Source organism: Lycium barbarum, chromosome 1 (genome assembly GCF_019175385.1).
Source record: "Lycium barbarum isolate Lr01 chromosome 1, ASM1917538v2, whole genome shotgun sequence".
Classification (NCBI taxonomy): Eukaryota; Viridiplantae; Streptophyta; class Magnoliopsida; order Solanales; family Solanaceae; genus Lycium; species Lycium barbarum.
Window position 1 is genome coordinate 6,524,727 of NC_083337.1, and position 72,089 is coordinate 6,596,815.

At 38.1% G+C, this 72,089-nt stretch overlaps 1 protein-coding gene and 4 non-coding genes across 5 annotated transcripts in view; all 5 read left to right on the top strand.

The window, feature by feature from the left end:
- LOC132624165 (secretory carrier-associated membrane protein 2-like) overlaps window positions 1–4,252 on the top strand; it is a 7,597-nt gene extending 3,345 nt beyond the window's left edge. The window contains exons 3-12 of the mRNA XM_060339152.1: window positions 1–71; window positions 746–779; window positions 892–1,014; window positions 1,865–1,927; window positions 2,010–2,100; window positions 2,193–2,238; window positions 2,360–2,427; window positions 2,639–2,687; window positions 3,035–3,100; window positions 3,993–4,252. The exon at window positions 1–71 is cut by the window's left edge and continues 4 nt beyond it. Coding sequence (XP_060195135.1) covers window positions 1–71; window positions 746–779; window positions 892–1,014; window positions 1,865–1,927; window positions 2,010–2,100; window positions 2,193–2,238; window positions 2,360–2,427; window positions 2,639–2,687; window positions 3,035–3,100; window positions 3,993–4,076 — 695 coding nt within the window. The 3' untranslated portion in view covers window positions 4,077–4,252. The remainder of the gene's footprint in view (window positions 72–745; window positions 780–891; window positions 1,015–1,864; window positions 1,928–2,009; window positions 2,101–2,192; window positions 2,239–2,359; window positions 2,428–2,638; window positions 2,688–3,034; window positions 3,101–3,992) is intronic.
- A 2,891-nt stretch (window positions 4,253–7,143) lies between these two features.
- Window positions 7,144–7,340, top strand: LOC132618375 (U2 spliceosomal RNA). The gene has a single exon (XR_009574078.1). It is a non-coding gene; the product is annotated as a U2 spliceosomal RNA (small nuclear RNA).
- Window positions 7,341–36,023: 28,683 nt separating this feature from the next.
- On the top strand, window positions 36,024–36,210 carry LOC132618399 (U2 spliceosomal RNA). The gene has a single exon (XR_009574083.1). It is a non-coding gene; the product is annotated as a U2 spliceosomal RNA (small nuclear RNA).
- A 2,536-nt stretch (window positions 36,211–38,746) lies between these two features.
- On the top strand, window positions 38,747–38,935 carry LOC132618392 (U2 spliceosomal RNA). Its single transcript, XR_009574080.1, has one exon. It is a non-coding gene; the product is annotated as a U2 spliceosomal RNA (small nuclear RNA).
- Window positions 38,936–40,441: 1,506 nt separating this feature from the next.
- On the top strand, window positions 40,442–40,638 carry LOC132618385 (U2 spliceosomal RNA). Its single transcript, XR_009574079.1, has one exon. It is a non-coding gene; the product is annotated as a U2 spliceosomal RNA (small nuclear RNA).
- Window positions 40,639–72,089: the final 31,451 nt, after the last annotated feature.

Genomic DNA, 72,089 nt, shown 5'->3' on the forward strand with positions numbered 1-72,089 from the left:
CAATGCAGGATCTAAAGAAGAAGGAGAAGGAACTACAAGCTAGAGAGGCTGATCTGAGAAGAAGAGAAGCGGTAGGCTTGCTTTAGCACTTTATGGTGATTTCTAGTATGCCTTTGCTTATCTTTTGATAAGTAAACAATCCAAATTCAAATTTTGTCGAATACGTTTCATCATTGAATGAATTTTTATTATGAATGTATTGTGAGATAAACGTAGAATATTTGTCGGTTGTCCCTATTTTGGACAGCTGTAATTTAGTAAATGACCCTCTTTTTATTTCTCTTGCAACTTACGGACATTTTAGATGACAACCTAAAAACCCCTTCTGAACAAAATGAAAATTTATGACGGCAGTCTATTTTTTTTTAAGTTATTGCAAACGTTACTTGAATGAGTAATGTTCTATCTGTAATGTTGAGCAAATATTAGACTTGCGTCTAATGTTGTCCGGTAATTTTTCAAGCGCTATTTTTGCACAACTATTAATACTAGGGACAATCTAAATGGTGGCCTAAAGAAGGAACATTTGCATAAATCAACCTAGATTTACTTGATTTCCAGTATTGAGTAATTGTTGTTCTCTAGCTTATGGAGCTATTATTCCTAATTTAGTAGTCTTTGGTTTACGAAGAAGTTCTGTTTGACATTGAGAGATTTCATGTTTCTGGTTTAGACTTAGTGGCTAATGCTAAGACTGTTTTTTGTAAGGTAGCCATTAATTCTTAGTTTTCTTGACTTCTTCTAGGAAGTGAAGAGGAGAGAAGAAGCTTTAGCAGGAGGTATACTTTCTCCACTGTACATTAATATGTCTTTGCGCCCTTGAACTAACTAATCAAAGTTTTATTCAGCGAAAATATACTTTATTTCTGATCTCCGCTTTTCTTTTGGTAGCCGGTGTTGTTATAGAGGAAAGGAATTGGCCACCATTCTTACCCATCTTTCATCAAGATATCGCAAATGAAATTCCAATCCATCTACAAAAGTTGCAGTATGTTGCGTTCGCTACATTCTTGGGTACGTCGATTTAAAATCTTTTCTGTACACTCTGATTTACAGATGCTACTATTGCTTTGCACATTACTAACTTTCTAGTACGAATTCTACAACCTTTGATTTTTCACCTGCCGTAGAGACCGGTGTGCATATTAATAACTTAACTATGTATTTCTAGTTGGTTTTGAACTACAAGAAAAATATTTGTATATAGTACTCCAGCCACCACGTGCGGGACATCAAATACCCCTAAAATATAAAATATTTACCTGCCCCATGCCCTTCCTAAAGTAATTTCGCTTCTACTCCAGCTGACTAGAAATATTTACCCAACATACCCCCTCTCCCAAACCCCTTCCTTCGTGATACTATTGCATTATATTTATATATCATGATGGTATCATGAAGGACTGAAAACAGTCCTCCATGATACCATCCAATATATTTATATACCATCTCAATATATTTATATACCATGATAGTATTATGGAGGACTAAGAAAAGGACTGAACTAGTCTTTCAAGATACCATCTCAGAATATTCATATACCATGTTGGTATCATAATTTTGGGGGCATCTCGGGTAAATAGTTTTGATTTTTCCTAGGGCTACAAAAGTAATGGGCATGGGCGGGTAATTATTTTGGTTTGAGAGGCCACGCGCGTTCTTTCCCCAATTCTTTTTGATAAAAAGTGTCGGTGATACTCGAACTCAGAACCTTTGTCTACTCTGATATCATGTTAAAAAGATAGTTGAATCGAGAGTATTCATAATCTTAAAAAATTGTTTTGTTAGAATGATTTAGGACAAGCACTGGCGTTTCTTCAAATTGTTGAATCAGACAATTTACTTCGGACTTGGTGAATTGCAGGTTTGGGGTGTTGTTTACTATGGAACCTTTTATCGACCACCACTCTTTGGTTCAAAGGAGGAGGTTTTTGCTAAACCAAATCTTACAATCTTCTTATTCCTTCAATAAAAATTAACTATCTAACTTAACCTTTTTCTCCTTATAGACGTAGGCGCTTGGGTTTTGTCTATTCTCTACTTATTTGGTTTTCCATTAGCCTACTTTGTGTGGTATCGTCCTCTTTATCGTGCAATGAGGTACTATGTTATTGTTGTTGTTGTTTTCTTATAATTTTGTAGTGCTCTTCTACCCGTCGAAGACTATTTTCTGATATCCATTCTGTTTGCAGGACTGATAGCGCGCTGAAGTTTGGGTGGTTTTTCTTATGTTATTCGGTGAACACACATTTGTCTTTTTCAATTTTATTTTTTTGGGGTTTTCTTTTTCCACTTGAGAGTTGATTATTGAGGACAACTTTGATTTTTTTTTTTTTTTTATTATTCATGTGTATTGTAGATTCACATTACATATTGCGTCTTAGCTGCGGTGGCACCTCCATTCATATTTAGGGAACATTCCTTGACGTAAGTTTTCTTGCTTTTTTTGTTTGGGCAAGAGACGCCGGTACAATGAGTTTCTAGACGAAACACATTACATTAAAAACATATTTCCTGATTACAAGCTTGGGGTGTTTTTTCTATCCTTTTTTTATCTTTTCTATTTCTTAATTGAAGTTAGTCAGAGTTATATGTATGCCTTTAATATGACCAACTCTTCTTTACATTCCTTCAACAGTGGTTTTATGAATGCAATTGATCTTATACGCTGGAGTTCGACACTTGGGGTAAGGTTATCTCGGACTTTCTAAATTTCGTTGGGTACTCTTTATTCATATAATTGTCTTCAGAACTTCGCGCGTTTCTATTAATGTCAATCGCGGAAATCAAAAAGTCTAACTAACAACAACAATAACAAACCCAGTGTGATCCCACAAGTGGGAAGTGGGGTCTCGGGAGGTTAGGATGTACGCAGATCTTATGCCTACCTTTATGAGATAGAGAGGTTGTTTCCGATAGACCCTCTGGCTCAACAAACTCTAACCATGTTATAATAATTTGATCTTTTATTACTAAAGCAAAAATCTTGCTTTTTGCGCCCAAAAGAGATACTGAACCCTGCTTTTACTTGCAGGTATTCTTCTTCATAGGGGCTGGATTGTTCTCTCTTGAGGCACTGATTAGCATATGGGTTATTCAGGTTTAGTTATCTGACCCTTTGTCATTGCTTCTAGTATCATTCTTACCGAGAGGCCAACCCATGATTTAAACTTGATAGGTTCAATTTGTAAATTTCGTAGCACTAAATACATTGTGGTATTTTTATTGGCTAATATATATACATACATACATAGATAGACACACACACACTTAAAATTAATACCAACTGTCTGATAGATAACTTAACCATCCTTGTAACTAGATAGACACTTCTTATTGACATAAATGTGTCTTGTGCACTGGGGCGGAGCCAGTAAGGCCCAAGGGGGTTCGAACCCCCTTCGGCAAAAAATTACACTGTATATACAAGGTGAAAATTATTTTTTTTATATATAGTAGATGTTGAACTCCCTTGGCTTCTTCGTTTGTCTACTTCTTTATATTTTTGAACCTCTTATTTAAAATCCTGGCTCCGCCACTGCTCATGCACACTCGGATCCAGCAGACGACATGTTTGATATCAGAAGTGGAGCCAGATTTGAAGTTTATGGGTTCAAGATTCTAGTAGTTTTAAGTTACAAGGTTCTAAATTAATAATTTATACATATTAAATGAATTTCTTAAGACAAATACAAGTTTTAGACAAAGTTACTGGGTTGGCGGAACCGTAACTTGGTCTCCGACTTGGCCCCTGCTTGATATTCACCTGCTGCTGTGTCGAATAAATCAAATCATGACACCTGGAATAAATAAAACTCATAATTATAAAAAAAAAAATCAATAGGAAAAAGTATCCAAGAAAAGTTATATTTCATATTCAAGTGGTTATTCACGTAAATGTCCATGTTCTGGATTTAGTTGGTTGCATAGCATGTAGGGCTTATATTCGCCTCTGCTTTTACCTAACATCTTTCATGATCTGCAATATGCAGCAAGTGTTCCTGTATTTCCGAGGGAGTGGTAAAGCTGCGGAGATGAAGAAAGAGGCTGCAAGGTCAACGATAAACGCAATGTGAACTAACATTGGGGGATCGAATTCGTGGAGTTTTGAACTTCCGCTGTTGTATTTTTTGGATTGTTTCTTCTCACACCTTAGCCTAGATAAGCATTTGTTAATTAATGTGACTTCTCAAGTACATACATAGTGGTGTCCTGGCCTCTGGCTATACTAGTGTCGTGTTAATCCTTAAAATCGCAAACTATTTTCACATACCTGATGTTAATTGGTATATTTCCCATCTCTGGGAATTTTTCGCATACTACAGGAACAGAGTGGTATGAATATAGAAATTAAATCATCAAAATGCTTGAATCTTGGTTTCTATATACAATGTGTGTGTGTGTTTTGCAGCACAGGTACAATTTAGTGTCAATCAACAAGATGGACTGCGATAAAAGAGTATAGGTTTTTCTTGCATGATACAAAATTCTTAAATGGACAGAGATAAAAAGTACTGTAAGATTTTCTTGCATGATGCAAATTATTGAAGTGGAAAGGGAAATGAGACGGTGAGAATTGAACTCACACCTATAATGTTTATAACTCAAATAAAAAAATTCCCCAAGTGTCTTTGTCACACTGTAGCATTTCAGGTTTATCTGTCCCACATTGACGGATAAAGCAAAGTTGCTCTTAAATTTCTGTGTCGTCGTAAGCAAACTAACGTGAGTCCAGAGAGGCTATATACCCCTATAAGGTTAAGAAAGACTTTTAATAAGTGTTAGATAAGTATTTAAAGGTTTTGGGATCAAGCGAATCGAAGAAATTGAGTTTGTTGAAAATTTGGAAAAACTTGGTAGAATTTTGGACAGGATTTTTGGTCCAACTTCAAAGAGGCATATCTCCTAGAATATGAGTTACGGAATCCATAGCCTATGTAAATTGAAGTTCGGCGAGCCTTCTTTCCAATGCAACTGATAGATCGTATTTCTGTGAAGTACGGGATAAAGTACGGACCGTACAAAAATGTACGTCCTGTACATTTTGGACGTACTTTACCAAAAATTTTCAGAAAGTTGAAAAATTTGAAAAAAATTTACCTCCAAAGTACGGGATGAACAGTAACCCGTACTTTGCCCGAAATTTCCAGAAATTTGAAAGTTGGTGGAATTTTTTTCCTAAGCTTATATATGGACATTTCCACGACTTGGGCCTCATTTTCACCCAAAAATAAAACCCTCATCTCTCTCTAAGCTTCCCTTAACATCCATAAACACTCCAAATCATTCCAAATCAAATTAAGAGAAGATCAACCTTGAAAACCTAAGTTAATTTATGGAAGTTGGATGTTCTTGCTTTCATTTGGAGTTGTGGGGATTAAGTCTTGGAGCAAAGTGTGTGAGTTGAAATTCTTCAAATTCAAGGTATGTTTTTTTTTCATCTTATCTCTTATGTTAAGTTGATATGAAGGTTTAGCAAGTCTTAGTAAGAGAAAAGAGTTACGGGGAAAAGTTCAAATATGAATTGATGATATTTTGAGTTGCAAATTAACTTGAACTATAATTGTTAGAATGTTATGAGTATAATCTTGTTATTAGGGGTAATAATGATGTTGAGGAAGTGTGATATACAAGTGTATAAGGGGTTGTATTGAAGTTGTTGTTATGGATTGTTCATGAAAAGAAGTTTGGGATTGAAATGTAATCTTTTGATTATGGAATTGTTGATGTTTTTATTGTGGTTTTGGGAGTTGTTTTGAGTTGGAGGAAATAGAATATATAAGGGGAAATGCTGCCCAATTTTCGTTAGTTCATTTATTAATTTAGTTTGACCACATAAGCGTTTCAATGACTTACCCGAAGTGCGAATCATCTTGAATGTAGATTTACGAACTCGGGAGGATAGGCGTTGAGTAGTTAAGGAGACGAAGAGGTATGTTAAGACTGACCCTTTCATTCTAAAGGCATGATTCCCTTATTGTGAACCCATACATGATATCTATAATGTCCTATTTCCTAGAATCGCTAGAAACTCATAATTCTCAAAGTTTCTATGGTATTGTTGACAAAAGTTCCCTATGATGATGATGATTCCATTACTAAAGATAGCAAAGCTTATAGTTCTTGATGTTCTCGTGATATTATTGAACTTGTTCCATGATTATTGATTTTCTTCATTGTTGTTGATCTCATCTTATAATAATTGTTCTGTCAAGGTGAGATATAGCGATGATGATGATTCCATAATCAAAATCGAAGGTTTACCGACCTTACATCACTCCAACAGAGTAGTAATGTTTCATTTGGGCTCTCATGCATGCTTTATATATATGTATGTATTTTCTCACAACGCGCCGCGCTATAGTCGGCCGGGCAGGCACGTAGATGTGCACACCACTGCAGTGGGCAGATTATGATGTTACCCTAGACGGTGGATGACATGATAGATGAATCGGGCTGCACGCTCCGCAGTAATATATATATATATATATATATATATATATGAAAAATGTTCTTTTAAAAAAAAAAAACTAAGCATGCATGACATCTGCCTTAAAAGGCATCCAGATTTACAGGTTATCTCTCTTATCTCATGTTACTTTCCATGATTTTATTATGTTGTTATTCATAATACTCGGTACATTATTCGTACTGACATCCTTTTGCTTGTGGGCGCTGCGTTCATGCCCGCAGGTAGGCAGGGAGACGAATCGGACCTTAGGTGCTTCATCAGCGACTTCTCAGGAGCGCTCCATTTGCTTCGGAGCTGCAGCCTAGTGGTATTATTCTTTTATGACATATTTGGGCATGGCGGGGTCTTGTCCCGTCTTCATGATTTCATGCACTCTATGTAGAGGCTCGTAGACAGATGTATATAGTTAGATGTTCTATAACCTTATTAGCTCATATTTTTGTGCATCATTTTTGGCAGTCTTGTCGGCTTGTGCATATGGGCATAGTTGAGGATGATTATATAGATGTGCCCTTACGTTGTGGTCCACCTAGATGTGATTATGAGATGTATGAGAAGAGGTGCTTGGGAGGTTAGCTCCGGATGCCCGTCATGACCCTCTGGTTGGGTCATGACAAAAGCAGAGAATTGAGAGGCACTATAAAAAAAGAGGCCCCTATTCCAAGAAAAGCATACCTTTCTCGGCCCTTTGGCTAAGATCAAGTGTAGTATCTGTTCTTTTCAGTTTAATATCTGATATGTGGGCCTTCGGCTCACATGATATTAAATCAATTTTTTAAGGGGGAAGGTCCATCAGGGTAGCTTGTTACTTAGGCCTTCGTGTGTCACCTAGGTGTTGCACTATAGCGTTGGTGTTGACACTCAATTTTGTCCCTCCTTTATTTGATTTTATCGGGTTTCTAAATTTACTGACGAGCTAAATACTTTATTTTCAAAATATTTTATTGCTACTACTATTAATATCATTACTTATACTTTTCGACGTTATGAGCATTACTTTATCATAAATTTTGAACAGTTAGTCATCGTTTCGTTTCGGGTTCGGATTCGTCAAATTAATTATAAGACAACACTTTACAAAATATTTATTTTTTACATATTAATTATTTATTGTCTTTACATAATATATATTATACCAGTTATTAAATTAGAAGCCCAAAAATAATTAAATAGCGGAGGAAGGATCAACAATTCTCAGCCAAATTAATGGCCCAAAATACAAATACAATATTCTTCAACTCTACTAGCCCACATTTTCAGCCAATTTGAGCCCAACAATTAATCCAACAAAATCCTTTCGGATCAGCCCACAACCAAAGTTCACCCAGACCAGCCCAGAAAGGATGACCCGGTCCACTTCTCCTCATTTTTTTATCTAAACCTAATCCCTAGTCCTCTTCTTCACCCTCACCTTCCTCCTTCATCGCCGCCCCTCCCCTGCTCCCTTCTCTCTCTTCTGCTTCTTCCTCCTTCCCTCCTCCATCTCCGCCGCACACCACTCCATCCCCTGTTCTCCTTCACTTTCCTCTCCCTTTCCTCACTTCCCTCCACGTTACCCCTGACACCCCTCTTTCATCGTCAACCTCCACCACACCCACGTTTCTCCTCTGACACCACCCCACACCACCTCTTTCTTCGTCTCTCTCCTCACGTTCTCCCCACACCCACGCCTCTGCCATCTTCCCTGACACTTCCACCACGCCTGTTCCCCGCTTCCTCTCTCTCATACGCTCTTCTTCCACTTAAAAAATCCCAATCGCAATCCTATAAAAGGAGGGGATTCAGTGTTTAGGGAAAAAGGGCAAGAAACGGGGGTCAAGATCGAGAAACAAAATCTTGGATCCCCAAAACTCCTCCAACGTTCAAATCTCCCACAAGTCTTGACCAGATTTCTTTTTATAGCCTTGGTTTTTCTTTTAATTTTTCAAAATCCGGTCCGAACCCTACTCATACTTGAAGTTCTGGAGACAAACAGAATTTCCCTTTCCTTTAACGAGTATATTGTTTCCGTCGATATCGAAACTGTCGATTCGAAAGGTTTGTCGAATTTGAGTTCGTCGCGTTCGAAACGTAGATTCGAGACGTCGATACCCGTTCACTGTACCACAAAAAGGTAATTCATTCCTCGTCTTAGTTTTATTCTAATAATTTAGTTCGTTTATGAGTTTTTCTTTTGTATGAGATTTTGAGCTAGTAGTAATTTTGTTAATTTAGGTAGGGTTACGCGTGTTTTAATTCCCAATCAATCGTATCAAGAGGCTGGTAGTTGGCTTACTATATTGGTATGGGTTAATTGGAATTCTCTGTTAATCGACAATGTGGTAGCTGTTTGTTTAAATATGATGTGATTCATGCCAGTTGATCAGTTTAAAAGTCATGCCAGTTGTCCAAAATGATAGGATTAATGTCGAATGGTTAGTTTGAAGTTTGGTTAGTAAGGTTTAAATATTGTGTCTACAGTAAGGTCTAAATACTGCGTCTGGGATGTTTTGAGTTTGTTTCATTGAGGTGATGTTATATTAATTGAATGAGGCTATTTGTTTCAGTTTGGTTTCAGTTAAATGTGATCAGTGTGTATTATTTGATTCGTTTTAAAGCAATACACTTGTTTGATATATGAAGCATTTTTTTGAGTGATATGTTCCCCCTAAAGTAAGGTAAGGAGTCGTTTGTTAACTCTGAATGCTATTTCTGTGAAAATTGGATGTTTTGAGCTTGTTTTGGACTGCTGATCCCATCCAGTCCTCTTTTACTATCTAAACCAATAAGATTAGGGCTTAATTATTAACTAAGTGTTTGGATAACTTGAAAATATTGTTAGCATGTTTACAGTCTTGGTAGAAATGGTTTTGACTGAGTTGGGGATTGAAATTCTGAAAGTTATAAGTATCCTTATTGTTTTAGAAGATTAGATTGAATGAGCATCATAACTTTCTGATTTGACTGAGTAGTCCAATAAATACTTTGGCATACAATTTGAAAGGATTTGAAGTCGAGAAGTTGTTAATAATTGGACTAATTGAAACATGTTATTTGATTTCATTTCATAAGGACTAAAAGACATAAAAATGAGTTTGTTTGGACATTCTAAGTGAACTATGGTCGCATACTATATTGAAGTCGAGAAGGTGTTAATAATAGGACTTATTGAAACATGTTATTTGATTTCATTTCATAAGGACTAAAAAACATAAAAGGAGTGTTGTGTTGGACTTTGTTATTACTGTTTTGAGTCATTAAGGCCTTTATAATATGAATCTCAAATGTAAGTATTTGTACCCATGCCCATATCTGTTTCTGAGATTATCTCTGATTTAGTTTGTTTGTATAGTGACTGCTATACGACTTATCTTGGCTATTTCCCTTCTGTTAGATGTGCTGCTTAACCATGTTGTTATTACAAACAAAAAATCAGTAGCCCTTCTCCTCTTTTCGCACCATTCTGATAAGGGATTCTAGTAATAGACTAGCACATTTTTTCCTCTGAAGATATCTCCGGGGTAAAAGTTAACAGAAATCAGTGGCATTCTTTCTTTCAAAGTTTTCCCCAAGGGCTGTTTGGTAGCAGCAGACATCAGTACTATTTTTTTTTTCTTCTCTGAAAACTGCATGAACAACATGTTTATGTTTGGATTAAGTTCTGAGTATGTTGTTCTATGCAAGCATGATCTGTGGCCTGCTAAGTGACTTAAGTCCAAGCATGATATTCATGTCCTATTTCTATAGATGATACTACTTGCTTGCCTGCTGTTAATCCTGAATTTATTTGCTTTTGAACTTGTCTATACTCTATGCAAAGTTTAGATGATTGACATACATGTTTCCCAAATCGCATGGAATCTGGTCTTATCACCTCCAAACTGCCTACTTTTAAGAAATGAAACTCTGTATGAATTTGTGCCTCTTTTTAGTTGTCTGTTTTGCCCAGCATGGCTTTGTATAAGCATATACTATCTGGTTCACTCTCCCTGTCTGGTTTAAACTGATTTTGAGTTGTTTGAAACCCACCTTATTTGTTTGCTTATAATAGATGCCATTATAGCTTGGTGATATTGCTCACTTGTTATGATCTTCAAGAAACTTGTTGGGTATTTATTGGAGTACGGGACTCTGGATTAATATAGTTGTAAAGCATGTCTCCCAAATGTGTGCTATACTAGTTGCTTCTATGGCTATTTGTCCGAATCCAGCATAAGTCTTACCTTGTCCATTCTCTTATGATTCTGTGTGTGTTTAAGTGCCTTTATTCATTATACAGTAGTAGTGCTTGATAGTAGTGTGTAAATGTGGTCCTGTAAATCCTTATGAATTATACTTAAATATACACAGAATATTCACAATCTACTGATCCTTTTTTAGTTTATGTTCTACATGTTTAACTTTATTCGTTGAATAGATACTAATTCTTTTTCTTTCGTTTTATGCATGACATCTCGCGTATGAGTCCAATCGACTCGCCATCTCCTTCTGCATTCGGCGTTGGGCTGAAAGCCCGACAAAACCTCCCCTGCATCAGCCCAATCTGCAGTCATATGGAAAAACAAACTTTTGGGCCCAAGCCCTATAAACGCAAACAGTTCAGCAGTTGAGCCCATGAAAAATGGGCCAAACTCGTTTATTCTTCTACTCTCTTCCTTCTTTTATGATTGTGTATTTCTCTCTGTTTCTGTATGACTAACATTTTATTTTGTTAACTTAGATAATTTCTAGTATATTAAGGATTGTAGTTTAATAATGGGTAGTTAATTCCACGAGTTTATATTCACTTCTAATTGTTTCAAAACTATTCATAGTATCTATAACATTTATTTGAATAATTGATTTTCAAGACAGCATGATTACATCTTTTGGCTAGGGGAATAATAATTTATGCTTAACAATTTAGAAATTTAAAACATCATAAACCTTACAATAACGTTAGCTCATTCTATGGAATAAAAAGGCGAACTAATTCGACAAAAACAACCTTTTCACTTAGTTCTTTTTTTTTCAACATTCAGAAATACGCATTGAAATACATATTTATCCAGAACAACTTTCAAAACTTTATTAAATAACTCTTTTTTAAATTTTAGTCATTTCCTCCATATATAAACATTACATGTCCCGCTTTCTTTTAGTTTATTCTTGACTAAAATCCTTTTATGCAATTGCTATTTTCTACGAGCATTACTTTAAACAATGCTATTACACTTTCGTCTTAAAACCTTGACGACATTTATAAGCCGTGTTTACAAAATAACATTAGAAATACTCTTTTATACAAATCATTATTTTTATACAAGTTTTATTTTAAATAGCATTCTCACATGGTTATCTATAACTTTAGTCATATTTACAAAGCTATTTTCTTTCCTATAATACTATATTTACACTTAGCCTAACTAATCATAAGTCCGGTCGGTTAACCATTGTTAATGGGTCTTAAAGGGTGCCTAATACCTTCCCTTTAGACTAATTGAACCCTTACCTAGAATCTTAAGTTTCGAAGATCTTAAACAGAGTTAACTTTAAGCATAACTTTAATAAATTTCAGGTGTCCTAATTCACCATAAATAATTAGGTGGCGACTCCTTAAAAATAACAACAAAAACAGGAATCTCCAATATGTAGTACTTCTAACTTAACTCTCCGGGGTTAAAATGGGGTATGACAGCTTGGCGACTCCGCTGGGGATGTACTTAGGTTCTAACCATAACGGACTTAGTTTAAATTGATTTTGTGTGCTTATTTTAATTACTTTATTTGTTTGTTAACTGTTTTTACATGCTATTAATTGTTTGCTTGATATAAACTGTTTGTTTGATATAAACTGTTTATATGTTACTGCTTTGATAAACTGTCATTCCGTTCATATTTCTTCCACTCCTGGAAAACTCACACATATTCACACACTCAAAACGGCTTCGCGGTTCGCGCCCGTTCACTATTAAATTACCTTTTAGTTGGATCGATCTTGTGGATTTAGTCGATCAGCGGTGCAGTCGACGGCCACGGACTTTCCACTCCCAAGTTGTCCGCTTGGGGGAACCTTGTGTCATAAGAAGCCAACTCTTAGTCAGCCTAAGATAGAGCTGAACCAATACCCTTTATTAAGAGCATACATTTTATAACCTAGGAGGTTTAATACACTTGGTGTATTAAACCCATTAGACAACTTTACCCAAACGTCCAAGCGGGTTCACGACCCCGAGTGACACCAATCATACTTTATGTGCATGATTGAAGGATAATTGTGCCTAAATATTGACTACTTGCTCTAATTAATTAAAATTTAGGAGGGAGGGAATGACTAACGTTTCTATGACAGGTATGTACAACAAATGACGAATATCAAGGACATCACAAATGGAGCTAGAAGTTAGGCATAGAAATTTCATTATTTACTTAGATTAGAAAACACTTTATGTTGTACTCATTTGACATGTAATAAATATTACACAACTTTTGTACTTTATTTTGGGGAAATGAAATTTGTTTAATCAATCAAAGCAATGAGATGATGTATTATGGCACACTTTACCCTTCAAACAAACGTTAGGCCCACCTCTGGCACAAAGAGGTCACATGCATATTAGGACGCGTTATTTGTTTTGATATAATCGTTTACATTGGTTTGCCAACTTGTTTGACTCTACTTGAGGAATTATTTGCTACATGCCTTACTTGACTTTACGTGATCGTGACTTTAGCTAGATATGTTCATGAGACTAACATCGTTTATACTTTATGTTTCTTTTTTTCTTATTCCCCAAAAGATAGTTGATTCGTGTTGACACTCGATGGCCGACCATCCTTACATCACAAGGTCAAAGACGTCATCGTTACCGGAACGTAATTGGGTTGTTCAAGGAAATGAAATTACTATGTCTGATCCGACCGCATCTATTTTGACTGGTGTGGAAAACATCGTGATCTCTAGCGATCCGCCCGAGACTTCCGAACACGAAACTACTATTCAACGGGATGAACATATCGCCCGCCTGACTCAAGAAATTGAGAATCTACGTGGAGAACTAAATCGGGTTAGGGACTTGACCAATTTATCCATCACACTCCAAAATTCACCTCCTGAACCTAGAAATACTGCACTAGACCCATCTCGTTTCCCGTCACTCGAATCCCCAGTTCCTGAGCATTTTCCTCCCCAAAACATTGCACCCACCAATAACAACTTACCTCCGATCACCCCCGCAAATCCACCATCTGCCTATACTCCCCCACAAAGTCAACCACCCACTTACACTAATTATACTCCCCCACAAAGTCAACCACCCACTTACACTACCTATGCTACTCATAATCCACCACCCGTCAACCCACCAAGTCAATCGCTAGTTCACACTCCCTATGTTCCTTTACCCACCAACATTAATCCACTACCCACAACCACTCCTCTAAACTCACCAAATCAACCTCCTATAAACACCACTTATAACACGCCACCCCTTGTCCAGAACACCCCCATCGTCCAAACTTATCCAACCCAGCATATACACGGGGCACACTTTGTCACCCCTAATGCACAATATGTTCCTCCGGTATATGCCGCAGAAACACAAGCCTTTACCAACCCAGTAACGGTCAGGTTCCAACCCGAGGTAGATCAATACGAGGAAATGGAAAAGGATGCAAAGGCAGGGGCAGATAACATATTGCTAAAAGAGATCCACAGTCTCAAAGAAGCAATGAGAAACCTTCAAGTTGCTAGGGGAACCAAGAGTGTAGAATACGAAGATCTCTGTGTTCAACCTGACGTCGATTTACCCGTAGGCTACAAACCGCCGAAATTTGATACATTCAATGGAACAGGCGACCCTCATACGCACTTAAGGGCTTATTGTGACAAACTGGTTGGAGTGGGAAGAGACCAGAACATAAGGATGAAGCTCTTCATAAGAAGCTTATCTGGCGAAACACTTACTTGGTATACACAACAGGATGTCCGTAAATGGCGTGGTTGGAGTGACATGGCGCAAGACTTTATGGACAGATTCAGTTTTAACACCGATATCACGCCAGATAGAGTCTACATGACTAAGTTAACCAAGAAATCAGCTGAGACATTCCGCGAGTATGCGTTACGTTGGATGTCAGAAGCGGCCAGGGTTCAACCTCCGATGAATGATAGGGAAATGACTGCTACCTTCATTGAATGCCAGGCTGACATATTTTACGAGAAAATGATAGGTATGATGGGACAAAAATTCACAGAAGTTGTTCGAATGGGAGAAGCCTTGGAAGAAGGAATCAAATCGGGGAAAATTCAGGATCTTATTGCTTTACAAGCAATGAACAGAGCTATACAATCTGGTTCTATCAACGGGATTAAAAAGAAGAAGGAAGATGTTGCTGCAGTCATGAACGCCCAAAGACATGAGCCGAGCCAAGCCATTCCATACTTTAACCACCCACAACAACCTTTCTACCCTTACCTCTACCCTGAACCCTACCAAGCTCCACTATCTCCTCACCCTGTCTACAACACCCAAGCTAACTACTACCAACCCCGAACACGTCCACATCAAAACTCACGTCCATATCAACCCGTCCAAGCTCCAACTTACCAAAGTCGACCACATGCTGCACCTAGAGCTCGTCCAAACCTTGATACCAAAAACACCCGTAACTACACTCCGATCGCTGAACCCTTGGCTCAATTGTTTGAAAGAATGAAAGCAGCGGGCATAATACAATCGATTGAGGGAAAAATTCCCGAGCCTATCCCGAAATGGTTTGATGGTTCCAAACGCTGTGCATACCACTCTGGAGTTGTTGGGCACGCCACTGAAGATTGCTATGGACTTAAAAACAAAATCGAAGACCTGATTAAGGAAGGAGTAATCCAGCTCGCTGAAGCTAAGCCCAATGTGGTCAACAATCCTTTGCCTGCTCACGGAGGTGCCAAGATTTGAAGGAGTCCAGTGCGGAAAGGGTCATATCATCAACTTTTGTCGTTCCCGTGAACAATCCAAAGACAAACACACATGAAGATTACTGCTACAACTACTCACAACATCGAGACACCTACCACACGAGGTGCCGAACCAGGGGAGACTCTGAAGAATTGGACTCGTACTCCGTCCCCGATTCGCCGGGAGTCTTGGTAGACTGAACATGTAGTGAACTTTTATTTTTTTTAAAAGGCTTGAATCATGCTCAAAACTTTTGTTTGCTTTGCTTCATCTTTTGGAAGCTTAATCGTGAAAACTATGAATGCATTTCTGATTTTCCTTAATCATCTATTATTGTTATTTTCTACTATAATTATTAAATCTGTCAACTCTACGATTGTGACATGAAATGAACGAAGAGACAACATACATCCCGAGAGAGTAACAAAGAAACTAGGGGACAAGACGAGATTCCACTCAAAAGAATTGAAATAGCCGATAGGTGATAACATAAGCCTGAAAGCTAGCAATCTAAGAAGAGATCAAAGGACGACATTAGGTAAGACAACCTAGTTCGCAACCTTTCCTTTAACAACCAATTACGAACTACGCTTGACCTGATTCCTCGGTGGATACGTAGGCAGCCCACATAGGGACTCGGTCATACTAGGTTTTTTTTTTCCCATTTTGCATGCGTACGAACTACGTAGGCTGCCCACATAAGGTTCGGTTGCGCTATAATAGAAAATTCAAAAAAAAAATCCTTACACAAAGACTATCAACATACAGACCCATCACGCCTAGATAAAATCCAACAAACCCTTTACCATAGATATAACAGAACTACGCTGACCTGATTCCCTTGGTGGGATACGTAGGCAATCCACATCGGGTTCGGTCCCTTTATTAGAAAACTTTAGACCATTTTATGTATTTACGAACTACGTTCTGACCTGATTCCCTGGAAGGATACGTAGGCAACCTATATAAGGTTCGGTCACACCACAACATAAATTTAACATACCCTTCTGAACCTAAAACTGGGGCATATTTTGAAAATATATAGACAAAAGAACGGTTGGACATCGACAAGATTGAGGCTACCAGATAGGAAGTATTATAGACCAATTACTTTAGAAGTGTCACAATCTGAAGTTGGCAGAAATATTTTACAACTTACATACATATATTCACACATATATATTTCCTTATGTACATATACTTACATATATATCTTTCCTTATATATACACTTACATATACACTTTTTAAATGAAACACTTTCTTTCAATCATTTTCACTACTGTTCATCTACCGAGGTTTGAACGGAGGTCACAAGATCCAAACAAATAAGACGAATGGAGCAGCCAACAACGTCAAGCTTCGAGTCAACACGAATCAACTTCCCCCTCCCAAACTAAGAATTTTTCTTTGAGTGCAGGAACTTAAAATCGCGAGATCAACAGTCAAGTCTATCAATCAGGGCCATTGTGGCCTCGCCTCAAAAGCCATACCACTTTACTTCCAACCTTATCTTTTAATTTATTTTTTATCAAAATAATTTTATAACTTTATACACCTGTTTTTGTAGGTTGACGAGATTGAAGGCGAATTAAATCAGGATTACGTGTCCTAAATTTGGCCTGTCACGATACCATCAACATCATGAACCAGACGGCTATTCCACCACTTTACTCCATACTTTATCAATTATTTTATCATATACTTTACCAGCTTTAACCATTTTACTCTGAACTTTGCAGGAATCATTGTTAAGTTTCCAAAGACAGCTGAAGGCATCTCCCAAGACCGCTGGAGGCATCAATATCACACCCCGAGGATAACTATACATTTTAGGCTCGTCCGCCTTTAATAGGACATCATTTTTTCAAAAGCATCGCATTGCATATGCACTACTGATTTTAAATGCCCGACAAAGGGACAACATCATTGTTCACAAACGCACAGCATTTAGGCTCGTCCGCCTTTAATAGGACACTCTAGGATTGTCCGCCTTTAATAGGACACTTTAGGCTCGTCCGCCTTTAATAGGACACTTTAGGCTCGTCCGCCTTTAATAGGATATCATTTCTTTAAATGCCTCACACGGCAAATGCATCATGTCCTCGAAAACAACCGGAGACATGCTTGGGTTCGTCCACTCTAAAATAGGACACTTTAGGCTCGTCCGCCTTTAATAGGATATAATTTCTTTAAATGCCTCACACGGCATATGCATCATGTCCTCGAAAACAACCGGAGACATACTTGGGTTCGTCCACTCTAAAATAGGACATATCGGGTTCTTCCACCCTAAAATAGGATACTTGGGTTCGTCCACCCTAAAATAGGACATATCGGGTTCTTCCACCCTAAAATAGGATACATTGGGTTCGTCCACCCTAAAATAGGACATATTGGGTTCTTCCACCCTAAAATAGGATATCGGGTTCTTCCACCCTAAAATAGGATACTTGGGTTCGTCCACCCTAAAATAGGACATATTGGGTCATTCTACCCTAAAATAAGAATTCACATATTTATCTTGAATTTTACAGGATTGGCGTCGAGTCTCTGAAGACAACCTGGGGCATCATTCGGCTATACAGTCTCACATGCATAAGCCAGACGGCTACACTATGACATTACCCTCTACTTTATCATTTATTTTACCCATTTTTGACAACTTTATCCTGAACTTTACAGGAATTATCATCAAGTCCCCGAAAACAACCGGAGACATAGCATCAAGTCCCCGAAAACAACCGGAGACGTAGCATCAAGTCCCCGAAGACAACCGGAGACATAGCATCAAGTCCCCGAAAACAACCGGAGACGCAGCATCAAGTCCCCGAAGACAACCGGAGACATATCATTAAGCCTCTGAAGACAACCGGAGACATATCATCAAGTCCCCGAAGACAACCGGAGACATAGCATCAAGTCCCCGAAAACAACCGGAGACATAGCATCAAGTCCCCGAAAACAACCGGAGACGTAGCATCAAGTCCCCGAAGACAACCGGAGACGTAGCATCAAGTTCCCGAAAACAACCGGAGACGTAGCATAAAGTCCCAGAAAACAACCGGAGACATATCATTAAGCCTCCGAAGACAACCGGAGACATATCATGAAGTCCCCGAAGACAACCGAAGACATAGCATCAAGTCCCCGAAGACAACCGGAGACATCTCATCAAGTCCCCGAAGACAACCGGAGACATCGCATGGCTACACGGCCTCACCTGCATGAAGCCAAACGGCTATACACTTATTTTACTCCTTACTTCATTCCTTTATTTCATCATCTACTTTATCACTTTAATGAATTTACCTTAAAATTCGCAGATATCAGTTATCATCGAGTCCCGGAAGACAGCCGGGGAGACCTTATCACTATCATCTTCAAATACAACTAGAGAACTTATCACATCCTCGGCATACGCATCACACATTCATTCAAGTCCCTGAAGACAACCAAAGACAACATTGGCCACACGGCTTCATCTTCATTCTCACACTCATATTTCATATCATTTACACTCTTTGTAATTTTACACTTTCAACTTTATTACTAATTTTGACATGAATTTCAGTTTTGGCAGAAAATACAACTTGCAGGGACGCAACACAACGTGGAACTTTATCTTACGCAGTGAACTGGGGCAAATTTGCTGAAGAGGAATATCAAACTCACAAGCAAAGGTCACGAATCTACTCTCGAACTCAACTCCGCCTACGTCCACAAACACGTGATACGTAGGTCAATTTCTCTTTCACATTCCCCACTAAAACTCTACTTCAATCAACTCTTTTCATAATCTCATATTCTTTTCTACATCCCCAGCGTCTCCATAACTCAACACTGGGGCATTTTTGGAGAGATTACATCGTGTCTAGTAGAGTCTTACTTATGCGTGTGTTGTGCACCACATTTATAATTAGGAGGCTATAAGCGTATGTTCCATTCTCATCACCTGGCCACAACCCTTACAAAGTTATAAATCCATGAATAACATTCTCTCGACAGCTTCGACCATAATTCCTTCAGCCCTCATAATATTTCCTACTAAAACCGTGTTTCCTTACAAGTTCGTATTTTGTTAGTCGTGGCAAAATTGGCTACTACGTCAACTTCTTCGCCCGAAAACTCTTACATCACCTCCGGTCGAAGAGGGGCATTTGTTAACACTCAATTTTGTCCCTCCTTTATTTGATTTTATCGGGTTTCTAAATTTACTGACGAGCTAAATACTTTATTTTCAAAATATTTTATTGCTACTACTATTAATATCATTACTTATACTTTTCGACGTTATGAGCATTACTTTATCATAAATTTTGAACAGTTAGTCATCGTTTCGTTTCGGGTTCGGATTCGTCAAATTAATTATAAGACAACACTTTACAAAATATTCATTTTTTACATATTAATTATTTATTGTCTTTACATAATATATATTATACCAGTTATTAAATTAGAAGCCCAAAAATAATTAAATAGCGGAGGAAGGATCAACAATTCTCAGCCAAATTAATGGCCCAAAATACAAATACAATATTCTTCAACTCTACCAGCCCACATTTTCAGCCAATTTGAGCCCAACAATTAATCCAACAAAATCCTTTCGGATCAGCCCACAACCAAAGTTCACCCAGACCAGCCCAGAAAGGATGACCCGGTCCACTTCTCCTCATTTTTTTTATCTAAACCTAATCCCTATTCCTCTTATTCACCCTCACCTTCCTCCTTCATCGCCGCCCCTCCCCTGCTCCCTTCTCTCTCTTCTGCTTCTTCCTCCTTCCCTCCTCCATCTCCGCCGCACACCACCCCATCCCCTGTTCTCCTTCACTTTCCTCTCCATTTCCTCACTTCCCTCCACGTTACCCCTGACACCCCTCTTTCATCGTCAACCTCCACCACACCCACGTTTCTCCTCTGACACCACCCCACACCACCTCCTTCTTCGTCTCTCTCCTCACGTTCTCCCCACACCCACGCCTCTGCCATCTTCCCTGACACTTCCACCACGCCTGTTCCCCGCTTCCTCTCTCTCATACGCTCTTCTTCCATTTAAAAAATCCCAATCGCAATTCTATAAAAGGAGGGGATTCAGTGTTTAGGGAAAAGGGGCAAGAAACGGGGGTCAAGATCGAGAAACAAAATCTTGGATCCCCAAAACTCCTCCAACGTTCAAATCTCCCACAAGTCTTGACCAGATTTCTTTTTATAGCCTTGGTTTCTCTTTTAATTTTTCAAAATCCGGTCCGAACCCTACTCATACTTGAAGTTCTGGAGACAAACAGAATTTCCCTTTCCTTTAACGAGTATATTGTTTCCGTCGATATCGAAACTGTCGATTCGAAAGGTTTGTCGAATTTGAGTTCGTCGCGTTCGAAACGTAGATTCGAGACGTCGATACCCGTTCACTGTACCACAAAAAGGTAATTCATTCCTCGTCTTAGTTTTATTCTAATAATTTAGTTCGTTTATGAGTTTTTCTTTTGTATGAGATTTTGAGCTAGTAGTAATTTCGTTAATTTAGACAGTTTGTATGTTAGTGTAATTGAAGAGTTTTTGCTGGTAATTAGGTAGGGTTACGCGTGTTTTAATTCCCAATCAATCGTATCAAGAGGCTGGTAGTTGGCTTACTATATTGGTATGGGTTAATTGGAATTCTCTGTTAATCGACAATGTGGTAGCTGTTTGTTTAAATATGATGTGATTCATGCCAGTTGATCAGTTTAAGAGTCATGTCAGTTGTCCAAAATGATAGGATTAATGTCGAATGGTTAGTTTGAAGTTTGGTTAGTAAGGTTTAAATATTGTGTCTACAGTAAGGTCTAAATACTGCGTCTGGGATGTTTTGAGTTTGTTTCATTGAGGTGATGTTATATTAATTGAATGAGGCTATTTGTTTCAGTTTGGTTTCAGTTAAATGTGATCAGTGTGTATTATTTGATTCGTTTTAAAGCAATACACTTGTTTGATATATGAAGCATTGTTTTGAGTGATATGTTCCCCCTAAAGTAAGGTAAGGAGTCGTTTGTTAACTCTGAATGCTATTTCTGTGAAAATTGGATGTTTTGAGCTTGTTTTGGACTGCTGATCCCATCCAGTCCTCTTTTACTATCTAAACCAATAAGATTAGGGCTTAATTATTAACTAAGTGTTTGGATAACTTGAAAATATTGTTAGCATGTTTACAGTCTTGGTAGAAATGGTTTTGACTGAGTTGGGGATTGAAATTCTGAAAGTTATAAGTATCCTTATTGTTTTAGAAGATAAGATTGAATGAGCATCATAACTTTCTGATTTGACTGAGTAGTCCAATAAATACTTTGGCATACAATTTGAAAGGATTTGAAGTCGAGAAGTTGTTAATAATTGGACTAATTGAAACATGTTATTTGATTTCATTTCATAAGGACTAAAAGACATAAAAATGAGTTTGTTTGGACATTCTAAGTGAACTATGGTCGCATACTATATTGAAGTCGAGAAGGTGTTAATAATAGGACTTATTGAAACATGTTATTTGATTTCATTTCATAAGGACTAAAACACATAAAAGGAGTGTTGTGTTGGACTTTGTTATTACTGTTTTGAGTCATTAAGGCCTTTATAATATGAATCTCAAATGTAAGTATTTGTACCCATGCCCATATCTGTTTCTGAGATTATCTCTGATTTAGTTTGTTTGTATAGTGACTGCTATACGACTTATCTTGGCTATTTCCCTTCTGTTAGATGTGCTGCTTAACCATGTTGTTATTACAAACAAAAAATCAGTAGCCCTTCTCCTCTTTTCGCACCATTCTGATAAGGGATTCTAGTAATAGACTAGCACATTTTTTCCTCTGAAGATATCTCCGGGGTAAAAGTTAACAGAAATCAGTGGCATTCTTTCTTTCAAAGTTTTCCCCAAGGGCTGTTTGGTAGCAGCAGACATCAGTACTAATTTTTTTTTTCTTCTCTGAAAACTGCATGAACAACATGTTTATGTTTGGATTAAGTTCTGAGTATGTTGTTCTATGCAAGCATGATCTGTGGCCTGCTAAGTGACTTAAGTCCAAGCATGATATTCATGTCCTATTTCTATAGATGATACTACTTGCTTGCCTGCTGTTAATCCTGAATTTATTTGCTTTTGAACTTGTCTATACTCTATGCAAAGTTTAGATGATTGACATACATGTTTCCCAAATCGCATGGAATCTGGTCTTATCACCTCCAAACTGCCTACTTTTAAGAAATGAAACTCTGTATGAATTTGTGCCTCTTTTTAGTTGTCTATTTTGCCCAGCATGGCTTTGTATAAGCATATACTATCTGGTTCACTCTCCCTGTCTGGTTTAAACTGATTTTGAGTTGTTTGAAACCCACCTTATTTGTTTGCTTATAATAGATGCCATTATAGCTTGGTGATATTGCTCACTTGTTATGATCTTCAAGAAACTTGTTGGGTATTTATTGGAGTACGGGACTCTGGATTAATATAGTTGTAAAGCATGTCTCCCAAATGTGTGCTATACTAGTTGCTTCTATGGCTATTTGTCCGAATCCAGCATAAGTCTTACCTTGTCCATTCTCTTATGATTCTGTGTGTGTTTAAGTGCCTTTATTCATTATACAGTAGTAGTGCTTGATAGTAGTGTGTAAATGTGGTCCTGTAAATCCTTATGAATTATACTTAAATATACACAGAATATTCACAATCTACTGATCCTTTTTTAGTTTATGTTCTACATGTTTAACTTTATTCGTTGAATAGATACTAATTCTTTTTCTTTCGTTTTATGCATGACATCTCGCGTATGAGTCCAATCGACTCGCCATCTCCTTCCGCATTCGGCGTTGGGCTGAAAGCCGGACAAAACCTCCCCTGCATCAGCCCAATCTGCAGTCATATGGAAAAACAAACTTTTGGGCCCAAGCCCTATAAACGCAAACAGTTCAGCAGTTGAGCCCATGAAAAATGGGCCAAACTCGTTTATTCTTCTACTCTCTTCCTTCTTTTATGATTGTGTATTTCTCTCTGTTTTTGTATGACTAACATTTTATTTTGTTAACTTAGATAATTTCTAGTATATTAAGGATTGTAGTTTAATAATGGTTAGTTAATTCCACGAGTTTATATTCACTTCTAATTGTTTCAAAACTATTCATAGTATCTATAACATTTATTTGAATAATTGATTTTCAAGACAGCATGATTACATCTTTTGTCTAGGGGAATAATAATTTATGCTTAACAATTTAGAAATTTAAAACATCATAAACCTTACAATAACGTTAGCTCATTCTATGGAATAAAAAGGCGAACTAATTCGACAAAAACAACCTTTTCACTTAGTTCTTTTTTTTTCAACATTCAGAAATACGCATTGAAATACATATTTATCCAGAACAACTTTCAAAACTTTATTAAATAACTCTTTTTTAAATTTTAGTCATTTCCTCCATATATAAACATTACATGTCCCGCTTTCTTTTAGTTTATTCTTGACTAAAATCCTTTTATGCAATTGCTATTTTCTACGAGCATTACTTTAAACAATGCTATTACACTTTCGTCTTAAAACCTTGACGACATTTATAAGCCGTGTTTACAAAATAACATTAGAAATACTCTTTTATACAAATCATTATTTTTATACAAGTTTTATTTTAAATAGCATTCTCACATGGTTATCTACAACTTTAGTCATATTTACAAAGCTATTTTCTTTCCTATAATACTATATTTACACTTAGCCTAACTAATCATAAGTCCGGTCGGTTAACCATTGTTAATGGGTCTTAAAGGGTGCCTAATACCTTCCCTTTAGACTAATTGAACCCTTACCTAGAATCTTAAGTTTCGCAGATCTTAAACAGAGTTAACTTTAAGCATAACTTTAATAAATTTCAGGTGTCCTAATTCACCATAAATAATTAGGTGGCGACTCCTTAAAAATAACAACAAAAACAGGAATCTCCAATATGTCGTACTTCTAACTTAACTCTCCGGGGTTAAAATGGGGTATGACAGTTGGCCTGGCGCACCCCACCAAATCAGAGTTTAAATTTTTTTTAGCTTGGCTTTAACAAGATCGAGCAAATTTTAGTTCTAAAGGAGTAATATGTAATTTTGAAATGCTAGTCTTGGTTGGGTATGTAAATAGATTAATAGAGTTGTCTTCTAATTATTGTATTAAATCCTTAAGTGTCATGAAGTATGAAAGAGTTGGTTTTTGTTAAGTGATAGAAAAACTCATGTGTTGGATGATTTTCTATTACTTGAAGCCAAATGATGCTCAATTAATTGGAGCTAAAGGATACTTAGAGCCAAAGGACGCATTGCTTGGAGACAAAGAATGCTAAGATGTGGAGGAGAATTGAAGAGCTTATGTAGCACACTTAGAGCCCAAGTCATTTTATGCCTATAAAATGAGAGGCAATTCTTCGTTGTTTAGCATCCCAAAAATTCATAAATCCTTTGTAGTGAGTAGAGAGAGCAATTCTCTTAGGTATAATTGGGATCTCTCCCCTTTCTTTGTTATTAATATAAAAGCAATTGTTCTCTGGTGGACGTAGGATCATTTTGATCCGAACCACGTTAAATCCTGTGTTCTTTCTTTTACGTTTCCGCTAACAATTGGTATCAGAGCATTGGGAACCTTTGAAGATCCTAGGAGGAAGAACAAGCAAAGATGAGTTCTATGAAGTTTGAAATTGATAGATTTAGTAGACGCAACAACTTCAATATCTGGAAGATCCCGATGATGGCGTTACTGCGGAGGGAAGGTTCAGTCCATGCTATTGACGGAAAGTATTCTGATGGTACATTGGCTTCTGACAAGGAGATACATTGAGTGTAATCCAACTGTCCCTTGCACCTAACGTGCTTTGTGAAGTGAGTATAAGTATCGAAGAAATGGCCAAGTAGTTATGGGACAAGCTGCAAGAGCATTACCAGGATCGGTCGGTCACAACAAGGATGTTGTTACGAAAACATCTTCACACATTTAAGATGGGATCAGGTACTTTGTTACAAGATCATTTAGATATGTTCAATAAACATGTCATGGACTTACAGATTGCAGGAATTAAAAAAGACGAGGAGACGCCTGTATGTGCTTTGCTATTTTCATTGACTTCAGGATACCGTGATATCGAGAATTCAATAATGTATAGCAAGGAGCCTATCAACCTTGAGCAAGTGCAGCAATCACTTAACTCTAGTGATGTGAGGAGGCATTTTGAAAGAGACAGAGATGATCAGACAAGTGAGCTCTTTGTTAGAGGCCGGGCTAGCCAACAGGGAAGGAGCAAAGCAAAGCACATATCAAAGTCTCGTGTGAACAAAAAGAATGTAGATTGTTGGGGCTGCGGCAAGAAGGGGCACTTTGAACGAGATTGCCCAATGTCAAAGTCCAAGGAAAAGACAAGTGCATCCACAGTTGAACAAGTACATGATTACAACATCAAACAATAATGGAAGTTATGGAAAACAAATGGGCGTTAGACTCTATTTGAGCTTATGTGTGATGCAAGCGTATTCGCTATTGGTGCGGTGCTTGGGCAAAGGCACAACAAAATCATGCACCCAATTTATTATGCTAGCAAGACCCTCAATGGAGCTCAAATGAATTATACCATCATCGAGCAAGAGCTTCTGGCCATTATCTACGCGTTTGAGAAGTTCTGAGCCTATCTACTTGGATCCAAAGTGGTTGTTCATACGGATCATGCAGCCTTGAGATATTTGATGACAAAGAAATATGCAAAGCTGCGGTTGATTCGTTGGGTATTGTTGTTGCAAGAGTTTGACTTTGAGGTCAAAGATCGAAAAGGTTGTGAAAACCAAGTTGCGGATCATCTATCTAGACTTGAGGAAGCTGGGAGACCGAGTGGAAATCTTGAGTTAAATGATGTTTTTCCCGATGAGAAACTCTTGGCTGTATCTTGTCAGGTTGCCCCTTGGTATGTAGATATCGCCAACTTCTTGGTGACGGGTCTTATCCCCGACGACATCAAGGCTTATCAAAAGAAGAAATTATTGAGAGATAGTTATCAATACTATTGGGATGAGCCCTATTTATTCCGAACTTGTGCCGACAACATCATTCGGTGATGTGTGGCCGAATCCGAGGCCATGGAAATCTTGAAAGCTTGCCATGACTCTCCCGTGGGGGGTCATCACAGTGGGAACCGCACAACAGCTAAAGTGCTTGAATGTGGCTATTATTGGCCCACCCTTTATCGTGATGCAAATTTGATGGTGAAATCTTGTGACCAATGTCAACGCCAAGGGTTAATTGGGAGGAAGCACGAAATGCCAATGAATTTTGTCATTGAGGTTGAGCTATTTGATGTGTTGGGCATCGACTTTATGGGCCCATTTGTGAGTTCTCGTGGTATGCGATACATCCTTGTTGCGGTTGACTATGTGTCCAAGTGGGTTGAAGCTGTACCATTGCCCAACAATGATGGCAAGAGTGTCACCAAATTTCTCAAAAGAAACATATTCACTAGGTTTGGCACTCCAAGGGCAATCATTAGTGATGGTGGCACTCACTTTTGCAACAAGCAATTCGCTAATCTCTTGGAGAAATATGGAGTGCAGCACAGGGTGGCAACTCCTTACCACCCCCAAACTAGTGGGCAAGTCAAAGTCTCCAATCGGGAGATAAAGAGCATTTTAGCCAAGACGGTTAATGCAAACAGAACTGATTGGTCATCTAAGCTTGATAATGCTCTTTGGGCTTATAGAACAGCATTCAAGACACCCATTGGTACTTCTCCTTATCGGTTGTTGTTCGGTAAAGCTTGTCATCTACCTGTTGAACTTGAACACAAAGCTTTGTGGGCATTAAAAAAATTGAACATGAATTGGGACGAAGCAACCAAGCTGCGGTTATTTCAAATGAATGAAATGGATGAGTTTCGGTATCATGCCTATGAGAGTGCGAGTTTGTACAAAGAAAGGATGAAGCACTATCATGATGTCAAACTTCTGAAGCGAGATTTTCAACCGGGTGATTTGGTGTTGCTGTTCAATTCAAGGTTGAAGCTCTTTCCGGGCAAGTTGAAATCTAAGTGGTCCGGCCCTTTTACTTTGGTGAGTGTGTCACCCAATGGGTCAATGGATTTAAAATCCGACGATGGGACGGGTACTTTCAGGGTGAATGGCTATCGGGTAAAGCACTACCATTAGATGGTTGATGGAGACAAGATTGTTGATGATCACCGGTTAAAACATGGCACCGGATCTTAGCATCAAAAGTGGTATTACGTCGTGCCGCGACATTAAATTGTGCGCTTCTTGGGAGGCAACCCATGTGCATTTTCGAAATATATTTTTATTCCGTTGATTTTTGTTGTTGTGTTGTTTTAATATTTGTTGATGTGTTGAGGAACCTAAGTGTTGAACCCAGAAATTTCTAGGGAAGCAGTTACACGACACATTCGACGGAACGTCGATCTGATCGACGAGACGTCGAATGCACCGTCGTGGATCACATGAAAGATTGGTCACTGGAAATAATGGCAAATTGACGAAAGGTTTGACGCTCCGTCGAACTGATCGATGGTCAGATCGACGGGTGTTCTTCTCTCTTTTTCATTTATATAAAAAAAAGGGGAACTCGACGGAGGGGGTGTTCACTCGACGGAGCGTTGAATCAATCGACGCTCTGTCCTTTTACCACGACGGTTCAACAATGTGGGTTTATATAACCCACGTCTTTGCACCGATTCTCATTTTTTTTATATAACGTCTCTCTCTCTCTCTCCACCTCTCCCTCTTTTTCATAACCGTTACCCCACCCACTTCCCCCTTCTTTCACCACCCCACACCCGCCACTTCCCTCCCTGCCCTACTACTCTATCCCTCTGTGTGTGTGGTTCTTCGGGTGTTTTTCCTTCCTTAAGGGCTGAAATCATATTCTTTCCATTTTAAGGTATGTGAATTAGTGGATTGTGTGCTCCCTAGTGTTGATTGTTTTTGCATTCCATGGCTTGTTTTGATTATTTTTGCTTGTTTTGATTGTTTTTGCATTATTTTATTATTTCGCCTAAGATGCTCATATTTTTTTGCTGGAGGTGGTTTGTTGGTTTGTTTGTGGTTGATTGGGTCATTGATCTTTAGCCGAGTTGGAGGGCATTACGACAAACACACCTCATTCATGAGGTTGTTGTTGTTTTGCCCACCAATTGTTCGATAAAATGCCAAAGTATGGCATTGTGTGTCACGATGGCTTGAAGGGTATTACGACCTTCGAGTTGTTTTTCCCGCCAAGTGTTTTCCCTAGTCTAACCCAAGCCAACATGGGGTGAAGTCTTAGTAACCCCAAAATACGTGACGATTGGCACCTCAGCCAAAGAAGTGTATGGGATCTGTAGTTTTAGCATGCGAAAACATTCGACGCTCAGTTCGACGGCCCGTCGATTCAATCGACAGACCGTCCTACTCAACGTCGAATGAGCATTCTCAAAGTTCTTAACCAAAACAACATCGACGGTCGAATCGATCGATGGGGCGTCTTTCCCACCGTCTTTCAGTTGAAATTTTCAGTGGCTAACAAGAGATCGACGATGAGATCGATGGCTCATCGATCAATTCGATGGGAACTTCGACGCTCCGTCGATCTGTTCGACGACTCTTGTAGCACATCGACGGACCACTGGCAGCTTTAAAATTATCACATGGCTTGTACTTTTGTCTGATTCTGTTATGTTTCGATGGTTGTCTTAACAACGAAGTGTGTTCTTTTCTCAGGTATGCCTCCAAAGAATCCAGTCAAGCGGGGTGGTGGTCCCAGAAAAGGCCGAGGTCGGGGGCAAACAACCCTTACTCTTAGGGATGAACCCTCTGACTCTGAACATCAAGCGGTAGTCCCAACGACTAGATCGAAGGCACAGACCACCACGCCCCAAGCAGAATCACCTACTTTACTCTCCTCTCAATCTGCAGAAGGGACTTCATTCTCCATATCCGCTGATTCTAGCGATGCAGTAACAGAACAACCAGCCGCTCCTGAGCGAAATTCAGATGAGGAGCAAGAGCGGTTGCGGCTGCAAAAGACGGAGATAGCTGCAATCAGCTTCCCCTATGAAGGGCGCCGAAAGTACTATGTAAAGGGGGCTACTACAGTCAGCGGGGGTAATCCGAGGAGAAATATTCAAGAAGAAGAACAAATCAGTATGAGCGGCTTAGAGAGCTACCCTCGGATTACTGATCTCATCCAGCACTATCATCTTAAGGCATTCACACAGCCTCCAGGGGATTATTGCCCGGCCATGGTTTGGGAATTCTATGCTACCTACAGAGTAATGCTCGAGCAGCGGCACAAGAACAAGAAAGCTTTGAAAGCTGCCCCTCAATTAGACACAGTATATGTCCGGGGTGTCCATGTTGACATCTCAGCCCGCACAATCAACATGTTTTATTTTGGTGAAGACTTCGTGGCACCGACCACAGTGGAATATAATGATAAGTTTGAAAGAAGGGCTGGGCAATCTGTACGGGAATGGTTTGTGATGGTGATGGCTAGAGGGCCGGCGGACCAGGCCCCATGGGTGAAACACTTGGCTGCCAAAATCTATAAGGCGGATATCAGCTTGGAGGCTAAATTTTGGTGGAATTTTGTCATATATCGGGTTCTGCCCACGGGAGCTGATAACATAGTGGCTGCGATGCTATCCAGGTACCCAATGAACTTGGGTGATCTGATTAGTAGAGTCATTCGGGCACGCGTACCACAGGAGGCGACAGCCTTGATATTCCCGTGCCTTATTATGTAGTTGTGTAGGTTGGCCCAGGTGAGGCACATTGATACATTTGCAGCTACTCTCCCCGCAACAAAGGTGTGTGATATCACACGGAGTAGGGATGAGACCCTTCGTACATCTCAGGCCACCAGTACTTCATTGCTAGATCTCATGGGTGAGCAAGCTAAGAATGTCATTGAATCAGTTCCTCAGGGCACAGTTGATATAGGCACGGAAGGACTGTCCACAACAGAGGCCTCCACTATGGAGAGGCATCATGCTAGGGTCAATGCACGACTTGACAGTTTGGAGATGCAGATACTCACTATTGAGAAGAAGAGTGAGTCTGGTACTTTGGGAGATTTGAAGACCGAGCTTGACCAGCTCCGAGATGAGATTGCTGCCCTTCGGACAAGAGAACAGGTTATTATGGATGACCCGACACCACCTGCACCAGTCGCCAGCATTTCCGATTTGATCCGAGTAGTTGATTTGGTGACTGAGGATGAGCCTAAGGAAAGTCGCAAAAGAAAGAGGCCTGTCACATTGGCTGATGATGAGGATGAGGAGGAGGACAATGAGGATGAAGACCTCGAGCTTCAGGAGGGTATTCGGCGGTCGCGCCTGGACACGAGGTTCACCGGCGCATCGTCCAGCACTAGTGCTATCCCAGCACCAGTCAGGCCAATTACGATAGCTCTTCAGGACCTGCAGCCACAGAACCTGTCAGCTCCACCTCTTCAGTCCACTGAGCCAGTAGTAGAGAGGGCTCCCAGTCGCACTGCTGCGAAGGAGACACCTCAGCAGCAACAACAAGATTAGAGCATTTCAGGTCGGCCCCTCTACCATGGGGTGATGGTATGATTTTTGATGCATTGGGGACAATGCATCCTTTTTTTTTGCTGGGGGTGGGGTAACCTGATGTACCTTGTAGTAAATATATTTGTTAAATTTTATTTAAAGTAATTGTGAGTTTCATGGTTGTTGCATTTTGAACTTTTGGCATGAATTTTGAATGAAAAAGGATATTTGTGAACTTAAAAATGGATCGATTTGAAATTGACCCCTCCGAAAGTTTATTAAGTATCTCAGGTTGTAATGAATTGACATGTATGGTTCTTTTTGTGACATCATAGATATTAGAGTGTGTATGAATTGAGTGTTCAAATCCTTATGCCATTGTGAGTGTGAGAACTTCTTGTGTTCATTGTTAGCATTTGTGGATCCAGAACTTGCTTGGTAGGTCGTGCTATATTGCTTAGGATAGTTGGTTGTGAAGTGATCATAGGATTTCCTTCTAAATAGTCACGTCAGCCTTAAAAAGCCCAAAACCTGTTCTATATGAATATCACTAGTTCCCACGTTGAGCCTTTGACTTTTTCTCTTGATTAGTCGTAACAAACCTTTTCCCCACTTCATGAATTCATTCCATCTTTGCACCCGTTCCCTCCTTGACACTACTAGAGAAAAGAGGCAAATCGCCTAAGCTGGGGTGGTATATGTGTGAAGTAAAGGCCAAGAGCCTAAAGGTGGGGGTGTGTGAGTTGCATAGTCGAGAACTGGATGTGTTTTATAAAAAACATAATATATATATATATATATATATATATAGTCTTACAATAATAATAATATTGTCTCATAAAAAGATTGTAAATTCTAATAAGAGTAAAATCACATCTTAGTCATGAGTTGAAGAATGAATAGATTGGGCATGAGAAGAAAGGTCAAAATCTGTAGTGTCGAGGAGGATGAGTCACTAATTTCCAAATGAGTATCCTACCCGTCCCCGAGCCTACATTACAACCCTAGAACAAGTCCTATAGTGATCACAACTGAACCATCCGAAAGTGTTAGGCATTGAAATTAAAGGCAAGAATATGGTATCTGCACTTGTCAATCATGAACTTCTTTGTGAGCGCGAGTGCTTTCTATTCTCATCCATTCTTGTCCCGATTCTTATTGTAAAATTGTGCGTAGGACATTCTCTAATCTAAGTGAGGGCATAATGGTGAATACTCGCACGCATAAATGCTTATAATAATGTGATGTCATCGATTGAAGCGTCATGGTCAATTCTAATAAGTTTGTTTTGAAAGAATCCTGTTTGGGAATGAGGAAAGAGGGAGTTGATTTGAAAAATTCACATGCCGGTAGCGATGAGCAAGCACCATTGTAGTCATTTTTACTTTATTTTTAGCATAGTTGTAATTTTATTTTGTGGTTGTTTTGTCTAACTTGCTTGAGGACAAGCAAAGATCCTAAGTTGGGGGTATTGATGTGCCGCGGATTTGTGGCACATTCGTCGCCTTTTTACTATAAATTTTGGTTGTTTTCAAGTAAGTCTGGTTCTCGTTAATATGTTTTGTTGTGTTTTAGGAAAACAATGGCCCAAAAGCAAAAAGCAAAGAACAAAAGAAAAATTGGCCAGAAATGAAGAATCGACGTTCCGTCGATCAGCCGATGAACCGTCCTTTGAAGCGTCGATAAGCTCGATTTTCCAGTGATGACAAAGTTGAAGACGACAAAGGACGGAGGTATCGACGAAGCGTCGAACTGATCGACGATTCTTCATTTGTGTCGTCAAGCAGGGTTTCTCAACAAGAGGAGAGAAAGACGGAATACTCGACGGAGCGTCGAACTGGTCGACGGTACCGTCGAATGGAACACACTGCTGAAGGTACAAAGGACGGAGAAATCGACGGATCGTCGAATGATCGACGGTCCGTCGATCTTGCTATCGGGGGCAATTTTGTCAGTTGCTGCTGTGAGTTTTTGGAGCCTATTTAAAGAACATTTTAGGTTTTTTTTTAGCAGCAGATTTTATTGTAACCACGTGAAAAGTTCCATTGGTGGGTGAGCATTGAATACTCCCCTTTTGGAGCTTAGTGAAGACAATAAGATTCCATTTTCCATCATCTTTATTACACTTTGTAAGCTTTATGTCTCATTTATTGCTTACTACTTTTGAAACCATAATGTGTGAGTAGTTTCTTTAATCAAAATTGTGGACCCAAATGATGGGTGCTATGTTATATATATATATATATATATATATAATAGGTTGTGATGTGTTTTATTATTTCTCGTATTCATTGTTCTTTAAGTGGTTGCAAACACTTGTTCATGCACAAACCCTAGTTTATTTGGAAAGATGAACTAGGGTATGATTTGAAATAATATAACAAGGACTCGGGCGCTAACCCTCGTTTAATGAACTCGCTTAGGGATAAGATGAGTTCTACTTGGCATAGTTAATCAACCTTATTTATAGCTTTTCTGCATTTGGGAATATCATGAAAAGAAATACTTTCTAACTATTGGAAAATATTAGAAAGTGTATTAGAGATTAAGTGCATACATAACCTCGACCCATTAGAAATATATCATATTGAGACCCATAGCATAACATCTAATCATAGCGGGGACACAACTTTGGTTCTCCAAATCCAAACAAATTCCAAACAGTTCAAAATAGCAAATACAAACCAAATCTCTTTTCAAAATATTCGGGATAAGATTAAAGCCTTTAAAGACTAGTATCAGACACAATTAGTACCCTTTTCTCTCCATATTCCCTGTGGGATTCGACCCCAACCTTGTTTCGGTTACTATATTTGCCAACGTCCGCTTTATGCCATTAATAAGTGTAATTTGAGCGTATCAGCAGGGGATCTTGACAGAAAGAGGTCCACAACTGGATACATCTTTATTCTTGTTGGCAGTGCCGTTAGTGAAAATCGACTCTGTAGTCAATTGTCGCTTTGTCTACGACAGAAGCAGAATACATGGCAGCAGCGAAGGCGGTGAAAGAAGCTATCTGGTTGAATGGTTTGGTGGCGAAATTGAGTTTGGTTCAACAGGAATCAACTTTTAGTTACGATAGTCAGAGTGCTATTCATCTGATTAAAAATCGGAGATTTCATGAGCGCACTAAACACATTGATGTCAAATTCCATTTTATTCGAGATGTTGTTGAAGAGGGAACTATCAAGGCCGTGAAGGTTATCACAGACGATAACGCTGCAGACATATTGACCAAGATAGTCCCGCTCGCTAAGTTTGCACACTGCAAGGACTTGGCGGGAATACGCATCAACTGATGCAACTCCGAAGGGAACAATTGTTAGGTAGAGGTGGTATGTTCAACAATGGTTTTATTCTTCTGTTTCTTACAACGGGGTTGCCCAGTAAGCTTAGAAGTTTTGGCCAGAGTTGTTCATATGCATGCTCGGAAAGCAAACCAAGGTAGAGATTTTCTATTACTTGGAGCCAAAGAATGCTCAATTACTTAGAGCCAAAGAATGCTCAATTACTTGGAGCCAACAGATACTTGGAGCCAAATGATGCATTGCTTGGAGGCAAAGAATGCTAAGATGTGGAGGAAAATTGAAGAGTTCATGTAGCACACGTGGAGCCCAAGTCATTTTATGCCTATAAAATGGGAGGCAATTCTTCTTTGTTTAGCATCTCAAAAATTCATAAATCCTTTGTAGTGAGTAGAGAGTTGAGAAAGCAATTCTCTTGGATGTAATTGGGATCTCTCCCCTTTCTTTGTTATTAATATAAAGGCAACTGTTCTCTGGTGGTCGTAGGATCATTTTGATCTGAACCACGCTAAATTTCTTTTACTTTTCCGCTAACAAAGTATTTTCACAAAATTAAATAAACAAAAGCTTGACATTTTTAGTGTGGTGGGATGGAAAAGAAGTACCATACTTCACCTTAGCTAAGATAAGTGATTTGGAGTTTTCAAAATTCTATGGACATGTAGATGAAAAATGCTATCCCCACTCGGATCAAGACACAATTTTTACATGTTCAAATTATAAATAAGGTGAAGCAGGGTCAGGAATGACAAATCTCTTCTTTGTCATGTACATATATAGTTATGTCCTAGACTCTGGCTATATACTAATGTTGTGTTAATCCTCTAAAATCATGAAAGTGATCCTATAAATTAAAGTGGAAGTGGAGAGGAAAAGCTTGTTTCAAGTCATATTGAGGGTGGACTTCTAACATAGTTTGGTCGAAAAAACATATTATATCTTATTTATTTGCACCAAATGATAGGTAACTTTTTACATATTTGAATAATAAACCATACATGCTTGAGATTACTTAAGACTTGTTCCGGTAACACGTGCGAGCCGAACTCCTTTGACTAGGGGAGGGGGCAGAGGGAAAAGGAATAGTGAGAATTGAACTCACACCTATTATCTTTGAAACTCACTGGTATCACTAGACTATAAGCGTTGATAGTATGCTTGGAGGTCAAAATTGATTTTGATCATCAGCAATAATAAATTGTTTGTTTTAGCCTTGTATACTATTTAGTGGTTATAGCTCAGATAATTTTTGCCCCCAAGTGTCTTGCTAATATACAAGTTTCTTTTGAAGGGCAAATACCTGTAAATACCATAGAAACTTTGTTCTATCAGCCTTCGTTTATACTTGACTACTTGACCAAATTGAAATATTTTAATAGGCTGTGCATGTTATATAGCAGTAAATGTTTCTCTGAGCTATATACTGTCATTAATTACTATTCTTAACTTTAGCACCCCCTGTCTCTCTCTTGTTTGGAAATATACTATTTCAGCTGCATACATAATTGAAGGAAACAATTTCAGCTGCATATATAATTGAAGGAAACATTATTATCTAGACTCATATTTTTCATACTTTCAAGTTCCAGTTGAATCAGTAACACTAACCTTTCTCTTACTGGGACAAGTTACTTTTTTTCTTTCTGGATTATGTTATTTACACTTCAAAGGAAGCAAAGTAGTTCCTTTTTTGAACTAGGAAGAGTAATAGTAGTAGTATACCACATCGATAGAAAATGGAAAACAGAGAGTTGAGAGGCAGTATAAAAGAAGAGGTCCGTGAGCCAAGAAAAACATACCTTTCTCTGCCTTTTGGCTAAAGTCAAGTGTGGTATTTGTTTTTAATATTTGATATGCGAGTCATTGATTGACACGATGTTAACTTAAAAATTCTTTAAGGGGAGAGTCTATTGGGGTAGCTTGCTACTTGGGCTCTAGTGTTACTCATGCGTTGCACTATAGCATGGGCTGGTACACCCCACCAAATCAAATTTAAATTTTCCTTTCTAGTTTGGTTTGAAGTCTTAGTGTTCCGAATTTCTTATTTCTCAAGTAGGAGAAAACTCGTACTTTTTCATTATACCAGCGAAGCCTATCTCTTATTTGTTCATGTTGTCCGTTGTAATATGTAGAATTTCTTATTTCTCAAGTAGGAGAAAACGCGTACTTTTTCATTATACCAGCGAAGCCTATCTCTTATTTGTTCATGTTGTCCGTTGTAATATGTAGAATATGTAAGAGGAAGGATACTATTGGCACCCCAAACTAAAAACTTAGTGTTACTCATGCGTTGCACTATAGCATGGGCCTGGCACACCCCACCAAATCAAATTTAAATTTTCTTTTCTAGTTTGGCTTACACAAAGTGGAGAAAATTATAGTTAAGAATGAGCAATATGTATTTTTTAGGAAATGGGTTTTCTTTTCTATAAAATCTTGGCTAAAATACATATAGCTCATTTTTAACAATGAGCAATATGATGTATTAACTGTTTTATTTCTCAGAGTTTTCTACATACTATAGAACAGAGTTGTAAGAATAGAGAAAATAAATAGAATGCTCGACTTAAAGTACCACAACATTAGCTTACATAAACTTTTGCTGATGTAACCTCTCATTCTCTCAAGTACATATATAGTGATGTCCTCGACTCTGGATATACAAGTGTTGTATTAATCCTTTAAAATCTTGCATAAAACTGATGTTAATTGGCTACATTTCCCGTCGTGGGACTTTTCTACATACTATAGAAACAAAGTCGTGCAAATATATAAAGAAATGGGACAATTCAATAATATACGATCAACATAAAAAATTACATCCACATAGCCAGAGTTTTAATTTACATCGGCATAGCCAATTTTTCATAGTATACAACATTATATAACTTTATACACTTACTGTAGAAAATGTATCAACCTTGTATAAAAGTGTATAATAAAGTATAAAAAGTGTTTATATACACATCTACACTGTTATATAATATTATACAAGCTTATACAAGAGGTGTTTATACATAAGAGATATTTATACACACTTCTACACTACAAAAGTGTATAATAACATATAAGAGGTGTTTATACAAACTGTACTTGGTTGTTTTTGCTAAGACCAGATCAAATCAAACTCTAAGATCAATGACGGGGTAAATCGAAATGAAGATGAAGAAAAAAGACCTTTACGTCAAGGAGTTGTAGCTTGTCGCCAATGAAGATGGAGTCAACACTTTCATTGATGGTATTTGGAGAATAAAGGGATGGTGAACCAGTTTCAATGGTGGAATTGCGGTTTTCTGGCTATTATTTAGAGAAAGGAGAAGATGTGGTCGATGGGTTGCAGGGACGGTGAGGTTTCTACTTCCAATAGGGAATGAGGAGACGTGAGCTTTGTATTGAAGTCTGTGCTCATGAGGAAGATGAGGCGTGAATGGATGAAGAAGAAAAACAATCTTCAGTCACCTCTCCGGCAGTTAACGCGGCTAAGAAATTAAAAATGGGCTAAACCGGGTAACTATTTTCCGCAAATCAACATGGACTGTAAAAATCCCTAAGGAAGGGAAAAATCATCAAAACGCTTGATAGTCTCTAGCTAGATTGTTTGGTTGTATCTTTTGACTTTTGTGCAAGCTCATAATGCTCGCCTGCTTGGAGCTCAGGTATATGTTCGCAATGGCGGAGCTAGAATTTTTGTGTTGATATGTAATATTCCTTCCGTCTCATATTACTTGTCCACTTTTCTTTTTTAAAAGTCAAACTATAAACTTTGACCAACATTTTGAGATATATTTTTTCACCATATTGATATGAGAAGAATTGCAACTTGTAGTATTTTTCGTGTAGTTTTTTGAATATCTATATTATAATTTCAAAATATTGAACTGATCTAGTCCAATTTAGCTCTGAAGATTGGTCAACTTGACTCTCGAAAATTGAAACAGACAACTAATATGGGACGGAGGGGAGTATATATCTGTAATATGTAATAATTGACATGTTTACACGGTATAATTTTCCGGCCAACCGAACAACCTTGCTGGGCTGTGGCTCAGCCACTTTATGTTCATGACAAGCAACAAGACATATGGACTGAGAAAAACAGTATAGGATATTTTCTTTCATGGCCAACCAGTAGTTTATTAACCTTAATTTGTTCTATCAACCTTCATTTATACTTGAGTAATTGGCCAAATAATTTATTAAGCTTGCCATGTTATAGAAATATTCTCCAAGCTTTATATGGGACATTAATTACTATTCTTAGCTTTGGCACCTTTCTTTCTCTCTTGTGTTTAAATTTATATAATTCAATACGAACATAAAACTCTCCAGAAATATAGACATTTATCTGAAAATTGAACAACATTCAGGCTCATGAAGAAAACAAAAGGAGTTCCTTTCTGGTAACTAAGAAGAGCAAGAGTAGTACTTTAAGGTTCATCTGTCCCACATCGATATTAGAATGAAAAGCAGCAACATGAGAGGCAGTACACAAAAGGAGGTCCGTGAGCTTAACAAAGCATGCCTTTCTCGGCCTTTTGGTTAAGATTAAGTGTAGTACCTGTTCTTATCAGTTTAATATAGGAATTATCTACTCACACGATATTAACTCAATTTTTTAAGGGAGAAGGATCATAAGAGTAGCTTGCTACTCGGGCCTTTGTGTGTTGCCTAGGCGTTGCACTATAGCCTAGGCCTGGTGCACCCCACCAAATCAAGTTTCGGGCTTACAAGATATTAACTTTAGTTTTATTGAGAGATACTGTATGTCAAATAGATAGATGAGCAGTGTCTTGTTATTGTGTCATCCTCCTTCAGAATCACGAAATATTTTAACAAAATTCATGTTTTATTGGTAGATTTCGTGTCTCAGAAATTTTTTTACATACAGGAACAGAGTTGTGAAAGTAGAGAAGATCAACATTGGGTGTTGGCATGAAGGAAAATAGAGTACCAGACTACATATTAGCTAGATAAGCTTTGTTGACGTGACTTACAGTACATACATAGTGATTTTCTGGCTATACTAATGGTGTTGTGTTAATCCTTTAACAAAATGAAGCGTTTCCGTAAAACTGATTTTAACTGGTACTCTTAATATTTTACCGTCGTGGGAATTCTCCACGTACGACAGGAACAGAGTTTTACGAATACAAATGTCGTCAAAACGCTTGTTTTTTAGTCTCTACAATGTGTGTTTTATGCAATTAAGCTTATTGTTTTCGGAGCACAAATATATGCTCATGTCAATCAACACAAAGGATTGAGATAGAAAGTATAGTGTTTTCTCGTAAGACACAAATTTTTTCTATTTTTAACTGAGAAAAAGTGTATTCATGCACGACACAAATTTATTGAATTGGAAGGGGAGGAAAAAGTTGTCCTTTCTCTCATCGATTGACAGTTGCAATTGAATTTGGTTTGTCTCAAGTCGTACATAATGTCGAGGATGGTTTACTATTGACGTAGTTTAGACCATGTAATATCTTATTTTTGCACCAAATAATACATAAACAAGTCCTCAAACTTGGCCTGAGCCGGCAAGTATGCCCTTCAGCTTTGGTTGTGCACAAGTAGGCACCTCAGCTTGTATAAAGTTGAACACATAAACACAAATACTGACGTGAAACTGATGTGGCACATAAATTTTGAAGGAGTCTAGATGATCATTTTGTAAGTTGGAGTGCTTAACTGACAGACCCCTCCTCCCTTTTCTGCTCACTCGTAGGGGTCGGGACCCCCACAAAGGGGGAGGGTGGAGACAAGTTGAGGTGCCTACTTGTGCACATCCAAAGTTGGAGGGTATACTTGCCAGCGGAGGCCAAGTTTGAGGGTCTGCTTAAGACATTTTCTGGTAACACGTGCAAAAATAAACTCACGTGTGGAGGTCCTTTGACGGACAGAAGAAGTAGGAAATAGAACAATGAGAATTGAACTGACACCGATTATGTTTGAAACTTACTGATACCACTAGATTATAAGTGTTGATAGTATGCTTGGAGGTCCAAAGTAATTTGAACATCGATAACCTAGCTAAGTCATGTTGAAGTTTATGTTGTATATATACTTAATTGTTCATAAATAAAATAAACTTTTTTTTCCAAAGTGTCTTCGTCACGGTAGCATTAAGGTTTCATCAGTCCCATATCGATGGAAAACGAGAAGTAGAGAGTTGAGAGGCAGTATCACAGAGGAGGTCCACGAACGAAGTAACGCATACCTTTCTCGGCCCTTTTGGCTAAGATCAAGTGTAGTATCGATTCTTATCAGTTTAATATCATATATGCAGGTCATCGGCTCACACGATATTAACTCAATTTTTTAAAGGGGAGGGCTCGTCAAAGTAGCTTGCTACTTGGGCCTTCGCGTGTTGCCTTGGTCTTGCACTATTGCTTGGTCTTGGTGCACCTCACCAATTCAAGTTTGATAAGCTATGTTATTTTATGTTTTGATGATTTGACAAACTAATACGAGGAACCAGATATGTTTTAGAGGAACCAGAAGGGATAAGGTTTTAGTCGTTACAAAGGTCAACTCTACAACTATAAAGTTGTTGACACTATACCTACTGGTAGCAGTGCAACAACACATCAGCAAAGTTGTTGCAGCTGGTTAGTGGTCAAAGGCAAACAGAATGTCTCTTTCTCACCTACCCACTTGCTCTACCTATATAAACAACGTGTTCCAAGTGAAACAGTATGCTTGCAAATTAGAAAATCTCTCACATCTTAACTACAAGTCGCCGCCTCTCAAAGTGCTCTCACCAAGAACAAAGTTGCAACAAACAAGAAGGATCAGTTCCCTTATCACTGAAGATGTCTTAAGTCCTTAGGTTTGTTGAGTCTTGTCTTTTGTTCTTTATCTTGTATTCCTACACTGCTTTGAAGAAGTGTTTACTATGCTTATTTCTCAAGTATTCTGAGTTGTACACTTGGCCTAGAGTTAGTTAAGGTGTGTCTTTGCAATAGAGTTATTGTAAGGGGGAGGGACTAACAGTTTAATTCCTAGGTTGCAATAGTTTGTAATCTGAAGTTTTCTCGTTATAGTGAAGTTTGACCAAATTTTACTACAGTAGGCCGTGGTTTTACTCACTTGAGCAAGGAGGTTTCCACGTAAATATCTTGTGTTATTTACTTTCTGTCTAACTTAAGGAAACAAATAGAGAATTTGATTTTCTATACCGTTTGGTAGACTCGTATAGTCTATCAAAGTTCAAATGTTTCTGTTCCAGCTGGGCTTTTACAAGATGGAGCAAATTTATAGTTCAGAAGGTAAATTATGTATTTTGAAATCTTGGGTGGTCTCTATATATATAGATAGATAATGCACACCTCCTTCCTGTTGTTATTTTGTAATGCACAAAAAAGAAGGGCAGTCCTCATTGTCAACATGATGTTGTGGCCTCTAGCGGAAATGAGATAATGAGAATTGAACGGCCACCTATTTATATGCTACACTCAAACAAGAAATTTAACAAATTTCTATCAACTACTATTACAACTTAAACATCTAATCTATCCTTATTTTGAGTAACACATTATGAACAATAGAAAGTACACTAACAAACTAAGAGAGTAGGTCCACCTTTGAAGTAGTCTTCAACAAGTATAAATGTAAGTTTGACCTGCCTCAACACTGATCAACTACTTGTTTGTAAATAGTAGTATTATCCGACTAAACCACAATCATTAGTAGCTATGTTGTGAAATAGGAAATCATAATATAAATTTTTGGATCTTTTGTGCTTCATACTGCATGTCATATTTACACAAGTTATAATTGTGAAGGTGATTCCCATAATATGCTACAAGATCAACGTAGGAAATGCAGGAAAGTGAAGCTTTATGGTGCTACGAGGGAGCACCACGGAAATAGGTGTTAACATGGCGACGTCTGACGATTTACGTTATGAATGGTGTTGGTCATTCACATGTAGTATCCTTTTTGCTTTCCCACTTCTTGTATTTCGTTCTTTCTCAGTGAGACCCCAATATTTCTCATTGAGAAGGGGCGAATGAAAGAGGCAAAAGCGGCCCTCAAGAGGCTAAGAAGAAATAGAGTAGAAGTAGAGCTGGAGTTGTTGCGGACATGAAAAAAAAAATGCAAGGGAAAATAGAAGAATTTTTACACTCACCACTATTAATGGTCAATATAGTTGCCCAATTTTTCCAACAAGTATTCGGGTTAGACTCAATTTAGTTCAGGTCTTTTTTTTTTCTTCAATCAATTGGCTATTCATATCAAGTCTCATTTCTCACTCTGCTCATTGTCCGGGTTGTTTGAGATGGAGTATGAATGACCTTGTTTCAGTTACAACTTTTTCGGTCGGCGGAGGACTCTAGCCTCTGCATGTTTAGGCATGCTTCTGGCACAAGTACTTCTTCATTTCTTGCTCAGTCAAATTTTTATTAATGAGATAAATTTTATTAACTAACTCCGCCTGTGTGAGCTCGCTCACATTGCCGGTCCCAAGCCCGGATAAAGGAGGAGGGTTGCCGAGGGTCAATCGGAAACAGCCTCCCTACCCAGGTAGGAGTAGGGCTGCGTACATCTTACCCTCCCCAGATCCCACTATTGTGGGATTACACTGGGTAGTGACCATGACCAAGATCAAGATAAATTTTATTAACTGAAATAGCATATGTAACTTTTCCCAATGTTTCTAGTTTCCTTGTTGGGTCTCTTCCTTGCTACAGGAGATCCTATCTTTCAGCTGAGCCGAAAAAGTGCCCATATTGACATAGCATTTGCCGTCCCCCCTCATAGGATGCTACTCATGCTTCTTTGGGACTTGTGATTGGACTGAGGCATCGTATCCATATGAAATCACAGAACAATGTCCATTTCAGGAGACGAGCATATCTTTGCTCATGTCATTAATCATGGATCCGTTTATTTGGTGGGAGCCATTTCTTGGTTCCCACCAAATATGCTTCTCCATGTTATCTCCAGCTTCAAGCATTTTCTTTCAAAGTTGGGAGCCTCCTTTCCATTGCACTATAGTTGGGATTTGCCTCTTACAATACTTGTTCCATATGTAGGTAGACCACAAGGTACAACTAGTTCTAAATCTCCACCACAACTTAGCAAACAATGCATTGGAGATATCAAAAAGAGATCTGAACCCCAACCCTTCTTCAATCTTTGGTGCACTCACTTTCAACCATGCAGCCCAATGCCTGCTCTTCCCTTCCTCTTTATTGCACCAGAAGAATCTTGTAAATATTTTATGCAATTCATTTATAGTGTACTTAGTAGGAGCCATTGCAGAAAGCAGGTATAGAGGCATACTTTGTAAAACACTAGTAATAAGAACTGCCTTTCCACCAAAAGAAAGAAGCCTAACTTTCCAATTCTGAAGTTTATTCTTGACCTTCTTTATCAAATCATTATAATACATCTTCTTTTTTCTAGAGTGAAATATAGGACAGCCCAAGTAAATGAAAGGGAATTCCCCTCTTCTAAAACTAGTATTTTGCACCACTTCTTGACTCAGACTTACAGATGTTTTCTAATGCATATAAAAGCAACTTTGGTCCCTATTTATCAACTGACCTGACACTACTTCATACTCCCTCAAAACTGCCATGATTAAGTGTAATGAATCTTTATCTGCTGAAGCAAATATTATGGTATCATCAGCATATGCAAGATGCTTCAACTTTGCACTCCACTTTGGCATGCCAAATCCAATATACTGCTCATTTTCAAATAAAGAATTTAGTGCTCTTGACATCACTATTGCAGCTAGAACAAATAAAGCAAGTGACAATGGATCGCCTTACTTCACCCCTCTACTGGAATGAAAAAACCCAGGAGATTGCCCATTCACCAACACAAAATACCAATTATTAGCTAATAATCTCCATATTTGATCCACAAAGTTTCCTGCAAATCTCATCTTTTCCACTACTTTTGTTAGGAATACCCAAGACACCCTATCATAAGCTTTTTCCATATCTAACTTGAGAACTACATTTGCAGGCTTTCCTCTTTTTCTGATATCTGTAACAATTTCCTGAGTGAAAAGTACATTTTTAATAACACTCATTCCTTTTACAAAACCAGATTGGTTACTAGATATCAAATTAGGTAACAACCTGTCCAATCTCCTATGCACCACTCTTGAAATAACTTTATTGATAAAGTTACTCAAACTGATAGGTGTCAAGTCAACAAAACTTTGTACCAAGTCTTTCTTAGGAAGCAGAACCAAATTGGTGTGTGTAATGGATTTTGGAAGTGTATATCCCTCATAGAAGGCTCTCAACACATTATAGACATCCATACTAATAATCTCCTAACAAGTCTGATAGAAGGTACCTAATAGCCCATCTGGGCCACATGCACTATCTCCTTTAAGCTCAAATACAACCTTTCTAACTTCATCGAATGATGGAATTGCAAACAACTGCAAATTACACTTATCAGACATCATTCTAGCAATAAAATTCAGCATGCTGTAATCAGAAACCACAACTTTTTGTGTAAATTGACTCTGGAAGAAATGAACTGCTCCTGCTGCTATCTGATCATAAGTCTTTAGCCATACTCCATATGATTCTTGAATTCTCTTAATCTGCAACCTCTTTCTTCCTCCCTTAACTATACTGTGAAAGAACTTTGTATTTCTATCACCTTCAGAGAACTAAGTGTATCCTGATTTTTGTTTCCTGAATTCTTCTTCATAGTGCAAATGCTTCTTCATTTCTGCTTGATCAAGTTGCAATATTGATCTATTCTCCACAGTTGGTTCCTCTTCAAATAGTTGTTCTTTAATTCTCACTATGTCCTCTCTTATGATAAGTTGCTTGAAAATATCTCCAAATGCAACCTTACTCCACACTGATAAAGCCCCTTTAATCTGCCTAATCTTCTTTTAAAACTCAGAAATGGATCACCATCACTATTCACAGGATAATTATCTTTAACAATATGTAGGAATCCCTCATGTTCTACCCATAATTTCAAAAACTTAAAAGGCCTGCTGGAATGAGGAACTTTAGTGCAAATGAAATAAGGAGTGAAGCATGATCAGAACCTATTCTAGATAGGTGCTCCACCTTTATATTCCCAAACCAATGTTGCAATTGAGAATTGACTACAATCCTATCTAACTTCTCAAAGATACAATCATCTCCTGCCCTCTCATTTCACCAAGTGAAAGGACTTTCTTTGAAGACAGGTTCCATTAATTTATAAGAGTTAATAAAAAAGGTAAAATCTTCAAAATCTTGTGGCACTACTGGTGTGCCTCCTACTTTTTCTTCTTCATTCATCACCACATTAAAGCACCACCCACCATCCATGGTATATCAACAGTTGAGGACGAGTGATATATACTATCCCACAGCTGCAATCTATCATTATCATCACATTTAGCATATACCAAAGTGGTCACCAAGTATCTACTGTGCTCTTGTAAAAATAGCTTTAAAGTAATCTCATGTGCAGTATCTTATAGAATCTCTACATCAACATTTTTCATCCATAAAAAACCAGATCTTCCCATTACGATTTGCACCTAACTTCTGTATACCTAATCTTCTTTGATACTTCTGTATATATCTAGCTTGTTGGAAAGGTTCCATCAAAGCTATCAACACAAATTTATGATGCCTATGTAACATTTGTAGCCTATGAAAAGCTTGTTGAGTCCTTACTGATCTAATATTCCATATATATGATTTTAAGATCATTTAAAAGAATGTTTTAGTGTAGCAGCGCTCTTTGGCACAACCTTAGTAGGTTGCTGTGGTTCCATAGGACCTGTCTTTTTACCCTTCTTTCCACTCTTAACCATGGACTTTGGATATACAATTGCAAGTCTACTTATATCTTCTAAATTCCTTTCCCAAGACTCCTGAATATCTTCCACATTACAGTTCAAATTTTCCTTTTCTCCAAATGAACATCCTCCCATATCTTCTACAGTATGTGACAGTATATCATGTAAACTCTTCATTGGAGAATTCTTACTTAGAATCTGTAATGGTTGGATTATCATTAAATTAATAACAATGTCTTTAGAAGTACTTCTTTGCCTCTCAGGCAAAGAAACTGTTTGATTGATCATTATATCAGATTCCAGTCCTCGTCCAGGATCTTTTAACTCAATTCTGTCACCTTCACAATCTATCTTATTTTCATGACCCTCATCTACCTCCTCCCCATCGTTTTCGCCTTCTACTCTATCTCCCATTTGGAAGGAGATCCATTGGTATCATCTAACACCTCAGTAACAATATTATCAACAGCTTTGTGAACTCCTACCTTCCTATTATCTATCCTTTCCTCAGTGCTTCCACTATCTACATCAGCTTCAAGAGGACTTGTAGAGTTGAGAGCCTCTTTATTAATCACATCCACATTGTCTTCCACCTCACCATTCTGTCCTTCACCAGATATTTCAATTTGTAAAGGCTTCTCCTCAGCATGAGCCTCTTCTACCTTGCTTGTGTTTGTCACCCTTGGTACTTTTTCTTCATTGTAACCTCTTGTACTGTCCTTGTTTGCATCATTCTTCATTGACAATTGATCCTGATCATTGTTCTGGTTTAAAGTATCACTCTCCTCTCCATTCTCAACCAATACTTCAGAGATCTCCTGGAACTTCCAATACTCATCAGCATCTTTAAGAGGAACATCCGGCTCAATATTCAGTGCATCAAATTTGTTATGCACCTGAACCCCATTATCAGTTCCATTAGTTGAATTGTCATTGGAGATAGTGATCCTTCTATCTACTACTACATTGAAAACTCCAGGATTCCCAACCACCAAACCACTTGCAAGAGTTCTTGTTGGGAATTTCCTATAGTTCCAACCTGTAGAAAGCTATTTCACCACCTATGGAACCACCCTCTTCTCTCTATCATCTTTTTTTGCATTAGCATCAACCCCCAACCCTTCTTCAACTGTTTGAACACTATTAATCCTTAATTTTGGGTGCAAAGTTCTACATCCCTCCTCATCATGTCCCTGTAACTTGCACTTCTTACAATACTTTGGTAACACATCATATTGTATTTTTACATCTACCATTCTACATTGACCAGAACTATCATCTTTGATTTCCATCCTTACAAACCCTGGTAATTTATCAGTAAGCTTAACTAAACTGTAACTCTAGAGCAACTAGGTTGAGTTTTGTTTATAGTTGCCATATCCAATTGCATTGGTTTACCTATTGCCGATGCTAGAGAAAATAATGAGTCCTTCACGTAATATGCAGGCAACAAATAAGGAAAAAAGATCCAAGCAATAGATATTGTCGTCTCCTCATCTATCTTGAACTTAGAATCATAGATTATCGTACGCGTCTAATATGAATATCCATCTTTACACTTAATATAATGAGCAACCTTCAATGTCATTGTGAGAAAATATTCTAATGTATCCAATCTCATAAGAACATGCCTATGTCTTAAAAAACCAATTTTACACTCTCCTTTAATACCACATTGTTTAGGAATCTGAATCCTCAAATCCTCCAAATCTGGCGAGTTATATGCTTCTTCTATGCTTGTTGAATACTTATGAATTGTGGATTTTAAACTAACAAAGCAAGAAGAGGAATATCAGAAGTACCAACCCTTGTCATCACTATAGTTTAGAGTCGGTTAATGATGCTGCTGGGTAGACGTGCTTCCTGTACTCACTCTACACTTACTGCACCTTTTATGTGCAGGTGCAGATCCAGGTATGAGATCTTGGTTCAGTGACGGTTTGTCACGACCCTACCGGAGGACCATGACGGACACCCGGAGCTAACCTACCTAGTACCAAAAGACATACATGCATTTCATGATCATACCTCAGTGGGCCATAATGTTAACTAATAGGTATCGTAAGCTGTAAGGGGACACAACCCTTACATGTGTATATATATATATATAGATATGTATATATATATATAGCCTGAGGGGTCACAGGTCTGTATATGCATATATATAAATGAAATGCAATGCATAAACATGATAAGAGTGCAAGTAACTCTAGATCATACTGAATTTGAAGGAAGACTTTCTGAAGATACATTATGGAACATGAATCAAATGGATCATCCCTAACTCTAAAAGTAGAAACATTATGGATTAATGTTACGTGTACGTCTTGTTCATAAGGATCATGCCAAAAAGAAGAAAAGCGACAAGACTTAACATACCTTATTACTTACTTAACCACTCAACGTCTATCTTCTCGAGCCTGCAAATATACATTCAAGATAATTCACACTAAGGTTAAGTCGTTGAAACGCTTATAAAGTCAAACTAAACTATTATGCGTGTTAACGAAATTTGGGCAGCATTTCCCCTATATATATATATATATATATATATAGCCTGAGGGGTCACAGGTCTGTATATGCATATATATAAATGAAATGCAATGCATAAACATGATAAGAGTGCAAGTAACTCTAGAGATCATACTGAATCTAAAGGAAGACTTTCTGAAGATACATTATGGAACATGAATCAAATGGATCATCCCTAACTCTAAAAGTAGAAACATTATGGATTAATGTTACGTGTACGTCTTGTTCATAAGGATAATGCCAAAAAGAAGAAAAGCAACAAGCCTTAACATACCTCATTACTTACTTAACCACTCAACATCTATCTTCTCGAGCCTGCAAATATACATTCAAGATAATTCATACTAAGGTTAAGTCGTTGAAACGCTTATAAAGTCAAATTAAACTATTATGCGAGTTAACGAAATTTGGGCAGCATTTCCCCTACATTACTTACTTCCACCAATCTTCAAAACAACACCCAAACATTAATAGCAATATCAACAATACCATAGACAAATGATTACATTCAAATTAGACTCAAATCAGTCCAAAAATTCCTTTCAAATTTCATCCATAGCCAACAATTACAACACAATACTTATAACATTTTTACCATGATTCTCTTCACCTTTAAGACTTACCAAACCTCCAAATCAGCTAAACATAAGTATTAGAGTAAATAACACACCTTATACTTTGAAGAACTTTAGCCACACACAACTTGCTCCAAGACTTAATCACCACCAATCCAACTAGAAGCAAGAATGCTCACTCTTCTATGAACTAACTTAGGGTTTTATGACTTGATCTTCTCGTAAATGATTTGGGATGTTTAAGGGTAATTAGGAAGGGTTGACAGAGCTTGAAGAGGGCTAGGGATCTGTTATGGTGAAAAATAATGGACCAAAGTAGAGCTAATCAAATTATAACAAAAGTACAAAATTTCCACCGCTTCATTTTCACGGTCACTTGCACAGACCGTGAATTGTTTCAATGGCCGTGAAACCACTCCACCAAATCAACCTTACTACCACCATTTCACGGTGGCCAGCCACCATTTTCACAGCCTGTGAAATTATTCACGGTCAGTGGAAATGGCGGTGAAATGGTCTCAGTCAATTTTTTCGACGAAACGTGTTCTTTCCGATTCATTTAACATCTAACCTTCATACTCCTTTCCAAACATGTCTAAAAACTTATATATATCTCCGAGATACACCTATAGTCCTCATACAAAACTTCCCAATTAGTTCTCAATACAAATCTATGTCAACCAACTTAAGACAAAACTTTAACATATGCGAAATCAAGATATAACACTGTTGGAGCGCTTTCTTGGAGTTCAGGGTATGCTGATGAGGGTCCCACAGCGCCGATCTTCACTCTATCATTATTTTCTATCTTTATTCACTTTAGACAGTTTATGTAGTATTTTCAGGCCGCATTAGGATTTATTTGCTCGTGTACTTTGACTTCTAGGTTTTGCGGGAGATGTATCGACTTAGATTACTTATGGCCTTATTTCAATTAGACTGATTATGAGACTTATTATGATTTCCTTTAATAAATTCTGCAATTTATTTATGTTTTGCGACTTAGACTTATTGGGTTGTGACAAATTTGGTATCAGAGCCCTAAGTTCAATGGTCTCACAAGATCGGTACAGTAACGTCCATACCTATCTTCAAGAGGCTACAGGGCATTTAGGAAATTTTTCTTCTTTCATTCTTATCGTGCGTCCTTGACTTTATTGAATACTGAGTTTCTTATTTCACTCTTTCTCAAAGATGGTGAGGACTAGGTCGACTGCGGCTGGAGGGCAGGAGCCCGCACCTGCACCTGCACCTAAGACTTGTCACGACCCGACTAGTGGCGATGACGGGTACCCGGGGTTAACCACCGAGCACCACTCATTCTACTTCTCATTATACTCCTTAAGCATACATTCATTAACTTTTATAATCAATCACAGGAAAACCATTTCTCATTTGGAAACATAATTACTTTTATATACATAAGCCTCTCGGCTATCAAAATAATTATATAAATACAATAGTGGCATTGTGAGATCATACTACCCACACATACGCATCTACGAGCCTCTACTAGAGTACTAAACATATGGACGGGACAGGACCCCGTCATACCCAAAATACATACATACATATATATATATACATACATATATATATATATATATATATATATATATACAAACACAAAAGAATAAACCAAATAGCACCTCCGGATTAATGGAGTGCTCCTGTAAGTCTGCTGATAATTTCTACGAGTCTAGATCGCCTCCCTGTCTACCTGTGGGCATGAACACAACGTCCAAAGAAAACGGACGTCAGTACGAACATTGTACTGAGTATGTGAGGCATAAACAATAATAATACATCAATGAAATAAAGGAAGCATCAAATAAGGAGTAACCTGTAACTGACTGTCAATTATAAAAGAAATAATGCATGCTGGCTTACTTCATAAGTATCATCATATCATGTATGCATATATGTATAAGCTGCCCGACCATATAGGTACGGTGTGATAATTGTTAGCCTGTGTCCAGGCCTCCAGCGTTCGGGGTACTATCTCATGCCGCCCACTAGTGGTGTCTGCCCATGCCATCTAGACATGGTGTATACGCTGCCCGCCTTAGCGGTGTCTGCCCGGCCATATAGGCGCAGTGTAATATTATCATCATGTACTCATCATAATGCATGCATAGAGACTCAAAGACAACTACTCTTGATCGGGGTGACATAAGGTCGTAAATCCCCGATTCTATTATGAAGCTTTCATAAGCATTCTGCCTCACCTTGAAGGAATTAGCATATAAGGTGAGTGTATACAATAAGCAACATCAATGGATTATAATTAGCATCATTATCTTTGTAGAAACATCATATCATGAACTCTAGAATCTTTAGACTTAAGCTCATTGTCATCATTATTGTGCTCATAATGTATCTCTTAACTCATATGGCTATTCATGAACATAGACTCTTAGTTTTCCGGAAGGTAGGAGATTCATGGAGAAGAAGGAAAAATCATGCCATAGGATTCATGCCTTAGAAAGAAGGGACTAGCCTCACATACCTTTTTCGTTTAACTCTTCTATCGCTTGCTCGTTCCCCTTTAATGCCCACGTTTCTACCTTCAAGAGAATTCTCATTAACATTAGCTAATCGATTACTTAAACGTTCCTACTAAAGCTAAAGAAAATTGGGCAGCATTTCCTTTGTTTATACAACTTTCCCCATATTCCATATCAACTCCCAGATATCGAACAACATTCACAATATCATAAGCAACAATCATCATTCATCTACATTATCCACATTTCACAATTTCACTTCAATTTCTCCATAATCATGGCCATAGTTCATTGTTGTATTCTCTCACATATAATACTTATCCCTTGTTCTAAATTTCATTCATAACATACTTATAATCATAACATCTCAATATTCATAATTCACTCCAAACTACTATTCAACAATACCACTATTCCCACATTTATGACCCACTTTCTATATTCCTCTACAATCCAAGTGTTTTAACTTTTCAATACCTTAAACAAAACGGAATGATCATAAACTCACCTTAGATAATGGAAGAATAATCCTTGAGTGGAAATTCTCTTCTTGCATAAAACCGTAGTTCTTATGATCCATGACCATGTTCCCACGTAACCATGTCAAGATCTGATGTTTTACGTCATGTTTCTTTCATGTTCATGTATTCAAGCCATGTCCAGCCATGTTTTTAACCATGACCCATCATTCGAGGACGAATGATCCCAAGGGGGAGATATTGTAACACCTCGTACCTTTAACGTAAGCTTCAACCATGATACTAGACTTATAAATCAGATAAAGAATGTGGGAATTGGAATTTCCCTGTTCCGTTGTAGGATGGGAGTTTACGCCCATGAACAGTGACCGTATTTCAGTTTACGGGCCGTAAATCAAATCGTAAACTGGTACCAAGGATTTCTGAGCATTCTGGAATTTGGCAATTTGATGTCAAATGGTTAAATACGGCCAGTATTTCAAAACGTACTTGGAATATCGGAAAACTTCCTTCATAAAAGTTGTAGAGTTTTGAAATACCTTTCCAACGGTATATTATGGGGTCAAACGGACATCTGTGCAAAGATTTATAACCATTTTACTGAAGAGAGGCAGTGTTGTCCGTATTTCAAAATACGGCCCGTATTTTGAAATACGGCCAGTATTTAACTGGGCCAAAAAATTAATTTTTGCAGAACAGTATATATTCATCCATATCAGTTCAAATCATTATTTTTCATTCCTTCAAGCCCTAGAACGACTTCCTACCATCTTCCATCATCAAGAACATCAAGGTAAGCCTTCTCTAATTATTCCAACTCAATTATAACACCTATCCTTGTAATATAAACAAGAAATTATCATTCTAAAACTAGGGTTTTCAAGAAAACCCATCTCAAGGTTCAAGAATTCAAGATTTTGGAAATCTTCTTCAAAGCTCAAGTCCTTAATTCAAGTTTTAGAGCGACTAAGGTATGTAGAGTTACTATCTACGTGTGGGAACATCATTGTTCTTCCCCACGCCTCATAATCCATAAAATTATGATTCTCTACTAAAACTAGGGTTTCAATACCATGCTCATGATAACCCTAGGTCCATGTTCATGATTATACTATGTATGAATTGTTATAATTCCATCATTGAGTTCTTAATATTTCTTTATGATTATTGAGAATCCGTTCGTAATCTAGCATAAACCCATATCTTGTATTCCATGGGTTCTTGCATGCATGTTTTTGACTAAGAATGATTGTTTCATGAATATCCTACATGACTATAAGTTTTCATGCAACTGTAGTATATAATTACTTTCATGCTATGATACAAGATACATACATACTAAATACAAGTTATTTCATGAAATCATATTTACAAGTTATTTCATGAAACCATGCTTACACGTTATTTCATGAAATCATGTTTACAAGTTATTTCATAAAACCATGTTTACAAGTTATTTCGTGAAATCATGATTACAAGACAAGTACAAGTTAATTCATGAAAATCATAGGCTTCTTAGCCAATTATATTATGTTCATGTTTTTGGGAGTGCACGAATTATCGAGAAGGCTCAGATAACCTGAAACTATGTAGCCACCATAGGACAAGGATCGCTCCGCCCAGTTAGGATGATACCTTAATTTTACACTGAATGGATCCATCAGGCACGTTACCACCTTATACCCTGGCAAGGTATAGGGGCTCTCCTGGTCCGGCGAGGTACCAGACTCCACGTATCCACATGGTGATATCGTGTGTCGGTTTATGAAATGCTCTCCCTACTTATCATGTTTTACTTATGTTATATATATATGTATGTACTCATGCTCGTGTTCATGTCCAGGTTTTCAGTTTCAATTCTTATCATGTTATTCCATGTCCCATGCTATTTCTTTCAGTTGCTTTACATACCGGTACATTCAATGTGCTGACGTCCCCTTTTTATTGCCCGGGAGCCTGCATTTCACGATGCAGGTACTGATATACAAGACGACACATCTGCCTAGTAGGATAGCATTCGTATCAACTTATTGGTGAGCCCCATGTCATTCGGGGTTTAGTCAACTTCTATTTTATGATTAGTTATGCATCTAAGGTATACTGGTGGCCTTGTCCCAGTAAGTATGTTTTCCAGTCAGACTCATGATAAAAGTTTCATAGACTAGACAAGTCATTTATGTTAGGTCAGACATTCGGAGTAGTATAGCCATTTTGGCTCATTCATGTTATTTCCGCACTCATGTTTAAACAAGTATTTTTATTAAGTATTATGACTTACTATATTTTATAAAGGCTCATCATGCATTTACGTTATATTACGCTCATGTTATGCCTCATAATGATTCAGCAAGTCATGTGGTTCGCTCGGTCACATGCAGTAAAGCACCGAGTGCCGTGTTTCGCCCACGCCATGGTTCGGGGCGTGACAAAACTTGGTATCATAGCCTAGGTTGAAGTGTCCTTAGGGAGTCTATGAAACCGTGTCCAGTGGGGTTACTTTTATATGTGTGAGGGCCCCATACATATGAACAGTTGACCACCAAGACATTTAATATTGTCTCACTTCTTTCAACTCTAGATCGTGTAATAGAGCTGTGTTCTCAGAAATCACTCGAACTCATGTGTTGTTTCCCATTATACTAATTACGCGTAGTCTCAATGAATGAGGAAGATGTAAAGCTAGTCGTTATCGATGTGTTGCTTTCAGATGGAGTCATCATGAATTATTTTAACTCGTACCATGAAGCTTAGAGCAGTAAGTAACATTCTTTTTCCATCGAATCCTGAACGTATCAAATGTGTAAGCGGTAAGAAGGAAATTCGAGACCCAAGACTTGCCAAATAGTGCATGGTGTGTTTATCAGGTGTTAATTCCATTTGAAAGATAAGTTTTGGTATGGCAGTACACATAGGTTATATACCTTACAGAATAAGTTTATTTGGATCATCTGACCATGGAGCTACAGTATAAGGATGATAGTTCAGATTTAAGACCCTATAGAGTAACATGTTATGAAATTAGCTGCAGCAATCATAAATTGTCCACGGTAGTTTTAAGCAGGAAATAGCCTTAGAGCCAACCACCTGTAATACTAGAAAGTCTCGACATTTTCTAGGATATATATATTTTTGCCATATGATCTATGCACATGACTAGGAAGGGACTGATGCGATAAGAAAACCACGAGCAGACGATATTTAATTTTTTTTAGGGTTAGTTTTAAATTATTTAAGCTTATTCAAATCAGACCTAGAGAGATAACGTTAGTAAGTTACTATAAGAGGCAGATATTACTATGAGATAAAAGATATGACAATTCCCTCTTAGGTTATGTGATTAAGTATTTATCCCTGATGTGTATAGTATGATATAATTTTGAAAGTGTATAGGGAGTTTGGGGTTAGTTGTTCCAATTCCTTGTTTGAGACAGATGAAATTTCCCTAAGTGTGATCCATGTCCACAGTTCAGAAAGGATAGTATACAACCCCAGAATAGAGTCAGATAGGGAGGAAAAGTTAGAAATAACCTTATGCTTCACTTTAGTACCCAGAGAAGAATTAGAGAATATGATGCTAGCAAGTGGTTAACAGAAGCATAGTAAGTAAGTTTGAATAGATATAGTGAATTAGAAATTTTCAGCAGAGTTAGTAGAAGTACGATTTGAGTTACTTAGTCAAGTTAGCACTACTAAGTGGGTAACTGTCTGAATACACCGAAGGCGTGTTAGAACCCAAAGAGTTTAAGTTAAATTTGAGGTATAGAAATTGGTGAAAGGAGAAAACCATCTAAGCAATAAGAGAGCAAGCTACAGAAGAAGAGCCTTTAAAGGTTATCAGAAAAGAGTTTTCCTTAAGACTGACAAAGCTAGTATGCTAGTTATGTACATTAGAAGCCCGTTTATTTAAGTAATCCAGTTTTCCCAGTAAGTAAGACTTGCTTGAAGTAAGCCGAAGAAATGAGTCATCAGTATGTTAGAGGAAATTAGCAGAACCACTAGATGAGCACTTATCGCTAACTCAAGAGATCCACAGGCTTTAAACGTCAGCTTTTGAACTAAGGGGGAGATCGTGTGATAAGGTGCCGATATAAATTGTGTGTTTTGTAAGTTGATAGGTGTTAAGGAGATTATGTCAGAGGGTCACAGTTTCATGTAGCCAAGATAAGGCGCGTAGAATGTGATCTTTGTCATGCTGTTGAGATCAAGTACTAGGTAATTATGTTATGAGATAAAGTTCTAGATCGAATAACGGGTTTTAAGGGTATAACGGTTCCAATTCCAGAGTAATTCATATGCTATGTGTTACTAATGCCCAGACGTACTCTACTCGTGCCTTTCGTACCCATATCATACCCATGTTAGAGATTGATACTCCGCGTTTAAGATACAAGAGTTAAGACTTCATACGATAGTAAGTTATGCAAGGGAATGTCCTTTCATGTCTGGCACTTCTGGTGTGCTCATGTCTAAAGTTAAAAACCGCATTCAGGTCTCACGTATCTATCATGCTTTTAGACTCATGTCCATGTTCTAGCATCTAAGTGCTTTTCGAATCTGATGATGATCTTGACCCCTATGATTATGTTATCCATGTTACCACATACTCGTGCCCCAATTCATTTCGCTATGCATTCCATTTATAGCGGTATCATAACAATGATTTTGTGAGATAATAATGAAGGTGAACCAAGATGGATGTCCTACCCATGCTTCTGTGTAATTTGTGCTTATATTCCTTTAGCTAATGTTTTACGATCATGACGACATGATTCCTTTTTCCTTTCGCTAAGTATCTAGGTCTCGTTATGTTCAAGGCGACTTTCTATCCATGTCTTAGATGCTCAAGGAACGAGTTATACATGCCTATAATCCATTCTTTCATGTGTCTTATTTATAACAAGGGCATCTACTCACGGTGATAAGAGTAAGCTATGTTGAACCATGTCCTATTCTTTCGGTATATCCAAATCCTAAAGGTAATGTTTTATCCATGCCTTACGTCTCTGTGTACCCAAGAGTTATCCTACAGTTGTACTCCACGCAAGTCACACTTATGCCTTAGTCTCACTTCAATGCTCATGAACTCAAGTCTATACGCCATGGTATGCAGATAATTATGTGAACGCCATGTTTTTCATGTACCTATGTCCCATGTCATTCCATTCACGTATTCACGTTTCATGTCATATGAATCACGTTCCCATGTACGCATGTTCCACGTTACGTCCTCCATGTACAATGCCCCATGTCATGTCTGTTCTCTAAAGCAAAGTATCTTATATGAATAGTACCAATAATTTCTTTTCTCTCAGTCCTCTATAAATCGTTCACGAGAATGATCAAGATGAGCTAAGGTATTCATAATCATGATTAACAGCTAACAAGATAATCAGAAGTAAGGTGCATTCCTATATTCAAATAGATATATTTTCATGTACCCTATGGTACTTTTCTCGGGAGTATTCTACTCAGATTCGACGTATTCATGCCATGCCTATGCTAGAGATTTATGAACACCAATGTTAGGTTCATATTCTTGTTATACGACTCAAGTCTGACGCATTCACATCGAGTTGTGCTTACATTCAAAGCCTAAGTCATACTCCTATTTCATATTACCATGGTGACATACGAACGTCTGTGATTAAGTCTCTAAGTATCTAAATCCTACATGCGCTTAGTATTCAACCCACATGTTGTAACAATTATGTTTCGACATTCAGATCCCATGTTACGATATCCATTTTCACACGTATTCGTATCTCATGACAGTTTAGCACTCATGTATTCAGGTCATCCAGTCTTCGTGTATTTATGTCCCACGTCATGCATCTCACGCCCAGGTAATCATGTCATGTTCGTTCCTATTTCCAATACTTATGTCATTCGTGCCTACGCATTTCCAAACCCCATGTATAGTAATCATGTAATCATTCAGCCAATATCCGTGTGTTCAAGCCAACTCGGTATTTATGTTAGATGCATTCAAGATTCAGTAATCACATTATGTCACGTCATGCGTATTAAGATTCTATGTGAGTTGTGTGTTGGTACTTTAGTTAGTTGGCAGGCGTTTGAGAAGTGTCGTGAATGTCTGAATTATGAAGGAAGTCCTGCCATAAATTTTGTAGATTCCAGAGTTAGCAGCAATTCTTAACCACTAGTCATAAATCGATGACAAATGTTTCATGAATCTCATTCATGTAGGAGCTACTCAGTTTCATGTTCCCCATGTACATGTTTTCATGAAATCACGTACTCAGTTCTCATGATCCATGACCATGTTCCCACGTAACCATGTCAAGATCTGATGTTTTACGTCATGTTTCTTTCATGTTCATGTATTCAAGCCATGTCCATCCATGTTTTTAACCATGACCCATCATTCGAGGACGAATGATCCCAAGGGGGAGATATTGTAACACCTCGTACCTTTAACGTAAGCTTTAACCATGATCCTAGACTTATAAATCAGATAAAGAATGTGGGAATTGGAATTTCCCTGTTCCGTTGTAGGATGGGAGTTTACACCCATGAACAGTGACCGTATTTCAGTTTACGGGTCGTAAATCAAATCGTAAACTGGTACCAAGGATTTCTGAGCATTCTGGAATTTGGCAATTTGATGTCAAATGGTTAAATACGGACCGTATTTCAAAATACGACCCGTATTTCAAAACGTACTTGGAATTTCGGAAAACTTCCTTCATGAAAGTTGTAGAGCTTTGAAATACCTTTCCAACGGTATATTATGGGGGTCCAACGAACATCTGTGCAAAGAGTTATAACCATTTTACTGAAGAGAGGCAGTGTTGTCCGTATTTCAAAATACGGCCAGTATTTCAAAATACGGCCCGTATTTTGAAATACGGCCAGTATTTAACTGGGCGAAAAAAATTAATTTTTGCAGAACAGTAGATATTCATCCATATCAGTTCAAATCATTATTTTTCATTCCTTCAAGCCCTAGAACGACTTTCTACCATCTTCCATCATCAAGAACATCAAGGTAAGCCTACTCTAATTATTCCAACTCAATTCTAACACCTATCCTTGTAATATAAACAAGAAATTATCATTCTAAAACTAGGGTTTTCAAGAAAACCCATCTCAAGGTTCAAGAAGTCAAGATTTTGGAAATCTTCTTCAAAGCTCAAGTCCTTAATTCAAGTTTTGAAGCGACTAAGGTATGTAGAGTTACTATCTACGTGTGGGAACATCATTGTTCTTCCCCACGCCTCATAATCCATAAAATTATGATTCTCTACTAAAACTAGGGTTTCAATACCATGCTCATGATAACCTTAGGTCCATGTCCATGATTATACTATGTATGAATTGTTATAATTCCATCATTGAGTTCTTAATATTTCTTTATGATTATTGAGAATCCGTTCGTAATCTATCAAAAACCCATATCTTGTATTCTATGGGTTCTTGCATGCATGTTTTTGACTAAGAATGATTGTTTCATGAATATCCTACATGTCTACAAGGTTTCATGCAACTGTAGTATATAATTACTTTCATGCAATGATACAAGATACATACATACTAAATACAAGTTATTTCATGAAACCATATTTATAAGTTATTTCATGAAACCATGCTTACACGTTATTTCATGAAACCATGTTTACAAGTTATTTCATGAAACCATGTTTACAAGTTATTTCATGAAATCATGATTACAAGACAAGTACAAGTTAATTCACGAAAATCATGGGCTTCTTAGCCAATTATATTATGTTCATGTTTTTGGGAGTGCACGAATTACCGAGAAGGCTCAGATAACCTGAAACTATGTAGCCACCATAGGACAAGGATCGCTCCGCCCAGTTAGGATAATACCTTCATTTGACAGTGAATGGATCCATCAGGCACGTTACCACCTTATACCCTGGCAAGGTATAGGGGCTCTGCTGGTCCGGCGAGGTACCAGACTCCACGTATCCACATGGTGATATCGTGTGTCGGTTTATGAAATGCTCTCCCTACTTATCATGTTTTACTTATGTTATATATATATATATATGTATGTACTCATGCTCGTGTTCATGTCCAGGTTTTCAGTTTCAGTTCTTATCATGTTATTCCATGTCCCATGATATTTCTTTCAGTTGCTTTACATACCAGTACATTCAATGTACTGACGTCTCATTTTTATTGCCCGGGGGCCTGCATTTCACGATGCAGGTACTGATATACAAGACGACACATCTGCTTAGTAGGATAACATTCGTATCAACTTATTGGTGAGCCCCATGTCATTCGGGGTTTAGTGAACTTCTATTTTATGATTAGTTATGCATCTAAGGTATACTGGTGGCCTTGTCCCAGTAAGTATGTTTTCCAGTCAGACTCATGATAGAGGTTTCATAGACTAGACAAGTCATTTATGTTATGTCAGACATTCGGAGTAGTATAGTCATTTTGGCTCATTCATGTTATTTCCGCACTCATGTTTAAACAAGTATTTTTATTAAGTATTATGACTTACTATATTTTATAAAGGCTCATCATGCATTTACGTTGTATTCCGCTCATGTTGTGCCTCATAATGATTCAACAAGTCATGTGGTTCGCTTGGTCACATGCAGTAAGGCACCGAGTGCCGTGTTTCGCCCAGGCCATGGTTCGGGGTGTGACATTGTTGTCCTTCTAAATTATGGGCATGGGCTTGAATTCTGGAAATATCCATCCCATCTTGCAACAAAGCCGTCAAACAATCCTTAAATAAATGTCGTCCTAAGCCACTCATAAATCGATGCACTCTACCTCCCATGTTTTCCACCATACTCGGGGCATATCTAGCCAAATAATTAAATTGAAGACTATACTCCCGGGCACTCATATTTCCTTGTTTCAAATTCAAAACCCGCTCTAGCTCGGCGGACCTCGGGTGGCAAATAGTGGCGGATGAAGGCATCTACAAATTCTTGCCAAAGGGGAGGAGGCGAATTCTCTTTTCTTGATGCTAGCCAATTATTGTACCATAAGACCGCCATATGCCGGAGTCTATAAGATGCCAACTCCACAGATTCAGTTTCGGAGGCATGAATAATCTTCAATGTCCTCAGCATCTCATCAATAAAACCTTGCGGATCTTCATCCGGCTTTGACCCAAAAAATTCCGGAGGATTCAAACTAATGAAATCACGGGCTCCGGTACTAGCTGACCGATCACTTGGACCGCAGTCTGCCGCTGTGCCTGAGCGGCAACTAACTGCGTCAATAATTGAATAGCCTTGGTCATTTGTTGTCCCGAAGTAGCCGGTGGAGATACTGGAGGCATCAGAGCTGGAGCTGAAGACCCTTCTTGTCCTTCTACATTGGGCGGGGTGGAGGAAGTATTAGATGGTGCCTCATTATGCGACTCGCCCTCTTCTACATTCATTTGCGGCTCTCTTTCTATTCGCCTTTTCATCGTAGTCTTTCCCTTCTAGGCGGCTGTAGATTTTCCCTTTGGCGACATTTCTGAAATCATAACACACTATTAAGAAGGAGGAAATCTTATAACACCGCTCTATCGCACGATCTCTTAAGATGAAAGATGGTCATTTGTCCTAAATGCCCCGTAGCCTTCTGTTTATTAGTGTGGCGCGCAACACACCATAAATAAGACTCTACTAGACACGACTCGTAGACACTTCCTAGGACTGAATTGCTCTGATACCACTTTTGTCACGACCCGACTTGGGGCCATGACGGGTACCCGGGGTAAACCACCGAGTACCACTTATTCTACTACTCATTATATTCCTTAAGCGTACATTCATTAACTTTTATACTCAATCACAGGAAAATCATTTCTCATTTGGAAACATAATTACTTTTATATACATAAGCCTCTCGGCTATCAAAATAATAATATAAATACAATAGTGACATCGTGAGACCATAATACCCACACATATGCATCTACGAGTCTCTACTGGAGTACTAAACATATGGACCGGATAGGACCCCGTCATACCCAAAATATATACATACATATATATATATATATACATAAAAGAATAAACCAAATAGCACCTCCGGAATAATGGAGTGCTCCTGTAAGTCTACTGATAATTTCTATGAGTCTGGATCGCCTCCCTGTCTACCTGTGGGCATGAACACAGCATCCAAAGAAAACGGACGTCAGTACGAACATTGTACTGAGTATGTGAGGCATAAAAAATAATAATACGTCAATGAAATAAAGGAAGCATCAAATAAGAAGTAACCTGTAACTGACTGTCAATTATAAAAGAAATAATGCATGCTGGCTTACTTCATAATTATCATCATATTATGTATGCATATATGTATAAGCTGCCCGACCATATAGGTACGGTGTGATAATCGTTAGCCTGCGTCCAGGCCTCCCGCGTCCGGGGTACTATCTCATGCCGCCCACTAGTGGTGTCTGCCCATGCCATCTAGACATGGTGTATACGCTGCCCGCCTTAGCAGTGTCTGCCCGGCCATATAGGCGCGGTGTAATATTATCGTCATGTGCTCATCATAATGCATGCATAGAAACTCAAAGACAACTACGTTTGATCGGGGTGACATAAGGTCGTAAACCCCTGATTCTATTATGGAGATTTCATAAGAGTTCTGCCTCACCTTGAAGGAATTAACATATAAGGTGAGTGTATGCAATAAGCAACATCAATGGATTGTAGTTAGCATCATCAGCTTTGTAGAAACATCATATCATGAACTCTAGAATCTTTAGACTTAAGCACATCATCATCATCATTATTGTGCTCATAATGTATCTCTTATCTCATATGGATATTAATGAACATAGACTCTTAGTTTGCCAGAAGGTAAGAGATTCATGGAGAAGAAAGAAAAATCATGCCATAGGATTCATGCCTTAGAAAGAAGGGACTAGGCTCACATACCGTTTTTGTTTAACTCTTCTATCGCTTGCTCGTTCCCCTTTAATGCCCACGTTTCTACCTTCAAGAGAATTCACATTAACATTAGATAATCGATTACTTAAACGTGCCTACTAAAGCTAAAGAAAATTGGACAGCATTTCCTTTGTTTATACAACTTTCCTCATATTCCATATCAACTCCCAAACATCGATAACAACATTCACAATATCATAAGCAACAATCATCATTCATCTACATTATCCACATTTCACAATTTCACTTCAATTTCTCCATAACCATGGTCATAGTTCATTATTGTATTCTCTCACATATAATACTTATCCCCTGTTCTAAATGTCATTCATAACATACTTATAATAATAACATCTCAATATTCATAATTCACTCCAAACTACTATTCAACAATACCACTATTCCCACATTTATGACCCACTTTCTATATTCCTCTACAATCCAAGTGTTTTAATTTTCAATACCTTAAACAACACGGAATGATCATAAACTCACCTTAGATAACGGAAGAATAAGCCCTGAGTGGAAATTCTCTTCTTGCACAAAACCCTAGTTCACTTCCTTTGGGATTTCTTGGCTTAGATAAACTTTGATATGTTTCATACACTTGATTTTGTGGGTTTGATAAAGTTGATCATCAATTTCTCTTAGGTTCTTATGTATAGAGAGTGGAGAGAATTCTAGATGGTTCTTGAGGTTTGGATAGTGGAGAAGATGAAATGAATTAAATGAGAGAGAGGGTCCTTATATTATTTTAAAATCTGACCCAAGACGAACATACGGACCAACATACGGTCCGTATATTTTATACTAACCGTATGTCTGGACCATATGTTTGGTCCAGTGAGGTCTCCCATTTGGGCAGAGCATACGACCAAACATACGGCCAGTATGTTTTATGCGGTCCGTATGTTGGACCGTATAATGCCCAGCTTCCCGACAGTCGCTCTCGTCGACTCGTTTGATCTGCAATCCTTATGGAACCTTCTTAACACTTGTTTAACACCTCAATACCAATCTAAGGGTCGTTATCACTTTTCCTCAAAACACCATTAAGCCATAATTAACTTGACACTCATAAATCTTACCCGACACACAACACATCCCTCGCTTTCATTAACAACTTCATTCGCTCACCTCAAATGTCTTTAAAAATTTAATTAGGGTCATCAAATGCTATTTCTTATCAAAATATTTTATTCGTTGTGCCTTTTGTTAGTCTATTCACTGTACATTAATGGGAAATTTCCAAGGTGTAACAAGACCGTTTTTAGGGCTTTTATTCAGGACAGGGGTAGGGAACATGGCAGGGGCAGAGTTCGTGTAGCAGCACCAGCCTGAGGCCGAGCACCAGTGCCACCTCAGAGCTATGCTAGAGAAGTATCTCTCGAGCAGGAGGTGATTGAGGAGGTTAGTCCGGGATAGGCACTTTCGGGATTCATTGCAACACCTGTGCTCCAGGATACTTTGGTTCGCATGTTAGGTTTTCTAGAGAGTATTGATGTGCCGCGTAACTTCTAGCAGCACATTTGATGCTTTTTAACGAGTTTTACTTGTTTTCAAGAAAGTTTGTGGTTTTTTGATATGTTTTGTTTTTGTGTGTTTCAGGTATTTAGTGTCAATATGGAAAAAGGGTGGTTATTATGTGAATAGATCGTAAAAAGAAGTGAAAAAAGACGAAGTAACTATACAGGCAAATTCACAGAACAAAAGAAGGACCGTAGATTATTCTACAGCTCGTCAGATGCAATGTAAACTTGTCACAGTGAGCTTTACAACCACAGGAAATTCATGGCAGAACTTAAAGTCGGTAGAATATTTTACGGATCGTAAAACCCAACGTAGAACAGTCATAGTTTGCATCTCAATATAGGGAAATTCTACGGAGCAACTTTATGGATCGTATAATGTTTTACGATCCATCAAAAAAGAAGCGTAGAAGAGTATAGAAAAGAAGTTTGACAGTGAAAAGGGAAATTTGACGGACCGTATATTCTTTTATGGTCCGTATAACTATGCCGACGGGGACAGTTTTGTCAACTTATTTTTCACGACTTGGACCAATATAAATACTTGATGTAGGGTTTTTGTGGACTATTCTTTGTAAGATTTTTGTCTCTTTTTTATTGGGAATTGAATACTCGATAGTTTTGAAGCTTTTGAGGTCTATAATACTACTTTTCATCGTCACCATTCAATTGTAAGAATTAATGACTTCTTTGATACTTTGTTTTGCATTAAATACTATGAGTAGCTAAATTCCATACTAAGGTTATGAACCCAATGATGGGTGTTTGTGATTGATACATGCATAATGGGTTGTTAGGGTTTACTTGTTCTTTATTCTTCAATGTTAGTTGATGGTTCCTGTCACGACCCGACTAGGGGGCCGCGACGGGCACCCGGTGTTATCCCACCCGAGCACCCCTTAACATACTTTCATACTTACATCTAGGTGAGCCACGTATTTAAACATACAGTTCTATCCATCAATCACGCTAGTCCCTTTGGACAACATTGCCTTTATATTATCATTGGCATCTACGCCACGTCAATGTACATGAGCCGACAAGGCTAACAAAATGATATACAAAACATAGGCCGACAAGGCCAAACATATCTAACCACATACTCATGTCTACGAGCCTCTAAGAAGAATATAACATATCACGTGAGCGGGACAGGACCCCGCTATGCCTATAACTATGTACACAAAAGAATTAATACCCAAGAGATATGGCTTCGAATGAAATGGAGCTCTGCTACGTAATCTCTGAGAAAGCAGCTATGGATCAAGTCTGTGTCCCTATGCACCTGCGGGCATGACGCAGCGTCCACAAACAAAAGGACGTCAGTACGAAGAATGTATAGAGTATGTAAAGCATGATCAATATCAATATAGAAGCGTAATGAGAAATCATGAGAAATAGCACAAGATGGGAAACAGTAATATCATCGTCATAGGCACTTACTTACCTTACATAGGAACTTTCCATTTCTAATGCGTATTTGTGTACATACCTCTATATCCGTATCCGTAACCATTTACATATCCTTACTCACATTCGTATCGTTTACATCTCATATACATAACATATTCGTACTCATATTGATGTCATATATATATATATATATATATGTATATAGCGTGCCCGACCACGAGGGTTCGGTGTTTCATACATACTTGGCCAGCCAAGGCTCAAGGTTATACATACCTGGCCATACCAAGGCATCAGGGTTATCCGTACCATCTGCAGAGGTGTGCGCGCGTTACATAATCATATACATACTTATTTACATATCTTACCCAGCCTCATAAGCTCGGGGTTCCATAATAGTCATACATAGACACATATACATAATAGCTAATAGGCATCTTTACTATTAACATCATTATCATAATCGTCATCGTTATCGTCATCGTTATTACCCTTATAGTCATCATCAATATCATTATCACTATTATCGTCATTCATCTCATCTACCTTAATAGGCCTACTCGTCATACAAGGAACTTATTACAATCGTAACATATGGAGAATCATAAGCTTGGTAGGTTTGAAGATAGAGGCATCTGGAGAATATCATAAGCTCGTAGAAGATTTAGATGATTGGCAAAAGAACCATGCCTTATGAAAGAAGGGTTAGCCTTACATACCTTTCCCGTTCAACTATCATACACTTGCGCGTTCTCTTCCAATGCTAGCGTTTCTTCCTTCATTAAAGTCATACTATTATTAGAATCGATAGCTAGCATATATGACTAAAGCTAGAGGAAATCGGACAGCATCTCCTCTATTTATACGACATTCCCCCATAACGTATATCAACTCCCAAACGTCAACAACACATTCACAATACCATAACAATAGTCATTATTCATCCATATTATCCACATTTCTCAATTTGCTTTCAATTACCCATATATATGGTTATAACACAAAACGACGTTCATTCACATACATTACTCATCTCATGTTCTCAACATTATTTATATCGTATTTACACCACAATACATCAATAATCATAACTCAATTCAAACTATTTCTCAAAATGACACTATTCCATATTCATGACCCATTTTACCATACCCTTCTACCATCCAAGTATTTCAACTCTTAATTACCTTAAACAACATAGAAATATCATGAATCTTACCTTAGATGTTATAGGAACAAGCTTTAGTTGATAATACTCCACTTGAGCAAAAACCCTAGTTTTCCTTCAATGAGATTTTCTTGACTTTGAATGATCTTAGATGGTTTTCTTACACTTGATTCACTTGTTTTATGTTATTGATCACCAAGTATCCTTGAATTCTTGTGGAATAAATGTAGAGAGATGTTTTAGAGAGAAGGGGTGTGATGAAGAAGTGAAATCAAATAAACCTTTGTCCCTTATTTAATGATCCATTTTCAGCCCCGACCAAATATACGGACCAACATACGGTCCGTATATATTGTACGAGCCGTATGTTTGGTCCAGAAACTTATGCCACTCTGGGATTATTATACGGCCCCAAACATACGGACCGTATAATTTATACGGCCAGTATGTTTGGCCGTATAACCCCCAGTGGTTCCGAAGTTCGTTTTGTCGATTCGTTCGATCTCCAATCCTTATGGAACCTTCTTAACACTTGTTCAACACTTCAATACCAATCTAAGGGACGTTATCACACTTCTAAAAGACATCATTAAATCCATATTAACTCGTTACCCGTATTTCCTTTCCAATACCTATCGTATGCCTTGCCTTATCTTGGCCAACTTTCTTCCCCCATCTCTAACATCTTTAAAATCTTATCTAGAGTCATTGAATGAAGTTTCTTACTCATGGAAATATCGTATGCTCGTCCTCGAATGTTAAAGTCCTAGGGGATTGTCTAAAAATTTTGCCAGAGTTTCTCCTATAATATGACGCTACCATCCTGTCACAATAACCCATAATAACAATGCCTCACGGGACCACAACATAATGTCAATAAAATTTGGCCACACACGACCAAAAAGCATAAAAGGAAACATACATACCTCATGATCTTGATATCTCATCTTGGATCTCCTCCAAGGGCTGAAACAAATGCGGGTATCTGGATCGCATACTTTCTTCCGCTTCCTATGTCATTTCTTCTCATTTACTGCTTCTCTATAAAACCTTAACTGAGGCCACTTCTTTGTTTCTAAGCCTCCATACTTGCCTATCTAGTATGGCAATGGGTACCTCTTCATAAGTCAATTTCTCTGTCACTTGCACATCATTTACTGGGACGACCCTGGTAGGATCTCGAATACATTTTCGAAGCATCAAGACGTGGAAAACTGGATGAACTGACTCCAAATCGGGAGGTAGATCTAATTCATAGGCCACTTTGCGCACAATCTCATAAGGTCCAATGTATCGGGGACTAAGCTTTCCCTTTTTGCCAAGTCTCATCAAACCTTTCATCGGTGACCCTTTTTGCCAAGTCTCATCACACCTTTCATCGGTGACACTTTCAAGAACACCTAATCTTTCACTTGGAATTCTAAGTCTCTTCGACGATTATCCGCATAGGACTTTTGACGAATTTGAGCGGCCAACAACCTATCTTGTATAAGCTTGACTTTCTCTATGGCTTGCTGGACCAAGTCTGGCCCCATCAATTTAGTCTCTCCTGATTCAAACCACCCGATTGGGGACCTACACTTTCGCCCATATAAAGCCTCATACGGTGCTATTTGAATGCTAGAATGATAACTATTATTGTAAGAAAATTCAATGAGTGGCAAGTGATCATCCCAATTTCCTCCAAAATCCATCATACATGCCCGCAACATATCTTCAAGAGTCTGAATGGCGCGTTCAGCTTGCCCATCGGTCTGTGGGTGAAACGCCGTGCTAAGGCTCACTTGGGTCCCTAAACCCTCTTGGAAAGACTTCCAAAAATTAGCCGTAAACTGAGTACCTCTATCGGAGATAATAGACACTGGAACACCATGGAGTCTCACTATTTCCTTAACATAGAGCTTTGTATAATCTTCTGCCACATAGGTCGTTCTGACCGATAAGAAATGAGCTGACTTAGTGAGTCTATCTACAATCACCCATATAGAGTCATACTGGCGTCGAGAACGGGGTAAGCCTGCAATGAAGTCCATGTTAATCACTTCCCACATCCAAGTTGGAATTTCTTGTTATATCCCGTATTTTTATACGTCGAGTTATTCATAAGAGAATCGACTCAAGTTAAAGACGGGATCATTTTCGGATATGAAACGGGGACTTTTAATTTTCAATTCTAATTAGTACACAATTGTTTATAAATTTTATTTAGTGTGGAAATATTATTAGAGATTAGGGAGTAATTAATTGTGACTAGATTATTAGGTAATAAGTAGGGATTAATTAAAAACTAATTAGCTTAATTAAGCTTGTGGGCCCCACCCGATTCTTCAAAAAAAAAAAAAAATAATAATAATAATAATAAAACAATTCAAATGGTGAGTCAACATGGGGGGGGGGGGTCACGTGTAGAGTAATTGGAAACCATATATATATATATGGCTAAGTAAAGAACAAGATGATCATCTTCATTTCATTTGTTGCAAATTGAATACAAGAGAAAGAAAAATATGGCCATGGCTACTTTCGGCCAGCATGGCTGTTGAAGGAGAAAAATTGATTTTTGTTGCTTGGTAAAAAATTCTAAGGTGAAGGAAAGAAGATGGAGATGGAGAGGAAGAGAGGCTCTCGGCCATAGCCATTGTTGGCCGAGAGAGTGAGCCTTGGTGAGGGAAAGTTTAGGAGCTTAATTTCTAAGGAAATTGTTGGTGTTCAAAGAAATTTTAACGTGAATTGGATTGTTGGAGGAGGTAGCGTTAAGGAATCAAGATCGTTAAGGTAAGATTCATTTTTATATATATATATATATATATATATATATATATATATATATATATATATATATATATATATATATATATATATATGTTTTGGAGGTAGTTTAGACTTATATAATTGATAGATGTGTGTTAACTATGAAAGGTTATCTGTGTTGATGTTGAAGTACAAGTTGAGCCGTGTAATGGGGCTGTTTTGATTAAGTATGGTAAATTGATTCTAAGTAACATTATGGTTGTTGTTATCATGGATTAAATGGCCAAGGGATGAAGGAGTTAGATAGTTAAAGTTAAAGTGGTGTTGTTGTGAACATATTGTGACCTTTGTTAAACTGAAAGGATTGAATATATGGTTATATTCATATGTTGTTGTTGGTATTTTTGTGTTAACAGGAGAATAGTTGAAAATTTGGGATAGGCGAATATTTAGGGGAAATGCTGCCCGATTTTCGTTAAGTCGTTAACTAATAGAAAACCCCAAATGGGAATATATATAAGTTAAAATATAGGTTCTGTAAGAACGGGCTATAGATTTGTGAATTAGAAAATATAGTTACTAATGATAATGTTACTCTTATATAAATAGGCTAGAAGAGCAACGAGGCGAAAAGGATTCACGAATAATCGCTGACAGGTATGTAAAGCTATCCTTTCTTTCTTTTAGGCATTTCCTAGACGTAAGTGATGAATGACATGAGCTTTGGGGTAATTCCATTCATAAGTTCCGAATATGATTCATGCTTCTTAATCACTTCTTGATGTTAGAACATTTAAAGTAGTTAAGCTACTGCCCTCGAGCTTTCTATATGTTGGATAGTATAATCGTATGTATAAGTTTCTATTCCTAAAGGCTCTATAATGATTAATGTCCTTAACTTTCATAAGCTATCTCATATTGATTTGATACCCGTCCAGGATCCCTGAGACTTTATTTGATATAGTTCATAATGATATTTAAAGAGCACTGAATATGACTATCATCCTGATACTCGAGCGTTGATTAGTCTACTTATTTATTGAGTCTCAAAAGATGATTTATATGCATATGGTTACTCACTACTCTGCTCGTGCATACTGTTGTTACATATCTACCGAGTCCTGGGCCGGGTACGTTATCGTGCACAGTGTCACTGCATTATTCATCAAGTCCCTTACTAAAGGGTCGGGTACGGTAATGATGATATGCTATATGATTATGGCACCGAGTCCCATGATGGGCCGGGTACGGTATACGTGTACACGACTTTATTCACCGAGTCCCTTACTAGAGGGCCGGGTACGGTATATGTATATGATGATATGACTATGACACCGAGTCCCATAATGGGCCGGGTACGGTACAAGATAATGATATGCATGATTTTATTTCATAAGGCACAGGTACAGTGACTTCTTGATTATTATACTTATCTCCTGGAATCTCTACTTCGGTTATGATCTTTCTTATTGTATTTCACACTTTATATACTCAGTACATATCTCGTACTGACCCCCCTTTCTTCGGGGGGCTTCGTTTCATGCCCGCAGGTACAGACACTCGCTTTGGTGACCCACTAGCTTAGGGTTCCTATTCAGCTATCTTGGAGTGCTCCCTTGTTCCGGAGCCCAGATTTTGGTACAGAACCTTTTGTTGTATATATGTGTTTTGTCCAGGGGTACGGCGGGGCCCTGTCCCGTCATATGCTACTGTTGTTACTCTTAGAGGTCTATAGACATGTGTGTGGGTTATACGTATATATGTTGTCCAGCTGTGTTAGTATGACTTATGTTTTGGGACGTTCCCACTCGTAGTGGCAGCCTCGTCGACTTGCGTATATATATATATGTTTTGGGATGTTGTGTGTAGTGGAAGCCTTGCCGGCTTGCGTATATATATAGTTGGGACGTTCCCACATGTTATGACAGCCTTGTCGGCTTATATACTGTGTTATCTGTTGATAGTTGTGACTCCTCAGGAGACAGGTTGCTTAACATATATATATTTATGCGACAGTTCTGAGACTATGTGTTGGTCCTAAGGGTTCCATATTATGTTGGGTTGTGGATTGATCATATAGCTAACAGGGGTGTGTACGAGTGTCCAGCTCGGGCACTAGTCACGGCCTACGGGGTTGGGTTGTGAAAAAAGTGGTATCAGAGCAGTTCTTCCTTGGAGTGTCTACAGACCGTGTCTAGTAGAGTCTTGTTTATCG